We start from the raw sequence: 72,089 nt of genomic DNA, 5'->3' as shown, positions 1-72,089 counted from the left end.
AGGTGGGGTCCCTATAGGACAATTTCGACCTTGGAGTCCCACGGAGTCGCATAATCTCCTTTACATACAACTCAGCATACGGCTCCACCGTATAGGTTGTCCTAGCAGGAAAAAAATGGACTGATTTGGTGTATCTATTCACAATCACCCACACAGAATCACGTTGCCCCAATGTCCTCGGCAGTCCAACCATGAAGTCCATGGTCCCATTTCAACTATTGAATCCCTAAAGGCTGCAGCAACCCTGCTGGCCTTTGATGTTCATCCTTCATCTGCTGACAAATTAAACACTTGGCCACATAATCCACTACGTCCTTCTTCATCCCTAGCCACCAATACAAAGTCCTCAAGTCTTGGTACATCTTCATCGTACCCGGATGTAGAGAATAGGGAGTGGCATGAGACTCATCCAGAATCTCTCGTCTGATACCAAACTCCATCAGAATTCAAATCCGACCTTTATACCTCAGTAGATCAATCTCATAAATAGAAAATTCTCTAGCCAATCCGGATAAGACATCCTCCCTGTGTTTCCTCAACTGAGGATCCTCCTTCTATGCTTCTCTGATTCTCTCAAGGTGCGTGGACTGAAGAGTGATATTGGCTAGCTGACCAACTACCAATTCAATTACCGCTCTGGTCATCTTTTCAGCTAACTTTTCTGATATCTGTCTCAAACTGAATATCTGCCTTGGGCCCCTCCGACTCAATGCATCAGCCACCATATTGGCCTTTCCTGGGTGGTACAAGATCTGACAATCGTAGTCCTTCACCAATTCCAGCCAATGCCTTTGGCGTATATTCAGATCCTTCTGGGTAAAGAAATACTTCAAAGTTTTGTGGTCGGTGTATATTTTGCACTTATCCCCATACAAATAATGCCTCCATACCTTCAATGAGAATACCACCGTTGATAGTACTAGATCATGAGTGGGATACCTCTGCTCATATTCCTTTAGTTGTCTAGATGCATAGGCTATCACCTTCCCAGATTGCATTAGTACATAACCCAAACCCTGCCTTGAAACATCATAGTAGACCACAAACTTCTCCTTGTCTCATGGAAGACTCAGTATCAGAGCGGTAATCAGTCGCTGCTTCAACTCCTTGAAATTTTTCTCGCATCTATCTATCTAGACATACTTGGTCTTCTTATGTGTCAGCTCAGTCAACGGTGTGGCTATTCTGGAGAATCCCTCAATGAAACGGCGATAGTACTCTGCTAATCCCAAGAAGTTTCTAACCTCTGATACATTTCTCGTCCTTGGCCAATCTCTCTCTGCCTCAATCTTTGTTGGGTCCACCAAAATCCCCTCCTTACTCCCAATGTGGCCCAGAAATGTTACTTGGGGTAACCGAAACTCACATTTACTAAACTTAGCATACAATAACGGGAGTACACTAGTATTTCATCGATGAATACGATCACAAACTTATCCAAATAATCCCTGAAGACCCTATTCATCAAGTCCATGAAGGCTGCAATGGCATTAGTTAATCCAAAGGACATCACCAGGAATTGATAATGTCAATACCTCGTACGAAATGCAGTCTTTGGTATGGATTCATAAGGAATCCCCTTTATCCTTAACTAATGGTAGCCAGACCAAAGTTCAATCTTAGAGAACACCGTCTTCTCTTGTAGTTGCTCAAACAAGTCGTCGATCCTGTGCAATGGATACTTATTCTTGATAGTCAATTTATTCATCTCTTGGTAGTCGATGCACATTCTTAAGGATCCATCCTTCTTCTTGACGAACAATACTGGAGCACCCCATGTCAAAAAGCTGGGTCTAACGAATCCTAGATCCAGTAACTCCTGCAACTAGATCTTCAGTTACTTCAACTCTGCTGGATCCATTCTATAAGGTGTCCTTGATACTGGCTCCGCACCTGGCGCCAACTCTATGAAAAACTTGATCTCTCGGTGTGGTGGCAATCCTGGCAAATCTGTTAGAAATATATCAGGGAACTCACACACCAGCCTAGTCTCACCCAGTCCAACTAAAACGACCCTAAATGTATCCATTATGTTCGCTAGGAATCCTATGCTACTTTCTTGCAATAGGTCTCTAACCTTCAATGCAAAGATCATAGGTACCCGTGGTCCACTCACTATCCCCTCAAACACGAAGGGTTCCTCTTCTTCAGGCTCAAAAGTCACCATCCTATGCCTGCAGTCTATCATTGCCCCATACTTTGACAACCAGTCCATCCCCAGAATCATATGAAAGTTGTCCATCACCAGCTCAATCAGATCCACAGAAAACTCATCTCCACTGGTAATGCTCTAACCCATCTCCTAGAGACTACTAGTTCCTCGGTTGGCAACAAAGTCCTAAATCCTCTAGCATACAAATCACAAGTTCTACACAAATGATCTATCACCCTAGCAGATACAAACGAATGAGTAGATCCTAAATCAATTAATGTAGTAAATGAAGAACCAGCGCTATAAATCTGACCTATCACGACAGATGGACTAGCCTCAGCCTTTATCTGGGTCAAAGTGAACAATCTAGCTGGAGTGGGGCTATCACTCTTCTTTGGTTCTTCTTTTCTGGCTTGTGGCCAGTCCTTCCTCAGGTGACTGACACTCCCACAGATAAATCATGCTCTGACTCTACACTCCCTCAGATGTCGTCGCCTGCACCATGGACACTCAGGGAAGTTTCTCCAGTTTTCTCCCCCGCCCTGACGACCACCAAAGGCACCCTGTGCCCTCCTATCTAGACCAGGAGAAACAAAAGAATCTAGGGCCTTTCTCTTCTGCTCACTGGGGCCACTACCTCGGTTAAGACCAGTGAAGGGAGGCACCATCCTCTGAGCATCACGCCTTGCAACGCCTTCTTTCCATATCTAATCTTCGACACCCTCATCAGTAAGGGCTTTCTCCACTACCTGAGCATAAGTGTTGGTCGTTGGATCCAATGTTATCTTGACATCCCAGGCTATCATCACATTCATCCCCCGTATAAAGCGATCCCTCCATGCCATATCAGTAGGCACCAAATCTAGCACGAACTTCGCTAACCGGTCAAACTTCAAAGCATATTCTATGACAGTCATTCATTTCTAAGTCAGAATAGTAAACTCATCCACCTTTGCAGCTCAGACTGTAACACTATAACACTTCTCATTAAAGAAATCTCTGAATTCATCCCAAGTCATAATAGTCACATCCCTCCTCTGGGACACAACTTCCCACCAGAAGCAGACGTCTTCCCTCAACATGTAAGTGGCACAAACCACCCTCTCATTTCCTTCTACCCTCATGAAATCCAGGATAGAAGAATTCATGCTCATCCACTACTCTGCCCGCAGTGGGTCTGGGTCGTCCTCAAAGTTTTGAGGGTGCTTGTAACGTCCTAAATTCCCTAATGTGGCTTAGTGCCTTGATTAGGGGGCCAGGAGGTATATTATTGGTTTATTTTGTTATTATGTGATTATATGCATGATTATGTGAGTTATATTATTATATGGCTGTATTTTCATGCATGTGGGCCCATTTCTTATTAGAAGGGCATTTTTGTAGTTGTGGCCCGTTGAGGGCATATTTGTATATCTGTGCATATATGTGTGAGACCACATTATTATGTGGATATATTTGAAATACTCGACACGAGGCGAACCTAGGAAGCAAGTTGGCGGTTTAGTCATAACAGGGTCAAATATTAGGTCTGGGGTGAGCCTAGGGGTAATTTGGTACTTAGTACATTACCGAGATTGAGCGAGTAATGAGAAATTATTTGGTAATTATTTGAGGACATTGGGAGTAACGGGAATTGAGAGACGTTAACTCTGATTAACGAGGTATGTGGCAAATGACAAAACTGCCCTTGAGGGGCTTTGAGGGAGAAGGTTGGCCCTAGGGGAATTTTAGTCATTTAAGGCAAAAATCTGGTGACTTAGTCACCTTTTCCTTTGGCTAGAGGAAGCAAAAACATAACAGAACACTCTTTTTTCTCTCTCGATTATTCTCTTTCTTTCTCTTAGTTTCTCTCTCAATTGGACTTAAGGTTTTGGGGCAAGCTTGAGGATTCAAAGCTTAAGGTTTAGGATTGAATAGCAGAAGCTAAAGGGGGTTCAATTCTTAGCTGAGGTAAGGGATTACAAACTCTGTTTTTGGTTGGTATTTTGCTATGGTTTTGGTTGTTCTTAGGCTTGAGAGTTTAAGGTTGTGAATTGGGTTTTTGGTAGAGTTTTGAGTGTGTTAAAGCATGGGTTTTGATGCTGGTAGTGTGTTGATAATGTTTGGGGGATTTAGTTCTGGCTTTGGGGAGGATTTGATATGGTTTTTGGTGAGTTTTTTGGTTAAGGAAAAACAGGGAATTCTGGGTCTGTAGGGTCGCACTGCGACCCTGTTCATGGGCATGGCAACCCATGTGAACCCAGGGCCAGATGGGTTTCTACCTCAGGGGCGCGCCGTGACTCTAAGGGGCAAGTCGCGACACGCATCCTGAAGCCCAGGCAAAGGGCTTACTGGTCTAGGAGGCGTGCCGCGACCCGTAGGGTCAAGTCGGGGCCCGCCTGAGCATTTTAGCCAAGTTTGGTTTTAATGATGAAATTTCAAACCTTAAGGCTTGGGATCGAATCTACTAGCCGGTTTGGTAGAAGTCGAGGTCCCGGAGGCTAGGACTTGGTCCATAAGCCTTTATCTGCTCGTTATTGACAAGATTATATATTTGGTTATGACTAGGTTACTGCTAGAAGCTCAGAGATCAGGATTGTGCTTAAGGGTTGTTCTTATTTAACCATATACTCGAACTTGAAGTAAGAAAGCTGCACCTATTATGTGACATACATGATTAGGGCTTGGCCCGAATGCTGAATGTAGTTTTGATTGGGCATTGGCCCCTGTTAATGCGCATGATTATGATTATGCCTTTGAATGATTGATTAAAGCATGTTGAATGCTTGTATATGGATATTTGTTATATGATGAATGCATGTTAGCATTATATACTTGAGAAAAGAATTGACTTATCAGTCAAGGATGGAAATAACACTGAGCACTTGTCATAAAGCATTTACTTACTAGTCAAGGGTGGCAATAGCATGTTGAGCGTTGGTCGATACGATTATATCTAATCAAGAGCGCATTATACGCTTGTCTGACCCAATGGTCGTAGAAAACTAAAGTGCTAGGTACGATGGGCCAGCTCCAACGCTGGTTATACAGAGGATATGAAAATGGGCCCCATGGTGACTTATTAGTCCCAAATCCTAGGGTGCTAAGCCCAGTATGATTTATTAGTCATGTAATTGGGCAACGGGCCCCGATACAACTATGCTAATCAATTATTAGGGCATTTGGTCCCATATGACATTGTAGTCATTTATATGAATTGTATGCATGCATGGGTAGGGTTATTAGTGCTGGCATGTCTATTATTTTATGGAAATGTGTTATTCACTATTTATGAGCATGTTTAAGTTTTCTTGTTGGGCCTTGCCTCACGGGTGCTATGTGGTGCAGGTAAAGGGAAAGAAAAGTTGGACCAGCCATGAGTTGGAGAGCTTAGGTGGCGATGTGTACATATGTTGTCGTTTGACCACCACGGCCAAGGTTTCTCAGAGGAACTAGGGTTTAACCCTATTTTTGTACTTAGGTCGACAGATTGTAACTTTTGAGTTGTAATGACCATTTTGGAACTGTAAACAATTTTGTAAATGCTTATTATAAGATACCATGTACAGTTTAATGTTTTAATGAAACATCCATTCCTTTTAACTGAAATTTTTAACCCTAGATCAATAATCACATTTAGATGCATGTGTTATGGCCTAATGAATCGTTTAGCGAGTTAAGCACTATTTATAATACATAGTGTAATGGTCTTGGATAACTAGGGAGTTAATGTGCTGCTTCCTGAACCTTTCATACAAAGGCTCTCACATGTTCTCCATTACGGGCTAGGCTGGCACTGGTGCCACAGCTTGTGGGATCTATAGTCCAACATCCCGAGGAGGAGTTTGCTGCCCCAATTCTCGGAGTTCATCTTCAGTTCGCTAAAGTCTAGCTTGCATTTCTGTAAAAATTTGTTACTAGTTCTGTGGGGCAGGTGGAAGGTCCTAACCCTAGTTGTCATCTTCGACCATATTGTTACGGAGTCTAGTTTATCACCGAGGCATAACTTCAATATGCCTGCAATCAATGACGTCGCACATTTGGCACGATAACAACATCCAAAAACCACCTCCCAGTCCAAACAATCAACCACAAGCAATTAATATATAGAAATCAAAGGGGTCGTGCCCTAGCATTATATACACTCATCATGCTCCATTTATATTAACTAGGAAAACAGAGCAATTTAGACAAGCAATTAAACATATAATTCACTTAATAACGACCAACCCTGAGTCGAGCTTGTCTCTGGCAGCGAGCGTACATGTTCGATCAATCTTCAAGAACCATAAACCTTGGCACACTCTGATACCAAGTTGTAATGCCCTACTACCCTAAATCTGTTACCATGTGATTTTAAAATATGACATTAGCTCGCTAATCAAGGTTTGGGGCTGAAAAGTGTGATTAGTCAAAATAAAGACTTGTAAAATGAAACATTAGTATAAAAGGTTTGGACATTCATTAAAATTATAAAAGTGTTACATTGGGATCCCAAAATGTTGTTTTGAAATATATTTCCAATCCAAAAGTTAGGGTACAGTCGACCTAAGCGACAAAATCAAACATTCATAACATGTCCCTCAAACAACCCCAGCCATGGCGGCTAGGTAAACCGAACATTTACGCGCTGCTCCATGCCCTCCAACTCATGCTTGGTCAGCCTTCCCTTTGCCCTTATCTACACCATAGAGCACCTGTGAGCCATGGCCAAACAAGAAAACTCCACACACATAGCATATATAACAATTCATTCCAGTAAATGCATAACTCTAAATAGATAATACAAACTATTCACATAGTGGCCTACGCTGACCCGAGTGCATTACCAGGCACCGAGTTCACGGTCCTCACTCAACGAGTGAGTACAACACCCTAGATGGCCATGCCATGGCGGCATGCATTTAGCATGCTTTTTTCCATTTGTCCTGCATTCAACATGATTGTTGTTGTTCGGCATGCATTCAACATGCTTGTCGTCATTCACGGCCTTCGCCATCTCGGCCTTCGCTGATCCTGGCCTTCGTCGATCAGTCATAATCACACAAACGTAGCATAACAATCATAAACACTCACACATAGCATTAAACACAGATAATTGGGCCATGCCCTCCTCTATAGGCACAACACAGTTTTCTTACCTGTGTCCCGAGCTGACTGACTTGTGCGATCCTGAGCACGATCCCCTAAAACCAAGCCATTTCAGTAAAACCTAGTCACAACGCAATAATAATAAACATCCATCAAGCCCTAAACCAACTAAAAAACTTCGAAATAGTATTCTAGCCTTTGGCCCCTCAAATTCTACTAAACTGGGTAGTAGAATCCTTCCCGAGCCCTTAAATTCGAGTTTCCAAGCTTAAAACCCTATTTTTGCCATTTCCCCTAGGGGCTGGGCCGTGGTGCGCTACAAGTCAGAGAGCCACAGGGATCTCTTCTGGGGGACACAGGTCGTGGTGTGCCTCAGCCTGTACTGCGGTGCCTAGACAATTTCAGAGGCTCCCAAGCCTCCTAGGTTCATTTGGACCGCGGATCAGTCTCCAAAACCCATAATTTCCTACATTTTCTCGAGCCAAACTCACTAAAATCTACCCTAAACAATACCCAAACCTAGAATTCAATCTATAATTCCTATAACCACTCCATACCCTTACCAAAAATCCAAAACCTACCTAAGGTTTAACCTCTAGAAATCCCCTTAACTTACAACAGAAACAACATAAAATCCTTACCTCAATGAGGGAATCCGACCATGAACTAAACCCAATCACTCTAAGCTTTAATTTCCTTCAATCCCAAGCTTCCTCCTTGAATTTAAGCAAAATCCCCACTAGAGAGATAGAGAGATAGAGAGAGAAGGTTGAGCGAGCGTGTTTTCTTTTCTGGTTAGTTCTAGAGTCCTAAGGCACATATCCATGTCTATCCTTTGAAAATTACCCAATTACCCCTAAGTTAACCCTTAGCCATTTAATGCCTCCAAGGGCAATCCTGTCATTTGTCGCATTCCCGCTAATTCCTCGAGTAATCCTATAAATCCCCAATTAATCCCAACACACCTAAATAAATGCTAAATAGCTTCCCATTATCCGGTAACCCCGAACATGTGCTACATTCCCAAAAAACCCCTAGGCTCACCCCAACTCAGGTACTTCGACCTCGTTGTGACTATTCCGCTAATCCGCTCCCTAGGACCGTCTCGGACAACACATCTCATATATATCTCCACAATATTGTGGTCTCAAACACGACATACACACATAATCACATTTATGCCCTCAACGGGCCAAAATTACAAATACACCTATATTAACAAGAACAGGCCCAAATACGCCTAAACCTGCATATCTAGTCATATAATCATTTAATTCAATCAATCATGTATTGATACACATATATCACAATTAACCACGTAATAACACAATTAAATCAACTATTGCTCTCTGGACATGCTAATTAAGGCACTAAACCTTATTAGAAGATTTGGGACGTTAGACTATTGGGGATTGATTTTCTTGTCCTTCTCTTAGTATGTAATTTCTTTTCTTTTCTTTTATTTTTCTTGACAATGTTTGCATTTATTATTAGTGTTATCCCCGTTTCCTGCCGCGGGCCCAAGACCGCGTTCCAGGCCCACTAACTGCCCAATTGAGGATGGGCTCAGTCCAGGCCCGTTTGGCAAGGAGCAGGGTGGATATCGACAGCCCAATTCTGGGCGAGGCCCGGAAGGTGTCCAGGAAGTATTGTCCAGGACGGTCATCTGGGAGACGGTCCAACTGGCTGGGGATAATAGTCGATATCGGTACGAACGGCCCAGAAGCCTGGTAAACGATCCAAGCACCTGGTGGATGATCCAGGCTCATGGTAAACGGAGAGGGTCAGAGGTAAATGGACCCGGGTCGAGTCCCCGAGATTGGTAGGATAAAGCGTCCATGACCCTGACTCCGCCCTGCGAAGCGTGGGAGTTGTCCCCACGTTTCACCTACGGAAAAGGCCACCTCGGGATTGTACGTCGCTGGTTCAGACCTATGCCACCACTGCTCTGACCGATCTTGTCCCCTGAATCCGTCTCGTACTTCGAAATGTCCAGACCAAAAGCTCCAATTTTTCGGATGATAGTTACGGTTTGGGCTGGCCCAATGGGCTCAAGTTAGCATTTTTCTTTGATGTTTTATTTATTCTGTATTGGGCTTCCGATAGAGAAGCGAGCAATATTTATGCCTTTATTGGGCCTGGGTCAGCCCGGCCCACGCCCGGTGCTCCTGTGAACCTATAAATACATGTAACAAAGCACTGGAGAAAGGACCTTTTTTTTGGCATGCATACTGTTACTCTGCAAAAACAAAGAGAAAACCCCATTGTTGTAGACTCTCGGAGTTCTAATACAACTGTCTCGTGGACTAAGGCTCGTTAACGCCCCAACCACGTAAAAATATTGCTTATAGCCTCTAAACTCTTTCTCTTAATCTCTCTTATATTTTATTATCATAGTCCAAAAATCTCGGTAAACATTTTGGTGCTTTCATTGAGAGCCTGAGAAAGCTAGTGTTGACATCAAACCTCTACAACAATGGTGAATACAAGACACACCACTTTCGACCCTACTAACCCAAAATAGGGCAATGGAGAGCCACTGCCCCCCCCCCCCCCCCCCCAAACCACTTCCTCAAAGTCCACTTGAGGATGCCCCTCATCAGACGTCCCACCCTGTCAAGTCACAAGACTACGAAGGTGGAACAGAGTACAAGGAGGACTATTACAAAGAAGAGGAGGGGAATGAGGGGGAACACCATGATGAAGCTGAGGATCCCGATATCCCAGAAGTGGACCCCAACCAGGAGGATCTGGAGGTGACTAGACTGAGGTAGCAAGTCCTGGACCAGGAAGCCAGGATTGCTGAGCAGGCGGAGGCATCTCGGCGGATGCGAGAGTCCCTCCAAGCCCTACAGGCATTCATAGTCGCGCAGGGTCCGATGACCAATCTCCCAGCTGGCCCGCCTCCAAGAGCACAACAGCTCGCTCCGCAGGCCAGAACTGGAGCCCCCAAAGATGTGAGGCCGACCCCTCCCCCGGAGTTGTTTCCTGAGCGAGACCCAGGAAACCTGGACTGGGAGAAAAAGAAGGCCGGGGGAAAAATCCCCCCGTCCCGAGAGCCGGGACTCGTCCCCGGCCGCTCCCTAGGAAAGAGAAGGTGCACCCCGTCCTAGGACAAGGCCACCCGACCAATTCGCAAGGGAAGCGACCGCGGGATGCTAGGCCTCAGAATGCCCCAGGGCAAGCCGGACGGGAAAGGTCTTTGCACCCCAGTGCTTCGGTGAACAAAAATCACCGGGAACACCTGAATAGCGGGGAGCATCACGCCCTTAGTTCCGGGGATGACACATCTCGGGTGGACCTGCGCAATGGGCTGAACGCTCGGAAGGAACGGGCCCGTAAGGAAAAGATCTGCCCCGAGGTGGCGACCTTAGGAACAACATCAACGACAGGAGGAATGAGAGAGTTCCCCTAGAGCATGGCGTGGCCAGGCAGATCATGGAGCAATTGGCCGCTCTTAAAAAAGTAACGGACCGCTTGGTCCGCAAGCAGGAAGGAGCGGACACCGACTCCGATGAGGAGGACAAAGAGCCATGTGCGAGGCACATCTTGGACGCTGTGCTCCCCAAGGGGTTCAAGATGTCGAGTCTCACTGCCTATACTGGGAACACCGACCCCAGGGATCATTTGTCCCGGTACAACTGACTTATGACCGTGGCCCACGTTAGTGATGACGGCAAGTGTCTCTGTTTTTCGATCACTCTCGGCGGTCCCGCCGAGGAATGGTGGAAGAGACTCAAGCCAGGATCCATCCAATCCTGGTCGGGGCTACAATCGACATTTCGCAAACAGTTCGTGGCTGCCATGAGGATGGACATGCAAATCAGTGCCCTCGCCAATCTTAAACAGCTCCCCGCGAAGACACTGAGGGCCTACACCCAACGTTTCACCGAGGAGGCCTCCAAGACCAAGGTGGACGATGGGCAACGCCTGGTGGCATTGCAATCCAGGATTCGGGCCTGGTCCCCCCTCTGGGATGACATGCAGCGTAGCAAGGGTGCTACCTTAGAAGAATTCATAAGGAGGGCGCAGGGGTTCATCAACTGGGAGGAGGCTCAGATCTAGGTGTTCGGATGGCCACCAGTGCCTCAGCCCAATGCCTCGGCATAGCCCTACGTCACTCCCCCGATTGCACCAGGTTCAGCGACTACGCCCGAGGTTACCTACACCACGCCAACAGTGTACGGTCCTGCCTTTTTGGGATATGCCCCGGGTCTGGTCCGCCCCCTTTTCCGGATATGGAGCTGGACCAGTGGGTTACAGTGCTGCCCCCGTCGGGGCGCAGCAGTCCCAGGTGGGGGGAACTGAGGCAAGTGCGAACCCCTCCCGGGGGAAGAGGTCCGGCAAGGGCCAAAATCGGTCTGAGCCGACTAAGAAAGGCAAGAGGGGCTACGAGCCCCAGTATTCGGAATACACTAATTTGGTTGACACCAGGGAGAACATCTTCCTTGCCACAAAAAGGGCGGTTCACTATCGGAAGCCTGCCCCCATGTTCAAAGGAGGGAGGAATCCAAGAGATACCAACAAATGGTGCGCTTACCACAAGGACGTGGGCCACATGACTGAAGAGTGCCGACAGCTCAAGGATGAGAGCGAGAATCTGATCAAGCTGGGGCATCTCCACCAGTGGGTCAGGATGCCCATGGGACTCCTGGGCCTGTCAGCAGGTCCCGGAAAACCTGCGGTCCCGGGTGCCCCCAGGGCATATCCGCCTCAGGGACGATATGCACAGGGCCCGGTGGCACAGACCCCTCAGGGGGCCCCCGTTGTGCCAATACCCGACCTTGGGATGCCTTATCCATCCGGGACGGCCCGCCTCGCGTGGACAGGCATGTGGCCACCATTTCGGGCGGGCCTCACCTGGGAGGGCCATCCAGGAACGATCAGAAACGCTACCTAAGCGAGCTCGACCGCAATCAGGAGGTGTGTGCTCTGGTCCAGGCCCCGGCTCAGCCCCCGAAACTGATGAACCTCCCTATCACCTTCACAGAGGACGACGCCTGTAACATCCATTTCCCGCACCATGATCCGCTGGTCATAGACGCCCATATCGCCAACAAGCTAGTGTCCCGGGTGCTGGTGGACGACAGAAGCTCCGTCAACATCTTGTTCAAGCCCGCCTTTGCCGTGATTGTCTTGACCGAAGCAGATCTGGCATCGTGCCCAACCTAGATCTACGACTTCAACAGAGACGCGTTACTCCCCATGGGAAAGATCCAGTTGCTTGTAACATTGGGGAGCGAGTTGCAGCACTCGTTTAAGTTCTACACATTCGTGGTGGTGGATTGCCTCACTGCTTACAATGTCATTTTTGGCCGGCCCGCACTAGTCGAGTTTGGGGCGATCACCTCCATCTGTCATATTTGCATGAAGTTCCCTTGTGACAACGGAGGGGTGGGGACAGTCCGAGGAGATCAGAAGAGCGCCCGGAAGTGCTACCACGTGTCCGCTCGACCAATCTACATGGTTCGGGAGGAACCCTTCGAGGAAGTCATCGGCCTGGTTCTTCCTCCCCCTGCTGGAAGAGTGGTCCGGGAGGAAGATGAGCTGGACCCGAGAATAGGAGACGACCGCATCCTGGAGCCCATGGACGAGATTGAGGAGGTGTGCATTAGTGACACCGATCCAATTAGGATAATCCAAGTCGGGAAAAATCTGCCGGTAGAGGTCCAAGCCGCCATAATCGCCCAAGTGAAGGAGAACTAGGATATCCTGGCCTGGTCTCATTTAGATATGATGGGGATCGACCGTAACATCATCTGCCATGCATTAAACATCAACCCGAACGCTACCCCGGTCCGACAAAAACGAAGGCCCTTGGGATCAGAGAGGGCCGAGGCCCTCAAGCTGGAGGTAGAGAAGCTGTCATCGATTAACTTCATCCGCGAGGCTATGTACCCCGTGTGGAGGACATGCATCGATTTCACAGATCTCAACAAGGCTTGTCCGAAGGATTGCTTCCCGCTTCCCCGGATTGATCAGATGGTGGATGCGACATCCGGGTATGAGATCTTAAGCTTCATGGATGCCTACTCTGGCTACAATCAGATTTCCATGCATGTGGCAGACCAGGAACACACCAGTTTCATAACCGACAAGGGAATATACTGCTACATTGTCATGCCCTTCGGGCTCAAGAACGCCGGTGCCACCTATCAGAGGCTCGTCAACCGAATGTTCCGGGTCCAGCTGGGGTGAAACATGGAAGTCTACATTGATGATATGCTGGTCAAGTCCAAGATATCCGGGAAACATTCAGACGACCTGGCCGAGGCTTTCGCGGTCATTCAGAAGTATGGGATGAAGCTGAATACCAAGAAATGCACTTTCGGCGTGGCCTCCGGGAAGTTCTTAGGGTTCATAGTGAGCTTCTGGGGAATAGAAGTCAATCCGGACAAGATCATGGCACTGATTGATATGCCCTCTCCCCGGAAGAATAAAGACGTGCAAAGTCTGACCTGGCGGATAGCCGCCCTAAGCCGTTTCATCTCTAAGGCCACGGACAAGTGCATCCCGTTCTTCAATGTTCTTCAATCTTCCCAAGGCTTGTGAAACTTGTGAACCCTAGTTCATTGATCACAGTGTTGGGATTCAACATCAATAAGAACACTAAGTGGACGTAGGTCATTACCATCCAATTGGGGCCGAACCACTATAAATTTTTTGTGACGTTTGCTTTCTATTTGAATTTCTTCTTGTTTTCATCTCATTTTCTATCGTTTATCTGACTCCATGTCGTTGGCCAATTTGAGGGTCAACACACTTGATTCTTGGTTTGATAGCATCATTAAAATTTTAGGAATCTTGTTGAAAGCATTTGCAAGAGGCATCATCATCATCATCATCACCATTCATCATCTTTTTAATAAATTTCAGAGAGAATTTCCCTTGTTTAGTGATATAAATTTCGAAGAGCATCATTCATCATCCTTTGCCTCTTATTGTGTGATTGACTAATAGTACTTGAGTGTTAAAATAAAATATTGAATTTTGTCTTGACAGATGATTGGTAGAGTTGTAGACATTTTGAGAAGGATTTGAAGCTTGAAGTGGAATTAGGAATTTGGGATGCCGCAACATTGTAGCAGCATCGCGTTTTGCCATCTATCTATTTGGAACACCCACGTGGAAGCTAGTTCATTAGTTTTAACTATTGGTTCTTGTACTCACTTTAAGCTGGTCTGAATATTAATTAGAAGGATATTGGGCCATTAATTACCTTTGGGTCCATTAGCTTACAAAGAGAAGGAAAATAAAAGAAAGAAGAGGAGGGCCACGTGGGGAGTAAAAAAGGGTAATGACCTAATTTCCTTGACTATTAACCTTTCCCCTTTTTTTTTGGAGAGACACACGTACATCAGCCATTAGAGAGAAAAAGAAAAGGAGATTCATAGAGGATGATAAGAAGATAACCACTTGGGGACACCTATTGAGGCTTGATTTTCTCATCCCCCTGTAAGTATTTAATTTCTTTTCTTGACAATGTTTGCATTTATTATTAGTATTTTGGATATTTTAATTATGAGGTAAACTTTTCATAGCTAGAATTGTTAATGAACCCTAATGTGTGATTTGGGAACTTTGTTAATGGTGTTAATGTGAAATTGGGTTTTATTCATTCAAGTGGTTTTAATGTTATTTACTTGCTTTTGTTTGGCCATCATTGTAAGTAAATGAGTTAATTAATAATTCTGAAAAAGTATTAATTAATGGACATACAACTTGAATGGTGCAAGATTAAGTTCTTTGAATTTAATTTGTGTTAGTATAGACATATATTAATGCCTTGCATAATCTTTGTGGAATTGGTGCTTGATAAATATTCTTGAAGTTAGATTGGCATAGACATATGTTAGTTTAATTAGGGAATTGATATCATAGTAACTTTGACGGAAGCCTATGAACTAAATTGGAATTCTAGACTAATTATTCCCAGTTTGCCACAACATTATTGCAGCATTAGCATCAGATTTACATTTTAGGAGGAATTAATTATTCTAGCTCATCATCATTGTCTTGCTCTCTCGCATACTTTCTTATGTAGCTTTTAGGTTTAATCAAATATTTATGACTCGCTTTGTTCCAAGTAGTTTATTATTGATTTTTGCACGATTATTTGCTAATTCAATCCCTGTGGAGAAGATACTTATTCTTATCACTTTATTACTTGTTGATTATGTACACTTGCACATTTTTTATCAAATTATCTGTGTCAAGTAACCTATCACGTAATAAAGTGAATGGCTCTCTCGATACTACTGAATGGCTCACCGTTGAAGAAGTTCCAAACTAAGAGAAGGCTTAGACAAGGTGATCCGTTATTCCCCTTCCTATTATTAATTTGCAATAAAGTGCTTTCAAAACTTATTGCCAGAGAATAAGGAAGAGGTAATATCAAGGGAATCAAGATTGCTCAATCGGTCCTTCCAATCACTCACCTAATTTTCGCAGACGATACCATACTATTTGGTAGAGCAACGATGGAGGAGGCCAATATTTTAAACAAATTCTTGGAAACCTATGAAAGATGGTTGGGCCAAAAGTGTAGCAAACACAAGACTAGTATCCTATTCTCCAAAAATATGAGCAACACAGAAAAAATGACATTTTGGAGAGGATATGTGTGAAGGAAACCAGGGGAGATGAGAGACACCTTGGAAATACATTTGTATTCTCAAGAAGGAAGAAGAACGATTATGAAAAGCTTAAGGAGAATCTCATGAGGAAGTTGGAAGGTTTGAAGATGAGAACGCTCTCTTATGCAGGAAAGAAAATCATAAACTCAGTGGCTAGCAGTACACCACTGTATACCATGTCTACCTTTAAATTACCACTTGCGTTTTGTAGGGAACTAGATATGGTGGTGGGAAAATACTAGTGGATGGGTAATATAACAAAGGATAGATAATTGGCTAGAAAAAGCTGGGAAAAATTATGCCAACCAAAAGGATGCGAAGGTTTGAGATTTAGAAGATTTGAAGACTCAATTCGAGCTGTCCTTGCAAAGTTGGCTTGGAAAATGGCAGCCAACCATGAAAGACCTTGGGTTAAAGTGCTTGGTGCGAAATATTGCAAGAAAGAGTCTTTCTGGGAGGTCAAAGAAAAAAGCTATGATTCATATGTGTGGAAAGGAATTCTGATGGCAAGAAGCGTTATCCTAAAAGGTGCAAGTTGTGTGGTAGCTTCAGGCAATTAGATTAACGTGTGGAAGCAACCTTGGACTCCTTAGATGGACTATGGAGAATTTTGAAGATGTGTAGAGATGGTTAGATCAAAAGCTCCTGACATCAAAACAGTGGCTGGACTCCTTAGATGGACTATGGAGAATTTCGAAGATGTGTAGAGATTGGAATGAACCCCTACTGAGTTTCCTTTTCGGGAATCAATTGGGGAAACAGATTGGAGAGATACAAATAGTTCAACATGGAAATGATGGTGAAATAATATGGAAAGGGAGGCAGGATGGAAAATTCTCTGTTAAAACAGCTTACTTGGTAGACCAAAAACAGTGTTTTAACTCACAAGAAAGAGTGTGAAAAGCAGTATGGAAACCAGAGATACACCCTCACCTTAGTATGGTTATGTGGAGAGCTATTGTCGAGATTCTTCCAACCAAAAGCCAGCTTCATTTCATGGAAGAGAAGGATTGTTCGCTTTGTGAAGGAAGGGTAAAAACAACATGCCATCTATTTGTAGAATGCTCTTTTGCCAGGGTGATATGGTTTGCAGGACCGGCTTGTATTCGGGCAGATCAAGTTGAAGTAAGTTGCTTCAAAGCATTTGTGGAAGCCATAATCCAACTAACATGGTAGGAGGAAATTTCAAATCCAACTACCTACATTGCAGCAGTGGTGGACATTGTATGGAAAACAAGAATTGAGAGCCTTTACAAGGATTCTAAGCCTGACTTGGGGACTGCTCTGTAGAGGATTAAGAAGAGGTATGATGAGTTTGCTAAGAATTTCACTGAATTAACTGATTACTGTATGGGTATCGCAGTTGAGAACTGCAACATTCACATCAACACTTGTCTAGAGAAGATAGTACTTGTGGATGACTCATATAAGGATGGGAGGGTCGGGTTAGCAGCTATGGCAATGCCACCAGATGCCTTGAATTGGGAAGGGAAATCTATCTTCACTATAGCTTCAGATGCTACTCATGCTGAACTGTTAACTGTACAAATGGCTCTACAATGGGCAAAGGATAAAAGATGGAAGCAAAACACAATCTGCACTGATAATAAGACCATTTCTAAGGCATTGAATCTCAAAGTACATGTACCTGTTTGGAAACTTAGAAGCCTTTCTGATGTTGTTTTAAAGTTAGTTACTTATTTTAGTTTCTGCAGTTTCCATTTTATCAGTAGGAAGGATAATATTATAGCTGATGAAATGGCAAAACAAGCTAGAATTACTAGCCAAAATGTTGATTTTTGCATAGGGAGGGACCCCCTCCTATGGTACCCAGCTTTAGCTTTTAATTAATGAACTTATATGGTTCCAACAAAAAAAATAAGTAACCTGTCACGTTTGCTGCAACAAAATTTCAGGGAAATTCCCAAAGTTAACAAAAATTCCAAATTAGCTCATAGAACTTTCCCAAATCCTATGGTATTAATTCTTTCACCTAATTAAACATATTCATATGCCAATCAAGTTTAAGAATTCAATTTCAAGCTTCAATTCACAATTGTTACACAAGGCAAATAACACATTCATATGCTATTCACAAAACATAATATAACAAAATTATCTACTTGTGTCATTCAAGTTCATCCATTATATTCAAACTTTCTAACACAAATATAACTCAACATCTTGTCATTGATGGACAAATAACAACAAGAATTCACTAGTAAGCATACTTGAATGAACAATTAGTAATTTTGCTAAAATAAAGTGCTAGAAATTCAAACACTAAGACACAGAGTTAATTAATAATTCAAGCCTCAAATGATTTAGTTCATGGCTAAATTCAAGAGCACAAATCCAAAATCAAAACAACCCATGGGTATTTAAATAGAAAAAGCTAAATAAATTACAAACTTAAATGAGATTAAATAGGAGAAACAAGCAAAAGATGATGAATAAATAATCTTGTCCTCCTCCTCTTCTTTTTCCTCCTTGGATTCTCCTCTTCAAGCTTGTAATTTCTTCTTCTTCTTCTTCCTCTCTCCCCGATGGCAGCTCTAGGATTCTATTTCTAAAATGGTGGCTTCCTTCTTTTCAATGATGCTAGGGTACCAATCTTTCCCTAATTAGAAGGCCCACATCATTTGTCTCTATTTTTGGCCTAATCATTTTTCTCTTTTTTTTTCTCTCTTCTAGAAAATGCTCCAAAATGCAGCTCTATGCCTCTTATTTTTTCCACCTTATCACTCATTTCCAACTCAATTAATGACATGTCAAGTATCTCTTCCTCATATGCTAAAATTCCCCACTTGGATCATGATGAAAATGCTCTAGGAAAATTTCCTTTGCTACAACAAAATCTGAAATTTCAGCATAAATAAAACTTAGAAATCAATTTTCTTTTCATCTTTTTTCTTGGATAATTCATGCATAAATTCTTTGTTTTCACACTTTCAGCTCTTGAAAACTAAAACGACACAATAACTCACAACAACACAAAAAAGGAAAAGAAATTAACTAAAAATAATAACAAAAAGAAAACATCACTCTTCTTAATTCTATATTTATAAGCTTAAAAGTATACAAAAAATAACTCTTTATTCAAGAGTTATCATCACTGTACTTAGAATACTAGGGAGTGTATTTCTCCTAGGGAGCCCCAGTTCTCTTGGGCTTCTTGCCCTTGCCCTTGTCCCCACGCTTGCTCCTGCTGGGGCCCTTGCTAGGTGCTGCCAAATGGGTGGGAGCCGCTGTTCCAGCACTAAACACAGGATGTAAAGCACTATATCAAGTGGGAGTTGTTCCATACTCAGAAGGGGTCGCACTAAAACCAGCTTGGGGAACAACAACTGGATTCTAATGAGGGGCACTCATAACACTTGTTTGTGCTGGAGTGTATGGTGAGAATTGAGGCCAAGGAACTATGGCAGGTGGGACTATCAGAGCCAGAAAGGAAATCAGTCCTTCATATGGGACTATCGAAGCATCTTCCAAGTGAATATATTCTTGGGCTCGACGTATGAATGCGTCGATTCTGTGGCATCCTCACCTCTGTAGGTCGTCCCATAGTGGAGAACCTAGTCGGATGCTAGCTAGCAAGGCCATCAATTGTTTGCCATCATCGACCCTATTAGTCCTAGCTACTTCCTCTTTAAAGCATTTGATGTACGCTTTGAGGGTCTCAAGAGGTCCCTGCTTAATGTTGGCTAAAGTGTTGACCTCAAAGTGCACCTTCCGAGCAGCTATAAATTGTCTTCGAAAGGCAAAAAAGAGTTGGTGTCAGGAATGGATTGATCCTGGTTAGTGTTTCTTGAACCACTCGTCTGCAGGTCCCGCCAGGGTTAACGGAAAGATGTTGCATCTGGCATCCTCGAAGATGCGATGTACCGATATCAATCTATTAAACTTAGACATATGGTCGGAGGGTCACTGGAAGGAGTTATATTTGGCATCTTGAAGCCTCGAGGCAACAGGGCTTCGAAAATGTGTGGGGCATATGGCTTCCCATCTTCATCCCCCAAGTCAAAGTCATGGCCCTGTTTCTTGGGCATCTTCAGCATAATTTTCTTTATACCCACCAGCTCCACGCGGAGAGAGCCAAGGTCTTGGTTGGCACATTGTGCCTAGTATGCCCTCTGGCCAGGCATAGCTTCTCTCCTCCGAGCACTAAGATTGTCTTGGAGTTCCAGTTGTGGTTTTTTCCCAGGGACATCCTCTGGAGCTGTTCTATTCCTACGAGCGTTCAGGTCGGGTTGCGCGTTGCGGCGACAACTGTCCTCGAGAAATCCTACTTCTGTTTCCCCCTCAAAATCAACATACTCATTGTTAACCGAGACATTGATTCCTTGTCCTCGGTTAGCGAAGACATTTCTCCTATTGGCCCCTTATCTAGGGTTTCTTTGGGGTTTTGAGGCATTGGTGGAACTCCTCCTCCAAGATTGACGCGATCTGTCACAACGTGCCTAGGCAGAAGGCCCCAGGCTCCACAGATGCTGGCGGCCTGGCAGTGTTCTCAAACCCCATGAAACTCAGGGTCGCTGGCCCTTCTCGGGACATGAATGGGCTCGAAGGCCCGACAAGTCATCTTTCTCTTCTAGGAGGGCTAAATTTTTTCCTTCCCATGAGCTTGAGGTGTGAGCGGTGCTCTAGCTAGGTGCACATGTGGCACGTCAGCTGGCGAATCTTGTGCCACACCAGCGAGGTGGTCGGGGGAACGCCCACTAGTTGAGTATGTGGCACTCCAGCTGGGTGTGCAGGTGGCATGCCAGCTGGCTACCTAAGTGGTACTTTGCCATGAGGTTCAACTTGCAGCCCTTGAGTCGCCAAAGTAACCTTCATGGCGTTAACAACCTTCTGTAGGGCGGCGATACTACCCTCTATCTTTTACTGTTGGGAGGCGATTTGAACTTTGAGGGCCACCACTTTTGGTGGCTCCTCCGTATAAAACGAATGGGCACTCACTTTCATAGTATTTGTCTCTGTCCTCGTCGATGTTCTCATCGTAGCCATTGTTGTAGGCCACCTCCAGATCATCTGGTAGAGGTGGTCAACTTGGTTCTCCTCCCTTAGCGACGGTGGGAGGAGGAATTTCTTCAGTAACGTTGCGTCTAGTAGTCACCATGATTGTATCTCAAAGTTTTCTTCAAGCTCTCAATGAAAGCACCAAAATGTTGACTAGTTTTTTTCGCTAACAACCAATTAAATAAAAGCTTAAAGAAATGAAGATGGAGACACATAGATTTACATGGTTCAGGTTATTAATTAATCCTGGTCCATGAGTCACTTGTATTAGAATTTGAGAAGCTTGGAGGTTCAAGGTTTTAAGGAGTTCGGACAGCATTTTAGCAGTGCTCTGAATGCAAAAAATATGGGATCCTTTACAATGTGTGCCCTAGCCCTATTTTATAGATGGATGATGGAAATTAACTCGTTGATGGAGATTTATTACAACATTATCCCTTAATGGGGTATTAATGACTAATAAATGATACATTCCACTAGTTAAGGTGATGGTGGGCCCAGACGTATCATAGTGGGCCCTTTTACGAGGTTACAACCCACCACTTTTTGGGGGGTAACACGTCCCTGATAGTGTCAGAGAGTAGCTGCACGTTTTCCCATGTTAGACAGCGTCGTGAGACGTCCTGCTTGTTGCTTGTATGGAGTCGACAACACGCCCTGTGCTACAATGACCATGAAAAGGCTGCTTGTGGTCCAATGTCGTTGTGCATGACATCTGACAATCCTCCTCCATGCCCGAAGGAAGGATCTTGCCGGCCTGGAGGACTTGTGCGGAGGAGATGTGAATTGGAGAGATTGTAAGTAGTCCTCAAGAAGTAACCTTCCACGAGGACATGCTTCTCTAGAGGCGGTGAACAGTCAATAATGAGCAAAGCCTTCCTTCCAAGGGACTCCAATTAAGTTCTAAGAATCTCATCTTTCGTGTACACTAGATTACTCCTAACGCATGTCACGTGTCACTCGGTGAAAATAAGGATAACAAATACAAAAAAAATTACTTTTATATTTTATGGTTTCTTAATAATGTTTATATTCGTATATAATTATAAAGGATTGAAGAATCAATTTAAATGAAAAATAAAATAGAAATTTAATTCTATTAGAAATGGGGTGTGAAACTTTATAAGTAGAATTTAAGATTTTAATTGTTATATTTTAGTCAATTTACTTAAGGAAGAATGTACAAATATTTTTTATGCATTCATACATCTATAAGGTGTAATATAATTTCTCATATAAGTTTTTAATTATAAAATAAATGTCAGATTTAACTTATTTATCAGATTGAACAACGTGTGATATAATGTTTGGAAAATAAACATGAAATATATAAAAGATTCCTTATTCAATAAAAAATAATTTATTATAATTTGGAAAATAATATTATTTTAAAACAATAAATATGAATCTATACTAAAATATCCTAATTAATTAAAATAAATTTATGATGCCAACATTAAAAGATTTACAAAGAAACTTAAAATATAGTAAAATAACGATCCAAGCTCTAGTTATTCGTCATATTTGGGTAAGACTAAGGATTTTATCGGATCCTTAGAATAAATTGTGATCATATTAGTTTGTCAAACTTAATTCAATATTTACTTAGTTGATTTTTTTCAGTTTTATTTAATAATTTTCTATGTTAAATTAATTAACTTTGTTAAAGTATAATTCCTTTAATATTAATAAGACTTCGAATTATTATCTATTAATGATTTATTTTCTCGCTAATCATATCATAGGACAAGTAGACTAATATGATAAATATGTTAAATTTATATTTTCTTATCATACAAAATAAATCTCATATTTCTTAATGTACAATTTCTCATAAAAAATTATATTCATGGTGGTGCTCTCTGTGGCTCCGGGATCTCGTTTCGACAGGGATTATGGTCTAGTAGGGTGCGTCCCTTGGGGGGTGGAGGCTCTGTCGGGCTTGGGCTCATGGGAATGTTCTCGCTGGTTACCTGTGGCTCCCGTTTTGATCACTAGACGAGTGTTTGGTGGTTGTGTCGAGCGATCTCCTCTGTCAAATGGACGGGAGGTTGCTGCCTGTGGTGGTTGGGTCTAGTCTTTATCGTGGGGTTCCCTTGTTTTGATGTTTTGAGTTTTTCGTTTTTTATGCTTTTAGTTTAATAATAATGTTCCCTTTGTGGATGTTTGTAGGACTATTAGTCGTGTTTGTACCGAATATCTTAGATGGTATTATGGTTTCATGCATTGTCAAGATTGTCCTTGTTATTTTGTTTTTTGTTAGGGAAATCTAGTGGTAGCAAAAAATTTGTTTTTCATTGACAAATGTTAGATTTTGAGATGCATTTGTTCTCCATATAAGTTTGCATTTATGTCCTTTGATGAGATTAATAATTGTAATACCCATTGGATAATGAGGATTTGCCTCTTTTTATTTTTATTTTTTGCTTTTTATTATTTTTAAGAGATGATTTGCCTTAAAATCTATGAAATCATTAAATTTAAAGAGGAATTTATTAAATTTAATAACATGATAAATCCGATTATTTTAATATGATTTTAGAAATTTTAAGAGCCTTTTACATTTTATAAGGATAATTGCTTGATATATATTTTAATTTAATGATGAATTAATTAAAATAAATGAAAAATTAAATTGGCTAAAGAAAGGACGTCTAATAGGACTGAGTATCACTAGTACCAGATTTCGTTTGTCCGAGAAGCCATTCACTAAACAATAAACATTAGTTGGAAAGATAATGGTCACATTAATTATTCTCATTAATTCCAAAATAGTTTTTTTTTTCTCATGGACCGCATAAAATGAATGAATCAGGAATAGAGAATAAATATTAAATAAGATTTTTTTTTATTCTTTAATTAATAAATATGTGGTCGTCATGTCATCAGTTAGCCTTTCCAAAATTTGAAAAATCAAAATTTATTTTTAGAAATATTAATTAACAATTATAAATATGGATCGTTGATCTTAATCCAATGATTAATATTAAAGTAACCATCCATGGGTAGTAACCATTAAGAGTACTCCATATTTATATATATATGCGGAAGTATATTATCAACATGATAATTATGAACATATTGTGTAGATTTATTTTTACTAATATATGTATGATTTATGCATATTAATATATATATATATTTATATGAAAACAATTGTATATGAATTTTACATACATATATGCACATACTTTATATAATTTAAGTTTAAGTTACCTTAACTTGAAATTTTATATATTACATGCAGCATGAACATTTTATGTAGTAATATATATATATATATATGCGTAGGGAAAATTTGATAGTGTCATGATGACAAGTGACTTCAAAATCAATCAATGAAACAATTGTGTTTATATAAAAAATACAAACGATGGATATATTATTCTTTGTTTGTATGTAGATAATATACTCATTGTTGGAAGCAACCAACGAATGGTAAAATCTACCGAAGATATGTTGAACTCAAGGTTTGACATGAAGAACATGGGACTGGCTGATGTAAGTTTAGGAATAAACATTACAAGGACGTTAGTTGGACTTAGTTTGAGTCACTCACACTATGTGGACAAGATTCTTGACAAATTTGTTAAAAATGATTATGGTGTGTCCAGAACACCAATTGACATAAGTCATCATCTGTCCAAGAATAAAGGTGACAATGTCGCTCAAGCTGAGTATGCTAGAGTGATAGGCAGTCTAATGTACTTGATGAGTTGTGCAAGACCAGATTTTGCCTACACTGTAAGTACTTTAAGTCAATTCACAAGTAATCCAGGTGTTGACCACTGGAAGGCAATTATAAGGGTACTTAGGTACTTGCGGTATACTCGTGACTATGGGTTGAACTATAGCAAAGATTCAGTTGTTCTTGAAGGATACACTGACGCAAGCTGGATATATGACATCCAAGACTCGAAATGTACTAGTGGATATGTGTTCACTCTAGGTGGCGCAACTGATTCATGGAAATCCTCAAACACAAACTGTAATCACTAGATCCACGATGTAATATGAGTTTGTAGCTCTGGATAAATGTAGTGAAGAAGTAGATTTGCTGCGTAATTTCTTGGAGGATGTTCCAGAATGGCCTAAACTTGTGCCTGCAATATGCATATATTATGATAACCAAGCAATAGTTGGCAGGGCACGGAATGTTTTGTATAACGGTAAGTCTAGACACATACGTCGATGGCATAATATCGTTAGACAATTAATCTCAACTGGACTTATCTCGATTGATTATGTGTAGTCAAAAGATAACATTGTGCATCCGCTAACCAAAGGGTTTAACAGATATCAAGTTGAAAAGACATCCGAAGGAATGGGACTTAAGCCCAAAGGACATTAAGGTCGATATAAAGGAAACCCAACCTAGTTGACTAGAGATCCCAAGATATAGATTCAATGGGAAAACCTAGTTATGGAGACCGAGTAGGATCACTGTGGGGGATTACCCCTATCCATTCCAATGATGAAACAGTGATGCCCGTTGTGGAAAGAGGTTAAGCTTAAGCTTTTAATGACCCTTACTCGTCGGAAGTCCGAGCAGAGTAATGTGAGATTGCTCTTAGATAAGAGGTCACCTATGTGAGAGATAAGTGGGGCTGCTTTGAAGGAAAATTGTGGGGGCTCAATTTTCTAAAACCTCTTGCAGAACCATGCAAATGTTCACGACCGAAATGAACATAACCATGAGAATTGAAACTATGTCGGAAAGATATATGTGTGAGATATATCATCGTTTACACAAACGACAAAACAGTTCAAAGACATTGTGTCTACTGATCAATTTGTAAAGTAAATATATTCTCACAAGGGAAGATTTAAAATCTAACACCCACCTATCCTACGAAGGTATCAATCATAGAATTTATCACCTTGTTGCATCGAGTTGTGTCGAGTCATTGTTTCTAAACGTGGATCAATTTCATTCATGTGGAAGATTATTGGAAAAAATTGAGTGAATGAGAAATTGATGTCTAAAACGATATTGATTCTACAAATCACTTCGATTTAAGATGAAATTATCAAAATAGTGTGTGATTTATTCTGATTGAGTTTAGCAAATCACTTTGGTCAAAGTTGAGATATCAGAATATTGTGTGATTAATTCTGATTGATTTTCAGAAATTAAGATCCCAAAATATTATTTTGTTTAAGGAGATTAACAAAAATAATTATAATAGTAGCAATATAAAACAACCAAAATATTTATGGAAAAAGATTTTTTTTTAAATATAATTAAATATTATTCTAATAACACTTATTTTGAAGGTCTCTGAAACTGAGGGTGTCATTGTTAGCGTGAGCATGCACACAAAAAGGCTTAGCATGCACAACTAGCCTGAGAAGACACAAAACTAGCCTAAACATGACACAAAACCAAACAAAACAGGCACAAGACAAGCCTTAACAAGCACCAAACATGCCAAAGACTGTACAAGACTAGTCATTTTATATAAATATATATATGGGTGCACTCTTAATGGTTACTACCCATGGATGATTACTTTAATGTTAACCATTGGATTAAGATCAACGGTTCATATTTATAGTTGTTAATTAATATTTCTAAAAATAAATTTTGATTTTTTCAAATTTTTGGAAGGGTTTCTTGATGAAAAAACATGTATTTATTATGAAAATATAATATTTGTAAACTTTTCATTTTTCAAATATCTGTCAATTTCTAAATATAGCAAGTGTTTCTCATTAGTTGGAAACACCATTAATTATGGCAAAAAAAAAATTAAATTCAAAATTAATGTAGAAAAAAATATTTACTTGTTGGACCAAGTCACTATGTTACCACATCATCATAATTGTTAGTACTCATTTATGGGTAGTAACCATTGAGAAGTCTTCCATATATATATGTGTGTGTGTGTGTGTGTGTGTTTTATACATACAACTATTCAGTAATTAAGATATATATATATATATATATAAACTAAACAAAATTGGGAGTATAGAAAGATAATAAAATATTATCAGCACCGATTAAATAGCAAAATAAACAAAATCTAGAAATGGTTTCCGCCCTTCAATTTGTTCTTCTTTAAGGAGTCGAAATTCTGCTTTAAGACTGTTAGAATTAATATAGTAGAGAATAACAAAATATATAAACAAATATATTTAATTGAAGAAAAGAAATGTGAAAATACAATACAATGAATAAACCAAAGTCGAGACATGCAAAACATGCTTTTCCATAAAGCAGATTTGCTCCCTCTACCTGAACGGAGCTAAAGGATTCGTGAGCAACTACTTCCCAAGTTATAAACAGCTATCAATCAGGACGAAAACACCACTGCGTCTACTTAGATGAACTCGAAACAAACATTTCCTCTATCACATGAAAATACTACAAAAACAAAAGAGAGAAATAGACAAAGACTATTGTGTGTGATACTTAGTATATGTGTGTCTTAGAATGAGATGAGAAGCCTCCTTATTTATGCTTCATGGAGGGTTGAAAATGTGTGTGAAATCAAATGCATTAATGCTCAAATAACCCACAAATCTAGGATTTTAATTTATGAAAAATCAATCATAATTAATTACACGTATTCTGGTAATATCAGTTGTTATCCAAAGTGATTTTCTGAAAATCAATCAGAATTAATCACACAATATTCTGATATCTCAATTTTGATCAAAGTGATTTGCTAAAATCAATTAGAATAAATCACACAATATTATGATAATCTCATCTTTAATCAAAATGATTTGCTGAATCATTACCATTTTAGGCATCCATTTCTCATTCACTTAATTTTTTCCAACACTATTATTATAATTATTTTGCTAATCTCCTTAAACAAAATTGTTGAGTGGAAACCCCAAACTCCAAAAACACTTCTACTTTTATTTTTTCTATAAGTTTTACTTATCTTTGTTGGATAAGAGATAACTTTATTGATTTGTGGTGCATGTATTTGATTAGCCTAATGAATAAATTAGATCTAGAGGTGACACAGCCAATTTTGGGGATCTCATAGATAAGTCTTTGTTTTTTCATTTTAAAATTATTTAAGAATCGTTATTTAATATTCGATATTAATCCACTTTTATTTATTTATTTTGTAGGTCATTTGGTGAGATAAAAATAGGTTTTCATTGTTTATTTTTTTTAATTTTTTATTGTTTAATTTTCTGAGGCATCTTTGCATTCTCTTTAGCTAGATAATAAGGTTAAATTGTAATCTTACACATTTTTCAATTTAAATAGTAAAGTCTAGGAAAAAAAAATCAATGAAATCATTCATTTTACTTTAAAAAAAAGTTTTTTTTTTGTCAAAATTGGACAAAAATGTATATTTTTAAATGAAAATTACCATAATACAAAATAATAATAAAAAAATTATGCTCTGGTTCTTTTAGTTAGAAGAGTGATTAATTTGCATTAAACATTTCCTAATAAAAGAAACTCGATCCAAATGTGTTACACATAACCCTTCTATTTGTTTTTGGTAAAAAAAAAAAAAAAACCCTTGTACTTCTTTATTTTATTAAAAAAAACTGAGCATAACATGGCAATCTGACATCTCACAAGAAAATGTGGGGACCAAACTGAGAGATAAGTATAAGAAGAAAGGAATAGTAATAATTTATGAGGAAAATGGTAGACCTAGAAAAAATTGTTCTATGAAAAGCATGAATTTCAGTGAAAATGTGTCAAATCCAAAAGGATATGGATGCATAAACTGCATTTGATCCTTTCATGTCCTTTGATATATGCTAGTGATTTGTTTTGATCTGGAACATATCATAATGGGGGTCCAATGCATTTATTTGTTTTTATGCTTTTTATTTTTTATTTTTTTTGTAACATTATTTGATTATTTGTATGCATACTTAATTTGATTTTACTTGTTTATAATTACAATGGTCCTACTCTATCGAACTTCTGTCCAAGACTTTATATTATTCAAAATCATGTTTGGTTAGAATCCAATAGCTATTAATTTTTTATACGAACAGAATAATTATCAAAATGAGACAGAATTATTCTCATCATAATATTATATCCATTTGAAAACAATTAATCCCCTTTTTGTTTTTTTTTTCATTATCATAAACAGATATAAGTAGTAGGTCAATGTTAAATTTAAAATAAAAAACGTGGAAGAAAAAAAATATAAATCTTTTATCCACTAAATTATATTTTATCAATAAATAAATGTTTTAAATAATAATTGAGAAATATAAAATTTCCACTCATATTTTACAAATGTATGTATATTGCATATGAGTATATTCTTCCTTCTGTGAAGAAGGATTAAATTCAACTAACAGATTGTCTAGTCGGTTGGGAACATGAGGATTCAAAGGGAAATATAACTATGCAAGAATAAATAATATTTTAAGAAAGTAACAAAATAAAATAATTAAAATTGATATAATTGAGTTCTATAAAAACACAAGAGTCTACATTGAACATTCATATCATGAGCTATCAGGATACAAATACAATTGATCTTTGTCAGAGTTTCAATCTCCACAATAGTAAATGTCCATCCTAAGACCAAACTTGATATAAGAAATTTTGTCAGCTTCTGAAAAAATAGAAATTGTGAAGATGAGATGTGTCATGTTTTGATTGGCTTAAGCTGACATCATGCTGACAGTAGTCGTAAACTTTGGGCCTGAGTCACCTAGGCTTCATATAAGACTAAAAAATCGTTATAGTAGATATGGAGCTTACTATTTTGGTACTTTCGGCCCAATTGTGTCAGTCCAAAATTCCCATTAGCAGTCCATAAAAAAAAGAAGGGATTTTCTTGATGGGTATTTTATAGACAACAATCTATATGGGGTGGACTATATTAGTACTTCTGATTATGGGGTAGGCCTAAAAGTTTTCATAAAGATGAGATTTTATCCCAAGTTCTTGGATGAATGTGTAAAAAATTGGTTTTGAGATCTTGTTATCGAGCTACGAATCCGGTTAATGAGACAAGGTTTTGAGATGGATATTGAGTTCTTCTTGATGAAGTAGTACCATCTGTCATTAAGTGGGTAGAAAATGCAGGCTGTTTAGGCATAGGTAGACTGGCCCCTTCATTGCTCAACATTGAAATAATATCTGATATGCTGGGTCTATCTTCAGCTGTTTCTTGGACACATAGTAGGCCCACTTGAATGTACATCATAAGATCAGTCATTGGACAAGTACCAGCCAATGTTCGATCCATCAACTCTATGCAGCTCCCAGCACTCCACAGATTCCAGGCCTTAAAAATTTTACATGAGAATTTTAATATGATAAATGATAGCAATAGATTCATCTTTTAAATCATAGTCATTGATTAGTGATCGATTCAATTCATTTTATTTTTTATTTTTTGATAAAAAATGCTAATAAATGTGTCTATTGAATCACAATCATTGATTAGTGTGAGATTCAGGATGAGTTTTGCTATTAGAATCATGCCAATCAACACTTTGATTGAAAATATAAGATAGATGCATTTGCCCTTATCAATGGTATTATAATTTTTATGTACTAAGCTCAAAATATATCAAGAATTCCAAGATCCCGTTTGGAAACTTACATGTCCTAGTAAGTTGGAGCAATCTGACTCACAAAAGATTGAATTCTTCCTTCCACTAATGATTTCAAACAAGATGACTCCAAAGCTGAATACATCAGATTTTGTTGAGAAAAGTCCATGCAATGCATACTCAGGAGACAAATAGCCACTGATTTTAATGCCAAGAGAAAGAGAAAAGTTAGCTTAGTTGTATATGAACAATATGAAATGGAAATAAGGACAGCAAATCCTTCTAGGGTACTTACTATGTTCCAGCAATTTTCTTTGTTTTAGCTATATGTTCATTCTCAAAAATTGCTCTTGCAAGACCAAAATCAGATATTTTGGGGTTCATATAGTTGTCCAATAAAATGTTGCTAGTTTTGAGATCTCTATGAATGATTCTTAGTCTTGAGTACTTGTGAAGATAGAGAAGCCCCTGAGCTATCCCTTCAATGATGTTCTTGCGTGTTCGCCAATCAAGTACTAATCTTTTCGTTCGATCTGCTTCAACTCCAATGTTTGAGTGCTTGAAAGTAATTTCAAATGAACAAGAGATGATGATAAACCAAGAAAATTAAAAAATTAATTTGGTTACCAAAAATGATGGAATCCAAGCTTTTGTTAGGCATGTACTCGTAGATTAAGATCCTTTCGTCTCGATGAATGCAGAATCCCAGAAGCTTAACAAGATTTCTATGTTGGAGGCTAGAAATTAACATCACCTCATTCCTGAACTCCATTAGTCCTTGTCCAGAATTCTTCGAAAGCCTTTTCACTGCTATGTCTTGTCCAAATAACTTACCCTGCAATTGAATATATAAAATTTTATGTTTTTATCAGAAATAAGATAGAAAGCAAGGCCTATTCCTTTTATTAAAATTTTTTTTATGTTATTCTGTAGAAAGAAAAGGGATACCTTATAAACTGGTCCAAAACCACCTTCTCCAAGCTTATTTGCAGCAGAGAAATTTTCAGTGGCAGCCACTACACAAGAAAATCTAAGTGGGAGCATGTCTTGATTCTTTCTCTTACTGAATCCAATAATATTTGATTTAATATCATTTTCATTAGTAAACTGTGACAGTAACAACCTCATATTGCTTCTCATGCCATCCCTCTGCCAATCAAATCCTGTGACATATAAAATTAGTTCAATTTGAAATATTATGGTAACTTTAAATGTGTTTATAACATAGTTAAACTTGAATAAGGTACCTATGAGTCTGTACTTTCTTATTAAATAAGTGGCCAATAAGATCATAATAACCAATATCAAGGACATCACTCCGGCTGTGACAAGAATCAACCGGTTCTTCTTCCTATTTTGTTCTGAGGAAAGAAAAATAAGAGCCATCAGACATAACACACTCGAGGAAAAGAAAAGAATAGTTCACAACTCGTCATCTATAAGAAAAATGAAGCTAAAGATCATAACAGTAAACCACATGATACAATATGGTTATAACATAAGTTTAAAGCTTCTGATTTCATAGTAGAAATAAAAAAGCTTACCAGATTTACGATGTCCGCGCAAAAGAATAGCCTGGTTTCCCTCCCCTGTCATTTTCAGAAGATCCACCTTACTTCCATAGTAAAGTTCACATTCAGCTCTATGACCATTTGAGTAAGCGTATGCAACACATGAACAATTGCTCCTGCACAGCAGCTCACAGCCATTTAGACCAATAGCAGTAGCCCTTCGAGTGATTATTGAAGTCGGCATTAGTCCTTTTATCTCATAGAAATCATCACCATTTTCACAAACTAATGGAATGATCAAACAACCACTAGAATTCCTTTCTGTTGTGCCATCACAAAGCGAATAGTTGACCATTGAAATCTGCTGATCTTCCATCCTATACTCATTGATAACCCCATTATGAGCCATGACAAACCATGAGTACACATTGCTTTCTTTGTTATTGAAAATAAGATAAGTCTCCTTCTCTTTTGATACATAACTAAAGTTGTGATTATCTGAAGAGCTTTCGAAGAATAATCTGAATTTTTGTCCATCCCAAAAGCCAATCTCTTGATAAACATTTTCACCCAACCAGATATTGAACTGGGTTTTGTTTTCTCTGTCAAAGCCTAAAAAAAAAGAACCTTTATCTGGATCATCAGGACTAAGCCATGACAAAAGAAACTGCACCCTCGGCTGACTTGCTCCAATGTTAAACAATCCCAACTTCATTCCAGGTAGAAATGTATCTGTTGGATGTTCAAAACTCTGCCATATCGTCTTTTCGTCTTGGATCAAGACAAAATTTCCTGAGTCAAGAAGTTTAGCAATGGTATCTTCACTAGTTGCAGGTGCATCACTATTGAGTATGGTCATATCTGATGTTCTGTTGTTATATATAACCAAGTTCCCCTTAGTAACGCTGAGAGATCCTGAGGAAGCTGGGAAAGGATCTTCTCTTTTTGCAACCCAAACTGCCTTCTTGTCCTTGTCATTCTTAAACCAGATTCCTATGTACTCATTGCTTGAATCACCAGAACTGAAGAATCCCAGCTCAAACACCCCATTAGAAGAAACCAAGGTTTCATAATTATACAAAGTCTCTCCAGGTTTAAGGGTATCTGATGCATGAGATAAGTAAGAAAGGGAGGAAAATATGAGGAGAAAAGAAAAGGCTTTGGAGTTGTACGCTGTCATGTTGAATGTTGTACTATGTTGGTTGGTTTCAATTCTATGGTTGGAGTATTAAACAATGATGAGGCATATAACACTTGGTCAGAAATAAGAATCATTATAATAAAATGTGACACCAGTATTTTGATCTTACTATGTTTCTAATTTTTTCTTTTTTCCTTAAAAATGACTAGTAGAGAACAATGGGTTGACCAAGTTAGAATGGTGGTCAATATTGCAGCCTCCTTAAGACTTCATTTCTGGTTTTATGTGGCATATTTTTTAAAAAAAAAATGGTAGAGAGAGTACTATTTAGAATGATTTAAGCATAACAGTCAAATAGGATTTTCTTGTGTTTGCATATATATTATTATACTAAGGAGATTCTCTTCATCAGATATTGTCTACTGCTTCTTAGCCAAACTCTCAAATACTATTAATCATTTGAAAAGATAGTTTTCGATATGAAAAATGAAAATGCTGACGCAAAAAAAAAATGAAAATAAACCGAAATAATCACACTTGATATACAATTTATTGCATCAGATTTTTTATTTTTTTATTTGGGGGAATAGGTGGAAGGATTGTTATCTATGCTTTCCACTATAATAGTACCTTCCATTTTCACCAATCTCATAGATTAATATTCATTCACAATTCATTTTTAATTATTTTAAATTATGAAATTTAGTTTATAGAAATACAGATGGAAATGGAAATAGAATATATATTTCCTTGAGGGTTGACAAACTAGAAAAAAAAAAAGAGAATATTTAAACAAAAAAAGAGTGAGAAAAAAGACAAACTAGAAGAGGTTCTTTATCCATTATCAATATTCTGTTCTTGTTTTGTTTTTATTCAACTTTGCTAAATTAGCAGTGTGGCTTACAATCAACCCTTCAAGTCAAATGGTAACACTTCTATGGTAAGATTTTTTTTTTGCCCCTTAATAAAATGGACTATAAACTTATCAAGAAGTTGAGTATCCTAAATGTTATAAACAGTTTAAGGTTCAGATTTTAATTTAAAAAATCTAAATAATTTGATCAGAAAAGTACTTCATAACCTTACAAATGTGTGTTCCATATCTTGAGGAGAACTCCTCCCTTTCAACAAAATAGCTTAACAAAACAATGACTCAAAACTGTACAAAGTTACAAAACTTAAATTTTTTGAAAGAAAGGCCAATCAATAGTATCTTCGGGACTACAACAAAAGTTCAAAAATGGTCTTACCTTTACTTTAATGAGATATCACTACTAAAAAAAAAACTCATTAGCGTCACCTTTAGTGCTTTTCCACAGCGTTGATTGACTCTGTATAAGATAGGGAATAACGACAGGGGAGGCTAGTGATGCCTATAACCTCTGTGTCATTTATTCTCTGTAGCCAGCCATTACTCTTACAATTTCTCTCTTTGGACACATTTCTTTGATTTTTAACTTAAAATTTAGCATTCTCGTAAAAATAATAAATGGGTTTGTTTTGGGCATGGAGTAGTGATTCATATGTGGGGTTTTGTTTAACGCCCAATGGTCGATTCAGCAAAGAAACAAAGTTATATCAATAAATAATGTGTAGAGATAAAATAATAATCGGAGAACAAATAAAAAGTGATGTTTTTATTGTTTTTTTAGATTTAAAGTTTAGAAACAAAGATAGGTTAAAGTTTGACCTAACAAATAGTTGGAGGAACAAGACTCACCTGCATGCATATTTATTTATTTTGATATTTAATTCTCAAAATTTATGCAAATGGATAGTTCACATTTTTACTATTTATTTAGAATATTTAACATTAAAAAACAAATATATTTCACGAAAATCCATTTGAGTAATTATATAATTTACCATAAAATAATGAGATAAATCTCATGAGAAATTTAAAAATAATATTATACCATTGACAATAATATAATAAAAGACTGAACATAAAACTTAACAAAAATATTAATTTTACTATTTAGAAAAAGTATGACTAATTATATATAGATTTGACAAAAGTAAATATATATGAATGAGATGGAGAAAATAATAAATATATTATCTATATTATTTTCATTAATTTGATAATGAATAGAAAGTGTGTGACAAAATTTGTATACTATTAGCAAATATAAATAAAGATAATAAAATGAAGAGAAAGAGATAAAAGGAAATAACTCACTCAAGTATATAAACTTAAAACACATAATGAATCAAAAATATAAAATAAAGTCATAGTACGTATAGAATCATCTTAACCTTCCTACGAAGGTAAGCCTATTATGCTACACATTCTTATAAAAATTCTAGAGAGAAGATGAGAAGTGAGATTGAAATTTGGTAGAGTTTTGCTACCTAAAAAGTGCATACCAAGTAGATAAAAAGAGCTCATATTTATAAAGTCTAAAAAGGACTAAAAGAATTTAATAAATAAAAGTTTGAGGTTACAAAATATAATAATAATATTAATAATAAAATATGATATTAAAATCATATTAATTAGGGATAAGGCGGTAAAACTACTCATGTAGTTACAATTCTTGCAATTAAATACCTATGTAAAAATTTTGTCGGCAAAACTATTAAATTAGTTACAATTCTTGCAGTTAAATACTCATGTAAAAAATTTAACAGCAAAACTACTAAGTAGTGGATTGTCACGCACTTAACTCATTGGCGTTAAGTCAACTGTTAAAACTAACCCTATGGGACACATGACAGCCTCAAATTTGTCCATTTTTTTATTTTTAAATATTTTAAAATTAATTAAAAATTTAGGAAAAAAAATTAATTCCTAAAAAAATAAATAACATATTTTAAATTCATAAAAAAAATTAAAACATGTATTTTAAAAAACTAAAAAAAAATAACATTATTTAATTAAAAATCTAAATAAAAATCATAAAATTTTCATTTTGAAACAACATGAAATTAGATTGTATTTAGATTTTAATCAAAATCAAAATAAAATTTTTACGAATTTATATAGATTTTTCATTAAATTAATGTTTTTTAGTTTTAAAAATACTTGTGTTAATATTTTGGAATTTAAAATATTTTATTTTATTTTTTCTGAATTTTTAATTATTTTTAAAATATTTTAAATTAAATTTTAAGAATTAATATATATATTTTTTTATTGTTTCATGAATTTTTTAATATTTTAATTATTTTAAAAATATTTTGGACGAATTGGAGGTTGCCACATGTCCCATACGGTTAACAATTGACTTAATGGCAATGAGTTAAGTATAAGAAAATCCATTATTTAAGTAGTTTTGTTGTCAAAATTTTTACTTAAGTATTTAACTGCAAGAATTTTAACTACTTGAGTAGTTTTGTAGCCAAAATTTTTACATAGGTAATTAATTGTAAAATTTAAATCTACTTGAGTAGTTTTGCTGCCATTATCCCTATTTATTATTAATAGTATTATTTTTTACTCTTGTGATAATTGTTCAATGTGACATTTGTTGTGCATGAAGGTTTTTTTTCTTCATAGTAACGATATGTTGCGTGTTGTCCATATTTTCACCTCTCGACACATGGCAACTCACAGTGACTGGCTCAGACATTCGCAGACATCTTCGGGGTATGTTACCTCCCGAGGTCTCTCTTCGAAGCGAGGGTTCTTCCAGGTGAGGCCACCTGTCTGTGCCAACTGGTGGGTTGTGAGTGCCTTCAAGGTAGATTACCCTTCGAGGTCGACCCTCGGAGCTGAGGGTTCTCCAGGTGAGGCAACGTCAGAAATAGCTCTCCTCCCTCAGTCGTCCCCCAAGTCCGAGGTTCTGGTTCTCGGACCTAAGATAGACGCCAGGTGTCGGCCAATGCGGGCTTTCAGCGCCACAAGATCATATGACAACCTTTTTGGCGATCTATCCACAGTGTCGTCAGTTGTACGATTTGAAAATTCATATTCCCACTACGCCGTTTGATATGGAGAAGTGCGCACACGCCCTAACAATACCTGGGGCCTGTTCCCTATAAGGCAGGTAGCTTTTTGCAGCGGGCCGCGCATATCTCGCTTGGGCCGTGGTCTCTATTCAATGCAACCCAATGCATTAAAGTGGTATTAATCCCCAAATAACAGGAAGAATGAGTATTAATTTAAGATGATTAGTATTAGTGACTCCAGTCTCTATAAATAGAGTTAGGAGTCTCATTGTTAAGGGTTCGGTTTTTTAGAGAAAGAAAGACCTTATACTCAGAGCAATCTAAACACTGCCTGAGAAAACTCTATTGGAGCTTGCCTCAACAAGCTTCCAACCCACTTAATACGAGAGGCTCGTGGACTAGGGCTCTTTTATAGCCTAAACCACGTAAAAACTTTTGTTTTCTTGTTGTTTATTTCTTTAGTCTCTTGTTTTAAGGTTGATAGCGAAAAAGGCAGTCAACATTGTGGTGCTTTCGTTGAGAGCTTGAAATAAGCATTCAGAAAATTTATAACCATGGTAACTACTCGAAGAAATGTCACAGACGATGTAGTCCCTCCTACCGTAGTTGAAGGAGGGGAAACCAGTCGACAACCACCTCAGAACATGCCTGAAATGATGGAGGATTATGACGAAGACGCTGAGTACGATGGCGAAGATGACGGTGGCGACCAGGAGTATTATGAGGAATAATACCCTCAGCCGATGGACACAAAGGAAACAATGGAAGTGGTGGTGCTCCGTGAACAGGTGGCCACCCAGCAGCGAAAGACTGATGCCCAAGAGGGTAACATCGCCGCCCTACAAGAGATGGTGCTAGCCATGAAGGCCACTCTTGTAGCCCAAGGGCTACGAGTGGACTCCAATGGTAATATACTAGCTGGGCACCCAACTGGCATGCCACCTGCACACCCTATTAGAGTGCTACCTGTCAATATAGCTAGTGTGCCCCCCGAGTACCTGGCTGAAGAGGCATGAGATCCGCCAACTGGAGTGCCCACCAAGCATCCAGCTGGAGTTGGAACCCCAATGCCGCCACAGGATCATGGCAAAGGAAAAGTTGACGATAATCCTGCTCCAAAGCAGAAGAGGGCTTGTCAAGACCCCGAGGGCAACCAGGTTCCCCAGCAAGCTGGTAAAGGTAATGGCCTAGGGGATCGAGGACACCGCTAGGCTATCATCGCCCGTGGAGCTCGGTGCGTTCCACCCCAACGTGCCCATACAGATCGCGCGAGGCCTGGAGGTGGTGTCCCCTCAGGACCTCGCCAACCCCGTAGGAACAATTGTCTGGGGGTCTGCTCAAGGAACGTCTCACAGAACCGAGAATGTGGCATCAGTATCTGACATGAGAATATTGAGTCCAACGGAGAGACTAAGGTGGCTCGTTCCAAGGATAACGACGTGTTCCAAGGTCAAGCTGACATGTGGGACAACCTTAATGTTCGAAGATGTAATAAGGCCAATGGGCGTGAACCCGCCAAGAAAGGTATATCTGACCTACGGGATAACCTCAACTCCTGAAGAAGAGGCAACCTGGCATTGAGCATCAACCAAGACTGCAGTCCTCTCCATGCGGAGTTAGAGAGTCTAAAGAAGAACATCATAAGAATGGCCAGACGGCAAGGCCACGACTCAGACTTAGAAGACGAAGAAGTGGAGTTATGCGCTCCCCACATTGTGGAAGCCTCCTTGTCGCAGGGCTTCAAGATGTCGACCATCCCGCCCTATGATGGTGGCTGGGACCCCACCGACCACCTTTGTAAGTTTAACAGGTTGATGTCGGTACACCGCGTCTTCGACGACACTAGATGTCATGTATTCCCGATCACTCTAACGGGACCAGTAGACAAGTGGTTCAAGAAGCACCAACCAGTATCCATTCACTTGTGGGATCAACTATCATCTACCTTTCGAAGGCAATTCATAAGAGCTCAAAAGGTGAGCTTCGAGGTCAATGCATTGGCCAACATTAAACAAGGGCCCTTTGAGATCCTCATGGCATACATCAAACGCTTCAAGGAAGAGGCGGCGAGAACCAAGAGGGCTGATGATGGCCAGCAAATGATGGCCTTGCAGGTTGGCATCCACGTGGGGTCCCAGCTTTGGGATGACCTTAAACGGAGGGGATGCCGATGGCTCAAAGACTTCATTCGTTGGCCACAAGAGTATATCAGCTGGGAGGATGCCCAGATTGGAGCGATCGGAGAACCCATCACCTTCGTCGCTCTAACTGTATATGGCCCCGTGGCTTCGAGGATCCAGTATTCCCCTTATGCTCCCGTCCAACTAGGCTTGGGAGGAGTCCAGCCCAACTTGAGCGTCCCGCCCACAGGTTTCAATGCCGTGCCAACTCCTGGTTTCAACGTGGCCCCGACAGGATATGGAGCGACACCCACAAGATACAATGCTTTTCAACCTGCATTCAGTGTCAGAGTTGCCGCTATGGCCTAGTCTACTGCACCCAGTCGAACCCCCAGTGGCGGTAGACGCTAGGGCAAGGGCAAGGGTCGGAAGCCCAAGGGAAATGGAAACACACTTGCCGAGCAGGGAGCTAGCCCTGGTGAGAAGTATCTCTCGTAGTACTCTAAGTATACTGACTTGATGGACTCTCGAGATAACATCTTCATGGCCACGGAACAACACGTTCACTATCGAAAGCCATAACCCATCCGAAGGGACAGGGAAAGGCGAGATCCATGCAAGTTTTGTCGTTTTCACAAGGACATAGGTAACCACACCAATGAGTGTTGCCAGCTCAAAGATGAGATCGAAAACCTCATCAAGTTGGTGTTAGGGTTTTATGCCCTAATTAAAACTCAATTTCTTTGTAGTCTCATTTATTATCAATAAAATAATAGAAATCATTTTTTGACTTGATCAATCACTTTGCTCACATGTTTTATTTTCATGATCATTTGTTTAATATAAACTTCTATTAAATCCCGAGCATATAGCTCATATTTATAGTGACGTAATCACAGTGGAATATAAATATGATTATATGTTAAAAAATAAGTTAGTCCTAACATTAGTTAGTGACTTACCAATCTACGATATGATCTATCTACACATTGTAGTGTTATGTTCTTTCTAGAACATTAGCAAAGTAGATAAGATCGGATGTATTTGTTACATCGGACTGGACCGATATTGACAGTAGATATGATAAGTAAACATATTGTTATTATTTATTCTAGTCATATTATATAGTTGACCATAGGTCAATTTAATCTCAATTCTAAGTGGTTAGTATTTAACTGATTGTATTATTGGAGTTCTTTGACTTGTTCATTACCAGCTTACCCTATGGACTAGCCCATACTTACATCTTGGGAACTTGGTAGTATAATTGAGTGGGAGTGTTAATCATAGATATGAACATCTATAGCTTCCGATGATGAAGTGAAACGTGGTTTCCTTTTAGTTTGGTTCAAGGTACTAAATGATAGAGATCTCATTTCAGTAATTAATATTAGTTTACTGAAATATCATTTACAAGGAACTAAGTGTTTTAAGGATAAAATACAATGAGGGGTAAAACGGTATTTTAGTCCCATCTCATTGTAGACCGTCTATAGAGGATTGAGTGACAAGTTGTAACAATGGATAATTAATAGCATATCTATATTTGTTATAGAGTGTTCTATGAATTCAAGAGTGCGATTCCGAGTCTTTAGTGGAGTCACGAGGAATTAATAAGTTAGTAAATTTATTTGTTAGATTTATGATAACTTATTGGAGCTTGATTTCATAGGCCCTTGGTCCCCACTGTACCTTGAATAAAATCATCCAGATAGTCTCAATTAATTGATTTAATTATCAATTAGAATTATCAAAGTTGACCAGACCAATTTTGGATAGTTTTACAGAGTTATGTAATTTTGAGAAGAAAAGAGAAATTAGGACAGATTTATTAATTAAGATAAATTGGTATCTAAATTAATAAATAAGTTTAAATCAATGTTCAAATTATAAATAATTAATTTGATAAAGGATTTAAATAATTATTTAATTAATTAAATCAATAGAAAATAATACAAGCCTTGATTTTAAGTCAATGGGCTTATAATCAAATGGGATTTTTCACGGGCCTAAAGCCCATGATAATTTCGACCTAGGGTTGTTAATTGGCTATTATTTTATTTTGTTTTTTTAATTAAATAAATGACCTAATTGAGTCTATAAAAGGAATTTTAAGAGAGAGTTGAAAACACAAGTCAAGTCATAAGTGGAAACACAAGTTTCTGATAGGTTTTAAATTCTCTCTAAACATAAGTCCATTTCTAAGCCTTATTGTTCTTTTCTTTTCTTCTCTCTGTATATATATCATGTGTTGAGAATTGCCCACTGTAGTCTAGGTGATTCCAATGATACTTTGGAAGGTTGTGAAGAAAATTAAAGATCGGTTCAGTTTCTTGGTAATACTTTGCGACAGAAAGGATACAAGGGTTAGAGAAACTGAAGGAATGACTCATTCGTTCCGTTGCGTATAATGTAAGTATTCTCATCATTATTTCTCTTTGAATTCAATTTTAGAAACATGTTCTAGGTTATCTCATATTGATTTGTTTAATATTAGATCTACATGAAAATAAATAAAGATCTTGTATAAGTTTTCCCAACAGTTGGGACATCTCCACCAATATGCTAAGGGTGGAGTGCGCCAGGCCCAACTCCCCACGACTGGAGTGCCCGTGCTGCCAATGGGCCCGCAGGTCCTAGTAGTCGCTCATGTGGCCTCGCAGCATCCAGTGGTCCAAGACCTCCTCCGGTGAACAGGCGAGTAGGAACCATCTTAGGAGGGTCCTACCTAGGGGTTCACCTCCCAAGGATCATAGAACAGGTATGCGCGAGCTTTGAATCATGACAGTGAGGTGTTGGCTTTGGCTCAGTTTCCTGCCCAAATGCCTCAGATGAATGACCAATTCATAACATTCTCCAAAGACGATGCTCAAAGAGTACACTTCCTGCACCACAAACCATTGAGCCAAATCTCCAACAAAATGGTGGCGCAGATTCTGGTGGATAATAGGAGTTTGTTGAACATCCTAGTTAGATCAGCCTTCGAGAAAATAGGACTGACCACCGCAGATTTGTCCTTGTGCGCCTCAACCCTTTACGGATTCTTGGGAGAAGCCCACATCCCGATGGGGTAGATAAAGCTTCCTGTAACACTTGGAGAGGTCCTTCGTTAGGCCTTCAAATACTGCAACTTTGTGGTGGTGGTGGACTGCTCCTTGATGTATAACGCCATCCTGGGATGGCCTGCTCTGGTAGAGGTTGGAGCTATCACTTCCATCCGCCACCTGTGCATGAAGTTCCCTATGGAGGCGAGGATTGGTACCGTCCACGGAGACCAGAAAGAAGCGATACAGTGTTACAATGTGTCTCTCAAGACCCCCGTCATGATGGTGGAGACAACAGTCCCCGAGCAGTCAAAGGCTTTGGAAGTAAAGGCGGTCCAGGAGACCAGGCACGACAAGTTGGACCCGAGGGTTCAAGAGGAGAAGGCCATTGAACCAATAGAGGAGGTGGAGGAGGTAGTTCTTGATACCGCCACTCCTGATAGAAAAATAAAAGTTAGGGGAAGCTTAAAGACGAAAGTCTGAAAAGCACTGGTGGACTTCCTTCGAGAAAACCAGGACGTGTTTGCATGATCATATTCTGACATGACTAGTGTTGATCCGAACATCATATGACACACCTTGAATGTCGATCCTCACTTTGGTCCCGTCCAACAGAAGCAAAGGATGTTTGATCAAACTCTGAAAGAGGCTATCAAGGACGAGGTAGACAAACTCCTCACCATCATATTTATCTGAGAAGCCCAATACCCTAGATGGCTATCTAACCCTGTTCTTGTGCCAAAGCCAAATGGTACATGGAGGACATGCATCAATTTATCAGACCTTAACAAGGCTTGTCTGAAAGATTGCTTTCCGCTCCCAAAGATAGTTCAGAGGGTCGATGCCACCTCTGGCTACGATTTTTTGTCATTCATGGACGCATACTTGGGATATAACCAGATATCCATGCATGTTGCGGACCAGGAGCATACTAATTTTCGGACCGATAAGGGTGTCTACTGTTACATCGTGATGCCTTTCGGACTGAACAATGCTGGTGCCACCTACCAGATGTTGGTTAACAAGATGGTCAAGAACCAATTGGGGCGAAACATGGAGGTCTATGTGGACGACATGCTGGTCAAGTCTAGGACAGCTCCCGACCATGTGGGCAACTTGGTGGAGGTTTTCTTGGTGCTCCGTCGGTTCGGAATGAAATTAAATCCCCAAAAGTGCACATTTGGGGTTGCCTCTAGAAATTTCGTAGGCTTTATCGTCAGTGCTCAAGGAATTGAGGTAAACCCTGAGAAGATCAAGGCCCTAATCGAGATGTCATCTCCTCGGAAGCATAAAGACGTTCAGAGCCTGACAGGGAGGATCCCAACTTTGAGTCGTTTTTTCACCAAGGCAACGAACAAGTGCATCCCTTTCTTTAATGTTCTCCAAGGAAGTCAGAGATTTGAATGGTCGAAAGAGTGTGAAAATGCATTCTAGCGGCTCAAAGCGCACATGGAAAATCCCCCGATCATGTCCAAGTCAGTAGATGGAGAATCTCTCCTACTCTATATGGCTCTCTCAGAGAATGCTATCAGTACTGCATTGGTGCGGGAGGAAGGCCGTGTTCAGCACCCCGTCTACTACGTTAGCAAGAGACTCCTCGGTGCAAAGTCTAGGTACCCATTGACAGATAACTTAAAATTTTTCCTAATGGTGGCTTCTAAAAAACTAAGACCCTACTTCCAGGCGCATCCAATTAAAGTCCTCACAAACTATCCCCTTAGGCAAGTCCTTCGAAAGCCAGAGTTATCGGGAAGAATCTTGAAGTGTTCGGTGGAGCTCACCTACAATCCAAGGACTGCTATAAAAGGTTAGATACTAGCTGACTTCATCTTCGAGTGTACAGGAAATCATGAGAAGCCCGAAGGTGTCCCAGTGGTCGGACCAGCATGGAAGTTGTATGAAGACGAGTCTTCAAACAAAAATGGTGTCAGAGCTGGACTCATTTTGGTTTTCCCCGAGGGGCACGGAGTGCACAATGCCCTCCTCTTTGGGTTCAGCGCCTCTAACAATGAAGCAGAGTCCGAAGCCTTAATCACTGGGCTCCGAATGGCACTTAAGCTCAAGGCCGAGGACCTCGAGATTTTCAGCGATTCTCAACTCGTGGTAAACCCAGTACTCGGAAAGTACCAAGCCCAGGGAACAAAAATGGCAACGTATCTGGCAAAGGCTCAAGAAATGCTACATAACATCATAAGATTCACTATTCAATAGGTGTCACGATAACATAATTCCAATGCTGACGCCCTGGCTAAGTTGGCCACAACCAAAGACGTTGAGTTGATCAACATAGTCCCCATTGACTGCTTGGATGCTCCAAGCATCTCAGCTCCCAACGAGGTGGAAGTTATACAACCCCAAGATGGGTGGATGAAGCCAATAATAAAATATCTTGTATCCAGGGAGCTGCCCCAATATAAGAAGGCAGCTCGAAAGTTGGTAAATCAGGCACCTCGATACATAACCATGGACAGTAAACTATATCGGGGAGGTTATTCTTTGCCTTTGCTCCGATGTGTATCCAAGCAAGAGGCCAGTCTGATACTCCGAGAAGTACACGAGGGCTTTTGCGAAGACCACGTCGGGGGGCAAAGTCTTTCTAAAAATATCTTGAGGCAAGGATACTTTTGGCCCACCATGAATGGAGATTCGATAGATTATGTCAAGAAGTGTGACAAGTGCCAGCGTTTTGCTAACATTCCCCGAGCACCTCCTAATGAGCTTACGCAAATGACCAGTCCACGACCTTTCGTTGTCTGGGGTATCAACCTTATCGGGTCCCTACCTACAGGAAAGGGATGGGTGAAGTTTGTCGTAGTGGTCGTAGCCTACTTCACGAAGTGGGTTGAAGTTGAGCCGCTCGCAATGATCACCTCTAAAAAGGCTTTGGGTACGGACTCCTGAGGAAGATAGTCTCTGACAATGGGTTGCAGTTTGATGTTGAAGTATTCATGGAATTTTGTCAATGGCGTGGAGTTATCAAGAGCTTCTCCTCTGTGGCCCACCCGCAAGCAAACGACCAAGTGGAAGCAGTTAATAAGACACTTAAGTCAACTTTGAAGAAAAGACTGGAATAGGTAAAATGAGCTTGGCTCGAAGAATTTCCTAGGGCAATGTGGAGTTATCGCACCACTGTCACGACTTTCACCGGCCACTCGCCATTCTCCATGGCCTATGGGTATGAGGCTATGCTCCCACCTAAGGCAGCAATCTCTACGCACCGACGGGATACTTATGACCCGACCATGAACCATGCTTTACTTTGAGAATCCTTGGACCTCGTGGAGGAGCTTCGTGAAACTTCTCAGCTTTGCATAGCATCCTACCACTAGAAGGTAGCCAGGTATTTTAACTCTAAAGTGAAGGATATAAAGTTTAGGGTCAGATATCTGGTGTTGCGAAGAGTCTTCTTAGCCACCTGAGACCCCGGTGCAGGAGTGTTGGGACCTAACAAGGAAGGTCCATACCAGGTCGAGAGCATTGTGTGTCTGGGGACACACAAATTGGCTTGACTAAGTGGGGAGTTGATTCCCCAGGCCTGGAATGCCGAGCATCTTTGTCGGTATTACTAGTAATTTGAGCAATTAACTTTGTCAATTTTTTTAGTATCCTTTGTAGCCTTCAGGCACATTTAATGAAAATCGTGTATATAAAACACAGTAGGAAAGAAAATTATTGTCTGCTTATATTTCTTAGTTTCCTTTATTATGTTATTGGTATGTATAAGAGCACTCGCTCGCTGGCCTGAACATGTGAACGCGTACTAGTCTCCGATCATTTGGGGGGCATGGAGTTTGGGCAGTGTCACAACTTGTAGGGAACGACCGAGGAAACTAAACTTGTCAAGTGGAGTAAGCCTAGTGTCACCACCCCGAGTGTAGAAAAACCTAGGAAGCTAATCGAGTCTTGCCTAGGAGACTAAGCCTATTCCAGGAAGAATAGGGCTTGGCACATAGTGACACAAGGCCATGAGAGAAGCCTCATTATTGCCGCCTTGTTGGGAGAAACTACGGGCGGTCAGCTCACACATAGTGGAACTAACCCCATGAAGGAGCTCGGCAGCGAGAGGGGCGACAATCTCCCCTAGCTTGGTGGAGAATAAGGTCTCCAACTCGGTACAATTTATTGGAGGAATGATTGGTCTCTCTCTAAGCGACTTCAGTTGGTGAGGGGCCTCCGCGATCTCGTGGAGAGCCTTATTTCCATCCTCCATCCTCGCTTCGAAATGCTGAAGCATCCTCCCATATTGCTCCAGTAGGGCCCCCTCGTACCTCTTGGGGTAATCCAGAAGATGGGCACTGTAGCGTCCCAAATTTGCTAATAAGGCTTAGGGCCTTGATTAGCGTGCCTGGAGGGCAATAAGTGATTTATTATGTTAATATGTGAATTTGATGAGTATGTGATTAGAAATGCATGTTTAGATGAATTAAATATGCATGTGGACCCCATTTGGTTATTAGGCGCATGTTTGTAATTTTAGCTCGTTGAGGGCATAAATGCAATATTTGTGTATATTGTGATCATTACCACGTGTGAGTGGTGATATATTTGTGATGCACGATTCGAGACAGTCCTAGGGAGCGGTTTAGCTAGGAAGTCATAACGAGACCCGATACCCGACTCGGGGCGAGTCAAGGGATATTTTGAGTGATAGACGTTTAATTGAGTTATCGGGGTACGCAAATAAATATTTTGAGATATATTTGAAGTTAGAGCGTTTAGGAAGGAATGTTGGGAAAACTTACCATTTTTCCCTGGGGGACGTTTTTGGTACCCCGAGCCTTGGGACTAACTCAGTCACTTAAGTTAGGTAAGACAAAACATAGAAACACTTAGAATTTTCTCAAAACCGACCCTATCTCCCTTTGTCTCTCACCCTTGTATTCTCTAGACTTCTCCAAGGGAAAAGCTTTGAAGTTAAGTGGAATTGTTGGGCTGGAAGTCACAAATTGGAGCTCTAGACTTGGAGATTAGCTCAATTTTAGCTTGTGGTTTCAGACAGAGGTTAATGTAAGCTTTTTATTATGATTTTAGCCATAAAAATTCTGTAGTTCTTGGTTGAGTTTTAATTCTTGGGTCTTTGATATTAAAGATTGAATTAGGGATTTGATGATGTTTTAAGCTAGCTTCTTGTTAGGTTTTGTTGCTGGGACCATTCTAGAACTACTGTGATAATTAAATTGTGTTGTTGGATTGATTTTGGAGTTAAATTGGCTGGGTTTTGGTGGTTGAAATGGGGGATTTTCTGGGTTCGAAGGGGTCGAGCCGCGACACTGCTCTTGGTGAGCCGTGGCCCTCTAGAACAGATGGGAGGCCAGGATGAAGAGCGGGCAGCGACACCCCTTTGGTTGGGCCGCGGCGCGTGTCTGCTGAGTGGGGAGGTTGAGCCTCTGGTTGAGGTGAGCCGCGACACAAGGCCATGGGGTCGCAGCTCTTAAGGGGGGTTTTTGGACCCCGAGAAGGTTTTTGGCTCGGGAATCTAAAAATTAGGGCTCAGGATGGATTTTATCACTCGAATTGATAAAGTTCAAGGTCCCGGAGACTAGAATTATATCCCAAAGTTATTTAATGGATTAGAGCCTGATGGATGGATGTTATTGATACTTTGTGACTAGGTGTTCAGCGAGGCTCGGACTAGGGGACTGTGCTCAGGATATCAGTGCTTGGGAAGCTTGGGACACAGGTAAGAAAACTGTTGTACCCGTAGAGCAGGGCGTGGCCCTCTAGTTTGTATAGCAGGGCACGAACCTATGTGATTGTGTTGCAGGGCGTAGCCCTATTGTTTATGTTTGTATTTGTTTAAGTATTTGTTGATTATATGCTATGTATTGCATATTTGTGAATGAACGACGAAGGCCGAGAATGGCAGGAAGCCAAGTACGTCAAGGGGTCAGGAACGGCGTTAAGCACGTGGAGTGCAAGGCCGAGTATGGCAAAGGGCCGGGAGCGGCGTTGAGCACGTGGATTGCAAGCCGCTAGGGTGAGACCCTTCTCGGATGCTTGAGTTATCCTCACGATATGGACTGTGAACCTAGGGCTTGGTAAAGCGCCTGGGACGGCATGGCCGCTATGTGTTTAGCATGTTGGCTGCCTTGTTATATGTTGATCTATAGTTATGCATATGTGGATTGTTTGTGTTGAGTTTTCTTCATGGGCTTTGGCTCACAAGTGCTCTATGGTGCAGGTAAGGGCAAGGGAAAGGTTGACCAACCATGAGTATGGAGAGCGTGAAGTGACGTGTACATGTTTGGCCTGCCTAGCTGCCACGGCCAGGGGTATTTTTGGGAGATGTTATGTATTAATCTAAATTTTTTCGTTTAGTCGACCTTAATCATATTTTTGAGTTGTAAATATTTCTAAACAGCATTTTGGGATCCCAAATGTATAACGCTTTATAATTCCAATGAATGTCTACATTTTCAAATTATATGAATTTTATTACAATTTAGCCACACTTTTAACCTAAAACATCGATTAGTGAGTTAATTGCACGTTTTAAACTCACTTAGTAACGACTCTAAGGAAATAGGGCGTTACAGGCACGGGGTGGCACCACCTCTTGGTCCAAGCCTTGGACCACCTCATTTGGCACAGGTGAGGAAAGGTTCTCCAAGACAGGGGCAAGTCCACCACAAGAATTTTCGCAGGGGGAGTAGGAACTCTCTGCCTCTTAGCTGGTGAGAGGGTTCTGGGTGCTCCCAAGGACGCGATGACCACCTCGTTTGGCACAGGTGAGGAAAGGTTCTCCAAGACCGGGGGCAAGTCCACCACAAGAATTTCCGCAGGGGGAGTAGGAACTCTCTGCCTCTTAGCTGGTGAGAGGGTTCTGGGTGCTCCCAAGGACGCGATGACCCCCACCGCCGAAGAGCTTGGGGTGCTCCTAGTTTCAAGGAGGACCGGGTGATATCAGCTAGCCCCATATGATCTGCAAGAACAAGTAAATAGTTAGTGTATATTCCACAATAGTGTAATGTAGTAACTTAAGCTCCTCGAAGGCCCACCGTGAGTCGAACCTCGGTGTAGGAATTGAGGGTGCCTTATCCTATCTCTGTTCTCGCAACTCATGTTGGTGCCATATTGGCAGAACCAGTTAGAGTTGAAAGACGTCACTCGATCTAAGGGTACAAAACCCTAAGGGGCCAGCTATCTCCTCGAGCAATGGAGGTACACATCTATCAAATCTAAATAGTCCTGTAGCTCTTCCCTAGTCCAACGTCGATGTGAAATCTAGCCACGGTGAAGGAGAGTGGGGGAAGCCCAAATGTGCACGGGACTTATCCTATCCCCTACGCGAGGAGCATAGTTTAGAGTGAGGGGGAGTTTACCTGCAGTAAGGTGAAAGACCTCCATCCCTGCCTGAAGCTCTTCCTCAAGCTCTCGATCCTCATGGGCTTCTCGGGCTTCTTCTACAACGTGCATGTTTTCCAATCGTTCCTCTGCAAGCTTCTGTGAAAAATCACCCGAGCTTGCCCATCAACGTAGTTAATGTGATGGGACGCCAACTCCCGAGACTTCTTGGACTGGCAGTACTTAGTCAGCTCAAGGTTGCTCATTCTTTATCCCGTGCTAAGGAGCCCTGACCCAATGAGATTGGCTTTCATCACCAGGAGACTAAGGTCCAGATTTTGGTCGAGAAGGGATTTCATCGCCTGAAGATAATCCTCGAAGAGTTGGACGTAATGAGTCCGGCGGAAGGGGCCTATTCAAAAAAATGGCTAAGTACAAAACACAAAAGAACCTGAAAAACATGAAAAATAAAATGATTGGGAAGATACTCACCAACTCTGGAGAAGTCGAGGATCAAAGTTAGATTGTTCCGATTAAAAAAACCATTCATGAAGAAAAAGATGTCTTTGTTGTCCCGATAATGGTTCTTGTTGTGGTGAGGAGCCTTATGGTCAAGAGACGAGGCATCATACTTTGTCAGACCATAGTACCTATCTTGGTTGGTTTTCTTCTTCCTCAGGGTTGTGCGAAAGCTGCAGAAATACAGTATCTCTGCCGGTGAAGGCTCGAGCCATTTCTGTTTTCAATATAAGACATACATCCCCGCGAGCACCCTGCACGCATTATGGGAGAGTTGGAAAGGAACTATCCCCACGAACTTCAAAAAAATTTCAAAGTACTGTTTTGGGGGCATGGTGGCCCCAGCCATCAGGTGGGCCTGGCTCCAAGTGCCAAGGCCATTGACGCTACGTTGCACCCTCTCGGACTCTCGACAAAGACGCATGAGACACTTGTCTCTGACCGAGTAGTGTTAGGAACAAATTTCCTAATACACAGTGGAATGGTGGTGGGGTTGGCCCAATGTACAACAAAAATTTTGTAACATATTTAAACTACCTTTAAATATGCGGATCCATTAATATACATACATTAATCATAAGCAAGATAATAATAGAAATCATACCTCTTGAAGCCTATCAAGTGTCCTTGCTATCTTTTCGTATTTAGAACGATCTTCCTATCCAAGCCGCTCCCACGTACTCACACCAAGATCTTCCAAAGCGTAAGAAGTGTGTGGGCACTTAGAGAATGAATGATAGTTTATTTGTGATTCTACTTGATGTACTCAACACATGAGATCAAGCGAATAGGCCTGAGAATTGGTTCTTTATTTTTCAGTGAGAGAAAACTATCGTTCTATGTTTCACAGAGCGAATGTTCTGAGTTATCTCAGATGTCTGAATATTTTCTGATTAATCATACTTAAAAGAAAATATTCAAATTTAAAAAATAAATCTGTAACCAACTTACAATTTACTTTTTAATTAATTAATTATTCTATTAATGAAAAAAAATCCAAAAACCAATTTTTTGAATTATTAATTAATTAAATAAAAAAATAAAAATAAAAATCCTATCCCTAAAAATATCCCTACACGCCTCACACAGTCCATGGACTGTGTGTGGACGTGTAGCATCCCTATTTTTAGAGATGTTGGTTTTTTTCAATTTTTATTTAATAATTTATTCAAACTACTTTGTCAATTAAGATCTAACAACCTGATAACTAATTCAATTTTGAATTCAAATTTAAATTAATTATCAAATACAATTAATTATTTGAATAAATATTAATCTTTTAAATTCAAATCCAATTTGAACTTATCAGATTATTATCTCCCACCTAAATAAAGATATTTAATTAATTCTACCAATTAATTAAATCTAATATTTTCGAAAATAAATATTTAATTTATTATAATTTCGAAAATTATAATTAATTAATTATTTAATTAAATTTTGAAATTAAATTAATTATTTAATATAATTTCGAAAATTATACAATAATTAAATATTAATTAATTTTATTAACTACAACTAATTTGTAATTAATTAATTAGTCACTGTTATCATATAATTGCATATTTGGCCTGAAGAACAAATTCTTCTCAAATATGTCTATAAACTATTTTTCCCTTCATATCAACTCTTACCTTGAATAGTGTTGATAAAGCCGCTATGGGGACCTATGGACCCATAATTCCAAGTTCCAATAAATTTGAGATTATTAATTAAACTCTTCAATTAAATAATCTTAATTTATTAATCTCATGATTATTACACTATAAATATGAGACTGCACTCTTGTAATTATAGACATTTCATTTACTGAGTACTTTATAATCATAAATCGTCCATTGATATAATCATTGCATACAACTTGACCCTCTAATAATGGTTCATAATTAATCAGGAATAAAATTAGCGTTTTAACCTTTTAATTATCTCTTGTTTCCTTAAGTACAATTGACTTTACTAGTGAAGGTTAATTCATAACTAAATTGTGAATTTGAGCTCAATAACCTTTCAGTCCCAAAAGTCAACCCTTAAGAGAACCATCATTCAATCTCTTGCAAGAAGGCATGGATTCCATCTCTGTATACTATGTCCCCAGCCATCTTCATTAATGAGTTCCCAAAACAAAAGTTTCTAGCCTGATCATCCTGACAGACCCTAACAAGTGAATCAAAGAACTCATATAACATAAACAGGAGTTCATAGTAACTTCAGGATTAAGATTTATTAGTATATGATTATCAGTTGATATAAATAATTAATACTTCGAAACGATATTTAGCTAAGTATTAATAAACAGATCTGGTCCAGTTCTATATGTTCTCTAATATATAAAGCACCTCCACTAAAGTGTCCTACCACACTAGTGATCCGGATCTAGATCACATGTATTCACAATACTAGTGGATCGTACTTATAGTAATTAATCTAAAGATTCCATAACTTTATTTTACTGCGAACTATTCAAGTTCATTTATCTCAAACACAATCCTCCCGTACCAATACGTGTTTGAGATCACATATATGAACTTAGGAATTTTCCTAATATTTACTTAATATTATCACAGAATAATGTAGTCCATAAAATATATGCATAACAAATTCAATTCATTTATTTATTTCATAAATCAATGTCTACTACATATGCTTTCAGGGCACAATTCCCAACAATCTCCCACTTGCCCTAAAGCAAATGAGGCATCTCTCTCATTCCCATGTTTCTTACATGCTCCTTAAAAGATTTTATGGATAAAGTCTTTGTGAAAGGATTTGCAAGATTATGCTTGGAAGCTATCTTCATAACTGCAACATCTCCTCGATGAACTATCTCTCTTAGTAAGTGATATTTCCTCTCGATGTGCTTTCCCCTCTTGTGACTCCGTGGTTCCTTTGAGTTAGCTACTGCCCCACTGTTGTCATAGTATAGGACTAGTGGCTTATCCACATCTGGTACAACTTCCAGATCAGAATAGAACTTTTTGAGCCACACAGCCTCCTTAGCTGCTTCACAAGCCGCTATATACTCAGCTTCCATGGTGGAGTCTGCAATGCTGGTTTGTTTAATACTTCGCCAGACTATCGTTCCTCTTCCAAGAGTAAACACTGATCCAGAAGTCGATTTCTGACTATCTTTGTCTGATTGAAAATCAAAATCAATGTAACCAGTGGGGTGCAGGTCTCCACCTGAATATACAAACATATAATCTCTAGTATTTCTAAGATACTTTAGAATATTCTTTACTACAATCCAATGACTCAATCCAGGATTTGATTGATAGCGGATGACTATCCCTACTGCATAACAAATGTCAGATCTTGTACACAACATGTTGTACATTAGACTGCCTACTGCTGAGGCATAAGGATATTGTCTCATGTCTTCCTCTTCCTGAGGTGTTTTGGGACACTGCTCTTTGGAAAGTAATACTCCAGAACGGGTTGGCATATCGCCCTTTTTGGAGTTTTGCATATTAAAGCGTTCTAGCACCTTATTAATATAAGTTGCTTGAGACAATGCCAAAGTTTTGTTCTATCTATCTCTGAGAATCTTAATGCCTAGAACATACTTGGCTTCTCCCAAATCTTTCATTTGGAATTGTTCAGCTAACCAGTTCTTTACTTTTGATAATGATGTTATGTCATTTCCAATCAGTAATATATCATCAACATAAAGAATGAGGAATACTACTACACCATCTTTAATTTGTTTATAGACACAAGGTTCATCAACGTTTTGTTCAAAACCAAACGTTTTAATTGTGTCATCAAATCTAAGATTCCAAGATCTAGAAGCTTGTTTAAGTCCATAAATGGACCTAAGAAGCTTGCGAACCTTTTGCTCTTCACCTTTTAACTCGAATCCTTCTGGTTGAGACATGTAAATGGTTTCATCAAGGTAGCCATTCAGAAAAGCTGTTTTGACATCCATTTGCCAAATCTCATAATCCATGCACGCAGCTATGGACTGTTGGGGTTTTATGCCCTAATTAAAACCCAAATTCTTTGTAATCTCATTTTATTATCAATAAAAGAATAGAAATCATTTTTTTGACTTGGTCAATCACTTTGCTCACATGTTTTATTTTCATGATTATTTGTTTAATATAAACTTCTATTAAATCCCGAGCATATAGCTAATCTTATTTATAGTGACGTAATCACAGTGGAATATAAATATGATTATATGTTCAAAATAAGTTAGTCCTAAGATTAGTCAGTGCACCGGATTTACACTGACTTGCCAATCTACAATATGATCTACTTACACATTACAGTGTTATGTTCTTTCCAGAACATTAGCAAAGTAGATAAGATCGGATGTATATGTTACATCGGACAGGACCGATATTGACAGTTGATAAGATAAGTAAACATGCCGTTATTATCTATTCTAGTCATATCATATAGTTGACCATAGGTCAATTCAATCTTAATTCTGAGTGGTTAGTATTCTAACTGATTGTATTATTTGAGTTCTTTGACTTGTTCGTTACCAGCTTACCCTACGGACTAGCCCATACTTACATCTTGGGAACTCGGTAGTATAATTGAGTGGGAGTGTTAATCATAGATATGAACATCTATAGCTTCTGATGAAGAAGTGAAACGATGGTTTCCTTTTAGTTTGGTTCAAGGTGTTAAATGATAGAGATCTCATTTCAGTAATTAAATTAGTTTACTGAAATATCATTTACAAGGAACTAAGTGTTTTAAGGATAAAATACAATGAGGGGTAAAACGGTATTTTAGTCCTACCTCATTGTAGACCGTCTATAGAGGATTGAGTGACAATTATGGTTGTAACAATGGATAATTAATAGCGTATCTATATTTGTTATAGAGCGTTCTATGAATTCAAGAGTGCAATTCCAAGTCTATAGTGGAGTCACGAGGAATTAATAAGTTAGTAGATTTATTTGTTAGATTTATGATAACTTATTGGAGCTTGATTTCATAGGCCCATGGTCCCCATTGTACCTTGGATAAAATCATCTAGATAGTCTCAATTAATTGATTTAATTATCAATTAGAATTATCAAAGTTGACCAGGTCAATTTTGGATAGTTTCACAGAGTTGTGTAATTTTGAGAAGAAAAGAGAAATTATGGCAGATTTATTAATTAAGATAAATTGGTATCTAAATTAATAAATAAATTTAAATCAAGGTTCAAATTATAAATAATTAATTTGATAATGGATTTAAATAATTAAATCAATAGAAAATAATACAGGCCTTGATTTTAAGTCTAATGGGCTTATAATCAAATGGGAAATTTCACGGGCCTATAGCCCATGATAATTTCGACCTAGGGCTTCAAAATGGCTGTTATTTTATTGATTTTTTAATTAAATTAAATGGCCTAATTGAGTCTATAAAAGGAGTGCTTAGAGAGAATATTTTAGAGACGACAGATAAGTCTCAAGTCAGATTTTCTGATAGTTTTAGATTCTCTCTAAACACAAGTCCTTTTCTAAACCTCTTTTTTATTTTCTCTTCTTCTCTCTATATCTATCTCATGTGTTGAGAATTGCCCACACTAGTCTAGGTGGTTCTAAGGATACATTGGAAGATTGTGAAGAAAATAGAAGATCGGTTCAGTTTCTTGATAATACTCTGCGACAGAAAGGATACAAGAGTTAGAGAAACTGAAGGAAGGACTCTTAATTTCGCTGCGTATATTGTAAGTATTATATTATTTGTTTCTCTTTGAATTCAATTTTAGAAACATGTTTTAGGCTATCTCGTATTAATTTGTTTAATATTAGATATACAAGAAAATAAATAAAGATCATGTATAAGCTTTTTCCAACATGGACAAGAGTATACGAATGGATTTTAGCATGGCTATAGGAGAAAAAGTTTCTTCATAGTCGACCCCTTCTTTCTGTGTGTAACCTTTGGCTACAAGCCTTACTTTGAAAGTCTCTACTTTCCCATCCGCTCCTCTTTTCTTCTTGAATATCCACTTGCAACCAATGGGTTTGATATTCTCATGTGGATCTTCAAGAACCCAGACAGAATTGGAATACATCGATTCCATTTCTTGGTTCATGGCTTCTTGCCATTTGTCCTTGTCAGAATCATTCATTGCATCTTTAAATGTCAATGGATCGTCTTTTTTTGTGTTAGACACAAGCATTTGAACTTCGTGTTCATAGCGTGTGGTTGCTTACTAACCCTCCCACTACGACGAGGTTCATTACTATTCTGACTAGAACAAGCAGTTTCCTCTTGCCGTTTTTCATTGGTTGTTGCTGGTGACTTTGCAACTTCATTCGAGACCATCTCCTCCAGAACATCCTTGCTGCGAGGTTTGTGGTTATTAACATAGTCATGTTCAAGAAAAGTTGCATTTGTCGATACAAATGTTTTATTCTCTTTTGGACTATAGAAAATTCCACCTTTGGTCTCTTTGGAATAACCCACAAACATGCACACTTCAGAGCGTGATTCCAACTTCCCGATCTTTCCTTTAAGCACGTGTGCAGGACAACCCCAAATTCGAAAATGGTGTAAACTAGGTTTAAAACCATTCCATAATTCTATGGGTGTCTTTTGGATATACTTAGATGGAACAACATTTAATATGTATAGAGCACATTGAATCGCATAGCCCCAGAATGACAGTGGTAATGATGAGAAACTCATCATTGATCTAACCATATCTAATAACATTCTGTTCCGTCTTTCTGAAACACCATTTTGCTGTGGCGTTCCAGGTGTTGCGAGTTGGGATTAAATGCCATGCTCACACAAATGGTCCTTGAATTCAAAATCCAAGTACTCTCCTCCTCGATCAGATCGAAGAGCTTTTAGTGACTTACCTAATTGTTTTTCAGCTTCTCCTTGAAATTCTTTGAACTTTCCAAAAGTTTCAGATTTTCTTTTCATTAAGTATAGGTAACCATATCTTGAATAATCGTCAATAAAAGTGACGAAGTATTCATAACCTCCTCTTGCTTGTACATTAAGTGGACCGCAAACATTCGTATGTACTAGCTGAAGTGGTTCTGTGGCTCTTGAACCTTTAGCAGAGAAAGGTCTCTTGGTCATTTTGCCTTCTAGACAGGATTCACAAACAAGGAGAGATCCAATAGATAGATCTCTTAAAGGACCATCCTTTACAAGCCTATTTATTCTGTCTAGACCAATATGGCCCAATCTCAAGTGCCACAGATATGTATCACTATCAGAATCAGTCTTTTATTGTTTAATAGATCTAGGATTAGCTGTTTTAAATAATTCATAATTATTAATATATTTCTCCTTAGCTTGCAGTTTATAAAGCCCATCGATAGATTTTGTAGAACATATCTTAAAACCATATCTTGAAATAACAATCGAATTATTATTAAAAGAGATTTTAAAATTTTGTTCATGCAACATAGAAACAGAATTTAAGTTTCTAGAAAATCCAGGAATATAATAAACATTTTCTAAAACAAGAAATTTATTATTCTCAAATTCCAAACGGGTTGTTCCAACTGCTGCTGCAGAGACAATTTGACCATTGCCTACCCTCATAGTCACCTCTCCACCAGCAAGCTTCCTCGTTGAACTAAGAATCGGAAGAGAAAAGTAGACATGGTTAGTGGCTCCTGAATCTACTATCCAGGATGAGGAATTATCTTCCACTAAACAAGCTTCTAACACAAGTAAATCAAATTTACCTGTCTTTTTCTCTTTGAGGTCAGCGAGATACTTTGGACAGTTTCTCATCCAATAACCATTTTCTCCACAATGAAAGCAAGTCCCTTTTGGGGTCTTCCTTTTGGAGGTTTTAGTGTTCTTGTTCTCTTTGCTTTTGGATGACTTTTTAGGCTTCTCACATATTAATACAATGTTCAAGTTTGATTTCCATTTCATGTAGTTTTCACCAGTCAACTTTTCATTAGCAAGTAAAGAAGATACAGGATTTGAGCTAGACATAATTGCTAAAAATAAATAAATAAACAAAATGAATTTATGCATATAATAAATATCAGTTATTTTCGAAATAGTAAACGTGATGCATGAATGCAACAATTAAAAAACACATAAAAAAATAATTACTAATTCCACGATTAATTAATTTGAATATTAATGGACCAGCCTTAGGGTAGGTCAGACTAATTCCAAATTAATTTTGAGACAAGTTCTCAAATTTATAAGTTAAAACTTAAATCAATATTTCTCTTTTGACTTATAAACAACCGCTTGTTTGGTCAAGAATATACTAGTCCGTTCGAAATCCTAATGTACCTTGTGAGTGTAACACATTATTTTAGATCAATGACTTAACTCAAGAGTGTACCTTAGGGTCAGTCAAACTTGAAATACATCATTAAATCCTATTCTTGAAAAAGAAGTTTGCCTTGAGAATAACACAGTCGGAAGCCTTCTTTAGGGGGAAACAAGCAATGGTGCCACGAGGCCCTTTCCATGTTACCTCGATGCTAACTAATAATGGAGACCATGGAACTTATTGTCATAACTCCCTCCCCCACTCACTATTTTAGAATATGTGTTTTCTCAAAACATCCTATGCTTTTTAATTGGTTTGTAAAAATAAAGTGATCTATTTTTACCAAATGATATTCTAATAATTACTAATCAAATTAAAATTATAGAACTATGCCCTAATTAGTTCAATTTTATTTTGCTATAATTACTAAGAATATCATTTATAATTTAATAAAATAATTTTATTAAATACTAGAAATTAAACAACTTTTAAAATCTATTTCCGCTCTTGAACTAATTAATAAAATAGATTTATTATTATATGGACCAGCATATAATCACATAGGACAATCCTAAGGCATGTTTCTACTCATATGAGATGCATGCACAATTTTAAATACTGTGTGTGTTATATGTATGGCATGTCAAAAAATGCATGATAAAGTATTAAACAATTTAATCACATTCAAACATTTAAATAAATAAATACTAACTAAATAAATAAATAAATGTGGGCCGTGTGTCTTGGGTATTTCTAGAAATTATTACAACACTTGCTAAATTATACACAAAAAATGTAAGAAACTAAATAAGACCTAAATAGATCTCTATCTCAAACTTTGGGCTTTCACAAGTAGTCTTGATCCATTAAGCCACTTATCCATTTAATTTTGAATTAAAATAACTTTTAATTATCTTAAACAAATTTTAAGAATAATTAACTTGGGCTTAATGCATGATAAGTTATTAGGCCCAGATTTGAATTTGGGCTCATACAATTAATTCAAAATAAAATAATTTTAATTATGGGTTAACTTAATTAAGCCCATAATTTAAATGGATAATTTTTGGATGCAAGCCCTAGGGTTTAAAAACCCTAGGGGCGGCTGCATATGGTGGCTCGGCATGGGGCACGGCTGGGGCGCACGGTGGCTGCTGGGTGTGGCACGCAGGGGCGCACGGGCGAGGTGCGCAGGGGCACGACCACTTGGTTGGGCGAGATGCGCATGGCGCGCTGAGTAGGCAGCATGCAGGGGCTGGGAGCGCATGCGGCTGGGTGAGGCTCGGGCTTTGGGGCTTGGAACCCGAGGCTCGGGCCTTACAAAAATTTTCAAATAATTTTAACACAAAAAATTAAAATTACAAAAAATTCCTATGCCCCAAAATGGCTTACATTTTTCATCTAGAATTATAAGAACATTTCCTAAACCCAAAACACCATATAATTAACGACCCTTAAGAATAAACTATAATCATACATACATCCATCCATTCACATATATTACAATATCATAAGAATGCATATTATGCCCACATAGTAATTAATGTATGCAGAGATTAATGACCGCTCTGGTACCAATTGTTAGGAACGAATTTCCTAATACGTAGCGGAATGGTGGTGGGGTTGGCCCAGTGTACAACAAAAATTTTGTAACATATTTAAACCACCTTTAAATATGCGGATCCATTAATATACATACATTAATCATAAGCAAGATAATAATAGAAATTATACCTCTTGAAGCCTATCAAGTGTCCTTGCTATCTTTTCGTATTTAGAACGATCTTCCTATCCAAGCCGCTCCCACGTACTCACACCAAGATCTTCCAAAGCGTTCTCTACACCTCAAGAAGTGTGTGGGCACTTAGAGAATGAAGGATAGTTTATTTGTGATTCTACTTGATGTACTAAACACATGAGATCAAGAGAATAGGCCTGTGAATTGGTTCTTTATTTTTCAGGGAGAGAAAACTATCATTCTATTTTTCATAGAGCGAATGTTCTGAGTTGTCTCAGATGTCTGAATATTTTCTGATTAGTCATACTGTAATGACCCAACTATTCTAGACCTTGGACCATTAATAACTACTATACACAGGCACTAATCTTAAGAACTGTAAAGCAAAGGTTAAACATACATAAAAATACGGTTAGGGTATGGGATCCCATTGTTTGAAAATAAAATAGAACATAACTTAAATCTTAAAATTCGTTCCAAAACAAAGTGCGGAAAATACATGTAAAGCATAATTTTAAATGACTAGAAACAACTTCATCCTCGAACCGTTCACGCAGTCCACAGATTCCATTCTCCCTCAATACACATTCCCAAGCTGCCAAGAACCTTCCCCCCGCCCTAACTATTTTCCTGCACATATAAAACATAAAGGAATGAGCCTAATTCTTAGCAAGGAAAATCTACTACAAGCATGAAACATAATCATACACATAAACTATGAACATATATCATGTACTATAACACATATATCATAATTCTAACCCATGTACTTGGTAACTATTAGGGTTTGCTAACTAAGAAACTATAAGCCTCAAACTACAATGAGGTTTTCTAGTTAAGCAACTATAAGCCCCAAAAACGTAAAAATGTTGGGGTTTGCTATATAACAACTATAAGCCCAAAACATAAAAATGTTAGGGTTTGTTATATAACAACTATATGCCCCAAAACATGCATATACCATAACACATAAAATCATACTATAGCATATTCATAACACTTTTATATAACACATAGCACATATCACATAAGAACTATCCTATTTTCCTTACCAAAATACCGGGATGATGAGAACAAGGTCGGGATTTTGGAACACTCCTAAAAACCATTAATAGAGAGGTGAGTATTCTAAAAGAAAAGAGATGAAAAGAATGAACTAAACCATTGAGAAAATACTTACCAACAAGAACCTCAAGTTCAAAGAACTTAGATACCTAATCAAGAATAAAGAATACTGAGTTAGGATTTGAGTAGAGAAAAACGATAAGAACTTAATGAAACAATACAGAAAGGAACTAAGAATAGGGATACCTTCGATTGCTTTATAACCGAACTATACCTCAAAAATGATAAACACACTATGAACCTTACTTCCCAAGTGTTTGATAAGCTTATAATGATAAAGCTTATAACCCCAACCCAAGTGTTTAACACTCTAAAGTAATCCTAGCAGCTTGCAGGCTCTGAACTCAGCTTGAAGAATGAAGAAATGGTTGGGTACTAGGTCCTATTTATTGAGTTCAAGAATGAAAAGATCTTCATTTATCTTGAATAAAATAATGGCCTTTTAATTGAAAAACATTTGAATAATCGTTCAGCAGAGGCTGAAGACTCGGTCAAAAAGATTCTGGCTTATCAAGAGATTTATGGAATAAAATGAGCTCGGTTTCAAAATCATTTGAAAATACAGCCCTAGAACCGATATATCGCCTGGGCTCATATTCCCGAGGCTCGTCGAAATGGTCGTGCGAAGTTACGTGTTTTTCGTATCCTCGTATGGCGATATATCGCCCCCTAGAGCTTGGATATATCGGCATACGCTGAAATATTATACATGTAATTACACTTTTTCAACCTAATTTGAATTGAGTAAACAACCTTGACTAAGTCCTTTAACGATTTCAAAGCTGCTGGCAGACTCTAGGATTTTCAAATATTACTCTTAATAAACTTATTCCTCAAAAATACTTAATTTCTCATTAAACATACTAATGACAAGTGTTATTATCTTATTGGGTCTATCTAAACCTTATAGTATAATAAATATCATCTCCATAATCAGTCATATTAATCAAACCTTAGGCTATAATTAATATTCTTAAACTATAGGTTAAACTTATAAAATCTACAAGTGTTGCTACGAGTGTCAAACTAAGTCTCGGCTTGAATCAAAATCCACAGTAATAAACACACTATAACTACTACTAGCTATTACTATTACTACTACTATCTAACTAGCTAAGTAAAGTTCTTGGACTCTACACATACTTAAAATAAAATATTCAAATTTAAAAAATAAATCTGTAACCAACTTACAATTTACTTTTTAATTAATTAATTAATTATTCTATTAATGAAAAAAATCCAAAAAACATTTTTTTTGAATTATTCCTTAATTAGTTAATTAAATAAATAAAAATAAAAATCATATCCCTGAAAATAGCCTTACACGCCACTGTGTGTGCACATGTAGCATCCCTATTTTTAGGGATGTTGGTTTTTTTTAATTATTTATTCAAACTACTTTGTCAGATAAGATCTAACAACCTGATAACTAATTCACATTTGAATTCAAATTTAAATTAATTATCTTTTTAATTAATTATCAAATATAATTAATTATTTGAATAAATATTAATCTTTTAAATTCAAATCCAATTTGAACTTATCAGATTATTATCTCCCACTTAAATAAAAATATTTAATTAATTCTACAAATTAATTAAATCCAATTTTTTCGAAAATAAATATTTAATTTATTATAATTTCAAAAATTATAATTAATTAATTAAATTTCAAAATTAATTTAATTATTTAATATAATTTTGAAAAATTATACAATAATTAAATATTAATTAATTTTATTAACTACAACTGATTTGTAATTAATTAATTAATCACTATTATCACATAATTACAAATTTGGCGTGAAGAACAAATTTCTTCTCAAATATGTCTTTAAACTATTTTTCCCTCCATATCAACTCTTACCTTGAATAGTTTTGATAGAGCCGCTATGGGGACCTATGAACCCATAATTCCAAGATCCAATAAATTTGAGATTATTAATTAAACTCTTTAATTAAATAATTTAATTTATTAATCTCATGATTATTCCACTATAAATATGAGACTGCACTCTTGTAATTATAGACATTTCATTTACTGAGTACTTTATAATTATAAAGCGTCCATTGATATAATCATTGCATGCAACTTGACCCTCTAATAATGGTTCATAATTAATCGGGAATAAAATTACCGTTTTACCCTTTTAATTATCTCTTGTTTCCTTAAATACCATTGACTTTACTAGTGAAGGTTAATTCATAACTAAATTATGAATTTGAGCTCAATAACCTTTCAATCCCAAAAGTCAACCCTTAAGAGAACCATCATTCAATCTCTTGCGAGAAGGCATAGATTCCATCTCTGTATACTATGTCTCCAGCCATCTACATTAATGAGTTCCCAAAACAAAAGTTTATAGCCTGATCATCCTGACAGACCCTAACATGTGAATCAAAGAACTCATATAACATAAACATGAGTTCATAGTAACTTCAGGATTAAGATCTATTTGTATATGATTATCAGTTGATATATTTAATTAATACTTCGAAATAGTATTTAACTAAGTATTAATAAACATATCTGGCCCAGTTCTATATATTCTCTAATATATAAAGCACCTCCACTAAAGTGTCCTACCACACTAGTGATCTGGATCTAGATCATATGTATTCATAATACTAGTGGACCGTACTTGCAGTAATTAATCTAAAGATTCCATAACTTTATTTTACTGCGAACTATTCAAGTTCATTTATCTCAAACACAATCCTCCTGTACCAATATGTGTTTGAGATCGCATATATGAACTTAGGAATTTTCCTGATATTTACTTAATATTATCACAGAATAATATAGTCCATAAAATATATGCATAACAAATTCAATTCATTTATTTATTTCATAACACAATGTCTACTACATATGATTTCACGGCACAATTCCCAACAAGAAGTGCCTCATGATGGCTTCCAAGGCTTCGAGGTGTCAAAGCAGGGTATGGTAGTCCTCCGCTTCAAACCCATCACCCTCGTACGTCTGAGTAGGGTGTGGAATTGAAGCTCCATTGACTTCTTCCACGGTCAACCCCCTGCCTCCGGGCGTTTTAAGCCTATCCGCCACTTGGCTGTCAGGACGAACGACCAACTCCCTGGTTGGTTCTTGGACTTCTGCCCTCGCACCATCCCCGGAGGCACCTTGTTCATGGGCCATGTCAGATATTTCCTGGTCAAAGAGGTAGAATCCGTGCTCGTGTAATTGTCAAAGTTCCTCACACATTTGAGACAAAAACCAAGCAGTTAGTATTCTGACCAAAGGAATGATGGCCAAAACACGGATGACTCTAAGGATACTGCTCGGGGAGAAGAGGAAAGTTTTGGAAATGCGGGGTGTCCTCGGCGCATAAGGACAGGCTGGAGGTGATGAACCTACCAGAATCTAGGAATGCCCCAGATTCTGGTCGCAGGTCCAGAAACATGAAAGTGACACAAAATGTTTTGAGGGCCATTTTGAACGTTCCTAATATCAAAATGTGCCTAAAATGACTTGTAAAATCCGATAACAACCTCTCAAATGCCATACCATCGACATTCCTAAGTATGCATCCTAAATCCTCAAACATACACAAACAGAAAGACAAGTCAAAGATACTTACTCGAGATGAAGCGCAAATAGGTGCTGAGGGTGAGTCCTAACTCTGAAGTATCACCTGTCATTTTCTCAGAAGTAGAACGATTCACGCCAATTATCCAGAGCTGCTAGGGAAAATGGTTGAAGGTAAGGGAAGACCAAGAGAGGAGAGTTTTTTATGTGAGGAATTTGATTCTTCTTATAACTATAGTGGGAGGCTGAAGAATGGTTCTTTAGGTTTTATACCTAGTTGAGCTTAAGGGGAAGCAACCTTCCCATCACCGTCAGATTGCTTACCCTAATAAACCACGAGGGCGATTCAATGGTCAGGGTCCAAGTGATGCGAATCATGATCATTGTTCTTTTGGAAAAGACGCATCAGGTACGGAGTGGACGTTTGGGATCGTAGAGTTGACCCCTCTTTAAATGCACAGATTGACGAGCCTAGCAATGGGGCATTAACACATGGGTTTACTTTTTAGAGTGATGTCAAGGGAAAGCCTAAACGTTTTTCCCTCCACTTTTTCAAATCATTCCTCCTAATCTAAGTCTCCACTGGCCGAGGGTGAGTAGAGACTTGGGGGAAAATGCTGTCCGTATTTTCACCTCTCAACATGTGGCATCTCACAATGACTGGCTCAGACATTCACAAACATCTTCGAGGTATGTTACCTCCCAAGGTCTCTCTTCAGAGCGAGGGTTCTTCCAGGTGAGGTCACCTGTCTGTGCCAGCTGGTGGGCCGTGAGTGCCTTCAAGGTAGATTACCCTCTAAGGTCGACCCTCAGAGCTGAGGGTTCTCCAGGTGAGGCAATGTCAGAAATAGCTCTCCTCCCTCAATCGTCCCCCATGTCCGAGGTTCTAGTTCTTGAACCTAAGATAGACGTCAACTGTTGGCCAATGCGATTTTACAGCGCCAGAGGATCGTCTGACAACCTTTTTGGTGATCCGTCCACAGTGTCGTCAGTTGTATGATTTGACAATTCACATTCCCACTACGCCGTCTGACATGGAGAAGTGCGCACATGCCCTAACAGTACCTGTGGCATGTTCCTCATTAGGTAGGTAGCTTTTTGTAGAGTCCAAGAACTTTACTTAGCTAGTTAGATAGTAGTATTATAGTATTTATAGTATTATCTTTGTAACTGTGGATTTTTGGTTCAGACCGGGAATTATTTGGACACTCATAGTAGTACTTATAGATTTTCTAAGTTTAACCTATAGTTTAAGAATATTAATGTTAACCTAAGTTTTGATTATATGACTGATATTAAGGATAATATTTATTATACTATAAGGTTTAGATAAGGACCAATAGGATTTTAAGCACATGTTATGTATGGATGATTAAGGATTAAGTATTTTGAGGATTAAATTTAATAAGGGTAAAAGTTTGAATGCTATTAGGTCAGTCAGCAGCTTTGAATACGTTGAGGGCTTATTCAAGGCTGTTTACTCCATTCAAACTTAGCTAAAAATGTGTAATTTCGTGTTTAATTAATCAGCGTGTGCTGATATATCGCAGCACGTAGATACGGAAAACACGAGACGATGCACAACAGCCTCGGGCATACTGGCCCAGGCGATATATCGCCTACAGGGGGCGATATATCGCCTCCTTCAGTATATTTCAAAAGTTTTTGAATTCTTTTTCCTTTCAGCCATTCAATCTCTTGATAAGTCCAGCATCTTTTGAACGAGTCTTCAGCCTCTGCTGAACGATTATTCAAATTATTTTCACCTAAAAAGCTATTATTTTTATTCAAGTAAAATTAAGATCCTTTCATTCCTAAACTCTATAAATAGGACCTAGTACCCAGCCATTATTCACCTTTTACTCTAAGTTCAGAGGCTGCAAGTGCTAGGAGAGTGTGAGAGTTAAACACTTGGGTGGGGAAATCATAAGCTTGATCATCATAAGCTTATCAAACACTTTGGGAAGTAAGGTTCTATAGTATTTCGGTTTGAGGTGTAGATTGGTCTTACAAGTCTTCAAGGTAACCCAAAACTTTAGTTCATTGGTTTTATGTTATTTTTCCTTCTCATAGTCTTCTACTCAGTTTTCTAACCTCATTCTTATTTTGGTTAGGAAATCTAAGAACTTACACATAAGTTTTTGGTAAGTATGTTTCTCTCAATGGTTTAGTCCTCCCATCCCTTTTCATCTCTTTTCTTCATTAGACTCACTCTTTTTCATAATGGTTATTAGGAGTGTTTCAAAGTCCCAACGCTGTCCTCATATCCCGGTAACTTTGGTAAGGAAAATAGGATAGAAATGCATATGTTATATGTTCTATATGTTATCTTATGTTTCTTATGTTATGACAAGTGTTATGATATGTATGTTTGTAGGCTTGGGCATATGACCCATATGACTAACAAGACCCCAAATAGATTATGGGCATATGACCTACTTAGCTAGTAGGACCCCACTAATCTCATGGGCATATGACTTGTTTAGTCTATGGGACCCCAAGTAATAATGACCATTATAGTATGTGTATGTAATAAGTGTTATGTTATGTCTTTATGTTTATTATAAAATTTATGTACATGATGTATATGTTAGATTTTCCTTGCTGGGCATTAGGCTCATTCCTTTTTGTTTTATGTGCAGGAAAATAGCTTTAGTGGCGGTAAGGTTCGTGGGTGCTTGGGATTGTGTATCGATGGTGGATGGATTCAAGGAGTCGAGAGTTCGATTTCGAGGATGTAGTCTTTTATTTATGGGTTTATGTGTAATTTTTCCGCACTCTCTATGTAACTCCTTTATTTTAAATTATGTTTTGTTTTTAAGACAATGGGATCCCATATCCTACTTATTTTATGAGAGTAACTTTTATTTCTACAAGTTTCTAATAAATTTATGGTATTTTCGCAAATGTAAGTTTTATTAAGGATTTGTATGTATAGTTTTGTTAATGGTCCAAAAGTCCAGAATAGTGGGTCATTACACTTTTTGCAGTGGGCCCCACGTATCTCGCTTGGGTCGTGGTCTCTATTCAATGCAGCCTAATGCATTAAAGTTTTATTAATCCCCAAATAACAGGAAGAATGTGTATTGATTTTAGATGATTATTATTAATGACCCTAGTCTCTATAAAGAGGGCTGGGAATCTCATTATAAAGGGTTCGGTTTTATAGAGAGAGAAATACTTTATACTAAGAGCAATCTAAACGCTGCCTATGAAAAATCCATTGGAGCTTGCCTTAACAATCTTCCAACTTACTTCATACCAGAGGCTCGTGGACTAGGGCTCTTTTATAGCCTGAAACACGTAAAAACTTTTGTGTTCTTGTTGTTTATTTCTTTAATCTCTCATTTTAAGGTTGATAGAGAAAAAGGCAGTCAACATTGTGCATGAACGTTGAGTGTGAGAAAATTGGGGGATTTGAGATGATGAGATTTCAATTTGACAAAAAATGAGCGCAACAAGTCATTTGACTTGACTGGAAGGCGGGCTAGGCTGCAGGGGAAAGAAAATGAGGCCTAGGCGTGTGGGCTTTGGGTTGGTGGGCCAAAGAGAAGGAAAGTAGCCCAAAGCTTCCTTGGCAACTGGCGGATCACACGCATGTTTGGGTCGCGGAGCTCCAGGTCGGTTGGGGTTGGGTTGTTGGAGACCCATGGTGCGGCAGGAGGCAGCAACGTGTCGGAGGAGAGGGAGAAGGCCCAGCCAGGCCTGATGGGTTTTGGGTTGTGGGTGCATGCGGGCTGGGCTTCTTCTTGGCCATTTCCTTTCACTTTTGCCATTTTTTTCTATCTTCTTTTCATATTTAATTCTTTTCTTTTCACTTCATTTCAAACTACCAAAATACATTTCATTTCCTACAAAATAACATAAATTAAATTAAAATAAAATATTTTCAATCATGAAACAAATCATATTAATTCCATGAAAATATTAATTAAAACTTAATTTATTTTGACTATTAAAATCAATAAATATGCATTTTCACCACTAATCAGGTTTCAATCACAGAACTCAAGATAAATTGTTAGTAATCATCTAAAAACTCAATGCAATCCAAAGAATAACAAACATCCTAACACTAAATGAATACAATTATCAAACTAAAAACTTAAAGGACAACACAAGAGAAATTATATTGATTCAAGAACAAAGATCAGTGTGATCTTTGTCTCTACATCCAGTCGGAACACTATCTTCTTTATTGATCAATCGGTAACTCGAGTACACAATAGTTGAGAATGAGTCCTTCAGCACAGGTTTACAATGACGATATCTCTCTAACACTCAACCCCTAGGCATACACAACCGTACATAATTGTATGCTCTGTACAAACTCTCTACTCTCTCTAATTTTCAGCTCACACTTTCTCTCTTTTGGTTCTTTTCTGCTTTTCAAATGTGAAAACGACTTGTCCTTATATAGGCAGCAAAAGAAGTAGCTAACATAAGTTAGTTTGTTATGACAATAACTAACTTTAGCTAACTTAACAAAACTGGTTAAGTTAGTTTGGGATTTGAGAGGAATCAATTCCACAATATGACGACTGGGAATGGGTTGGCTATGGAGGGTTTATAATAAACTAGAGAAATTGTAGCTAAAGAGCTATGAAAACATGGGAGATGGGTGGTAGAAATTTCTTTTTCTTTCTGTGGAGCTGCAACATTTCATTACCCAGAAAAAAAGGTTTAGAGATTTCATTTTGAATTAAATTTTTGTTTAGGAGTTGAATTGATATGGATTTGAGTTAATTGATTTTCGTATGGTGTAATCAATTTCCATATGGATTGGGTTGATATTTTTTTGAGTTGTATTTTTTAGTTTTCCTTTTTTGTTTATCAACGTGAATTACCTGCTTGCCTGGGTTCTTAATGATAAGAATAATGAAGACATGGTTTTAATATTTTGTTTTAAAGTTTCATTTGACTTTCAAAATCTGAATATAAGTTTTAAATTTTTTAATGGATGAAAATTCAAATTATCTTTTAATTTATTTTATTAATAAAACATGTTTTATTATATTTAAAAATTAATAATATTATTTAAATAATTTTAAATTTTAAATTACACATGTAACGCTAATGTGACAGTGACACGTTAGTGATCAAAGAACTACGTCAGCATTCTATTAGTCACATGTGATGAAACTTAATAGAAGTCCTACTACTTACAACACTGTGAATAGTTTTGGGATAATTTTTAATGACCCGAAAAAATCCAGGGGCACAATAATGTATTAGTCGTAATTTGGCGGGAAATAATCCTAAATAGCCAAACTTTTAAGAAGAAAATAATGATAAAAAATAATATAAACATGCTAAATAAGAATAATAAATTAAAAATAAATATCTCATCCTATAATTACCATAAAAAATAAAAATGAAAACTTATATGTTAGTATTGTTTCATACTTCAACTTCCACCGGAGCCTAAAAATACTTTAAGAACTTAACAAAACAAGACTTAACATTACAAACCATAAAATAATTTAACAAACATGAAGAATAACTTTGATAGGAACACAATAACATTAAATAATACAAGGGTAAATACTCATTTGGCATCCTGTGTTTTATGAAAATACGCACTTGGTACTATATGATTATAATAATGATCATTTGGTACCCTATATTTGCAATTCATACCAATTTGGTACCCTCGGCTGGAATGTGGGTAACTCATATTTCAAATACGATCATATTGCCCCTCTTTTTAATGATTTATTTGATTTTCTTTTATTTTTGTTGTTTTAAAATGATTCAAAAATATATTTTAAATTAATAAAACAAAACAATTTCTTTTGGTCGGCCTTTTGGAGCCTCACCAAGATGTGAAAGAAACAACTGCTGGGAGTGCCACAGGAGAAGGTACTGATGACGTCTCCCAACCACATATTGTTTCCCAACCCCCCCAAGCGTCGTCCGACAGGGGTCACCATCAGGGAACCAGTCTCTAGTCCTTGACTAGAACCTATTCCTCCTGGTCATCCTGGTCGGGTATATGAATCGTCTGAGGACTAAAAATGGTATGGATTTTTCAACTCTTTTAAATACGTTGCCCATTCCTAGTAGTATGTTCGACAGGAATGAAAACTTTATTTTTCCAACAAGTAGCTTTAATATGGATTTCTTCGAGGAGGATAATGTTTGTAGTAGTAATAGCTTAGATAATGTAATGAACAATACCTTTAGTTCGGGTATAATACTTAGAATTTTTCTTGGTCGATCTTTTATAAATTATTGTGGACACCTTAACTAGTTTGTTCTCCCTTTTTTCAGTCTTGCAGGCGAATAACGCTTTTTACATCTACGCCTCTGGAGGCAAAACCACTGGCTCAAAGAAATTGAGCAAGAGAGAGGTCGGAGGAACCAGAGGGGCACCTCCGAGTAAGAAGTCTTGATTAACGAAGACTCCTCTTTCTACCAAGTCCACTACTCCTCCTCCCTCTTAACCTGAATCTTCCATCGAGTAGGTGGGAGATCCTTCTGTGAACGAGATGCTGACCAATGCCTTCTACTCCACAATAGATAAGCTGCAAAAAGTGGCCAAACATCGACTTAAGGCCTTTGTCTCTCTTCCTTCGTTGAAAACCGACCAGGTCATTGGTCGTGGTTTCACTGAAATGGTCGTCGTAAGTATTTTTTAACTGTTGTATTTCTAGTTAAAATTTTAAATTTACTAACATCACTTTTATGCTGCTTGCAGGCTCTCCTGACCATGAATAACGGGTGGCGCTGTGCTAAAGAAGATGGCTCCAAATTTGCTTAGGAGCAAAAAGCAGCAGAGAACCAGATCAAGGCTCTCAACGATGAGCTAAGAAAAATAAAGGAGGACTTGGACAAGGAAAAATACAAGGCTACGTCCAAGGCCAACCATGATGAGGTGGTCATGCTTCAGAATGATTTAATCGCTAGTCAAAAGGAGGCCAGTGAGTTGGAGGAAAAGGTGAAACAACTTGAGGAGATTAATGCGAGCAACTTGGAGAGGTTTCAAGGTGCAACCTTCACCTGCTTTTATATGTTCTGGAAGAACAATCAAGGTGAAAATTTTGATTATCTTCCCGAATAGATAAGGGAGTCTGAGCTTGCTCAATGCACTGCTCGATTGGAGGAGGAGAAAAATGCCCCTGCGTCTCCTGAGATTTCTTTGGCCACAGAGATCGATGGAGAAGAGGAGGCTGGAGTGACTATCGACCAGCAGCCTCATCAAGATCCTCATACTCAATGAATTTATTTTTGTCCTTCTATTTTGTAATTATAACACCAGATGTTTGTGGTGTTGAAACAATTTGCCGCTCAAAGCAGTGATACTTTTATGCTAGTTCCTCAATTACATCCGAGCAGTACTACTCACGATGTAGAGACCTCTTTTTATATTATAACTGTTATTATAACATATGCTCGTATGACCGAAATTATCATAACACTTTATACTTTTTGTGCAAAATCTAAGAAATTTTGAAAAATATTCAAGTGTTGTTGCATGCTTTCCCTTATTTTGCTTGTGTGTTTGCATATTGTCATATGCTATACTTCTTAGTATCTTATATGCCCCCAAGTG

General features: G+C 38.4%; 1 protein-coding gene across 1 annotated transcript; it reads right to left on the bottom strand.

Annotated features, from left to right (window-relative positions):
• Nucleotides 1-29,400: 29,400 nt before the first annotated feature.
• On the bottom strand, nt 29,401-33,078 carry LOC133785614 (receptor-like serine/threonine-protein kinase SD1-8). The gene is made up of 7 exons (XM_062224833.1): nt 31,932-33,078; nt 31,635-31,748; nt 31,336-31,550; nt 31,015-31,222; nt 30,683-30,920; nt 30,438-30,585; nt 29,401-30,116 (listed from the first exon to the last, which is right to left on the bottom strand). Exons 1-7 carry the CDS (start codon nt 33,076-33,078, stop codon nt 29,811-29,813), a joined length of 2,376 nt encoding a protein of 791 aa, XP_062080817.1. The 3' UTR covers nt 29,401-29,810.
• Nucleotides 33,079-72,089: the final 39,011 nt, after the last annotated feature.

The sequence above is a fragment of the Humulus lupulus genome, chromosome 6 (genome assembly GCF_963169125.1).
Source record: "Humulus lupulus chromosome 6, drHumLupu1.1, whole genome shotgun sequence".
Taxonomy (NCBI): Eukaryota; Viridiplantae; Streptophyta; class Magnoliopsida; order Rosales; family Cannabaceae; genus Humulus; species Humulus lupulus.
The sequence above is the reverse complement of the archived record's forward strand: the minus strand, read 5'-3'. Positions and strand labels throughout refer to the sequence as shown.

Excerpts from the sequence above, each read along its gene's own strand:
- LOC133785614 (XM_062224833.1), bottom strand. The coding sequence starts at position 33,078 with ATGACAGCGTACAACTCCAAAGCCTTTTCTTTTCTCCTCATATTTTCC. Across the intron at positions 31,223-31,335 it reads GTTTTGGACCAGTTTATAAG|GGTAAGTTATTTGGACAAGA; the intron begins GTATCCCTTTTC and ends ATTCAATTGCAG. Across the intron at positions 30,117-30,437 it reads GCTCCAACTTACTAGGACAT|GCCTGGAATCTGTGGAGTGC; the intron begins GTAAGTTTCCAA and ends AAAATTTTTAAG.